The following is a 72,089-nucleotide window of genomic DNA, read 5'->3' on the forward strand; positions in this document are numbered from 1 at the left end:
GTGTCCTTGACCACCAGTTCTGAGCAGATCTGAGTGCGTCTTTTGAGATTGCTGACATATGTGAAGAAGAACTTATGACTGTCTTTAGTAGATCTGGCCAGTTTAGACTTGAAGTTTGCTTTGGAGGATTTCAATAGTGGTCTTATTTGCTTGTTCAGGCTAAGGAGAGATTGCTTCCAATTAGGCACCTGCTTCTTTCTGGTCCTGGACAGCAATTTTTTTCCTTTTGTTATAGAGTTTATTTATTGCAGATGTCCATCAGACAGGTTTATTCTTCCTTGAGGAAGATGATTTTGTCCTGTCCGGTATTCCTGAGTCCATGCAGCTATATAAATGCTCGTATAGTACTTTGGTGTAGGTTTGGACATATATGGCTGTTCCTATGGAGGGGGAGGGGTTGTGAAGCTGTTTATACCTTCCCTCAGGAGTTTGTAATCAGCTTTGCCGAAGTTATTTTGTTTCACCCTAGCTGGGGGGGGGGGGGGGTGATTTTGAATGTGACTGCTTTGTGGTCGGATCTCACCAGGGAGGATGATACTATAGGGATGCTGCAGTGGTTACTCATGTTGGTTAATACCAAGTCCAAGATATTATCACCTCTTGTGGGGGTGCCAACCACCTGGTCCAAGACATTTGCACTGACGATATCAAGGAATCTCTGGGCACTTTTATTTTGGCATGAGTAATTCTTCCAGTCTATGGTTGGATAGTTAAAGTCCCCCAGGATCAGGATAAGGAGTTGAATCTTGATAGATTCAAAGAGGTCCAGATAGGTGGAATGGGCATCCTGCATCAAAGATGGGGGCCTGTAGCTAGCTATGATTTGAATAGGAGTCTTGTCAATGGTTAACTGCACCTGCATCATACTATATGGCCAGCCTGTAGGTGTTTATGTCTTTAATATATATTGCAACTCCACCTCCTTTTGCTTTGCTGCCCACAGTTTGGGGTCTGAATGTATGATCGGATGAGTAACCAGGTAAAGCTGGGGTGCTCTCCACAGTTTTGAAACAGATTTCTGTAACTGCACAAATGTCAGCTTCTTCCAAGGTTAAGAATGCTTGCAATGAGTGAAGTTTCACATTTAGACTCCTAGCATTTAGCAACATGACCTTTAATTTGTGTTTTGATTAAATTTTCATGTTGGCAGTTTTGACCTCATGGCATTGCCTAAAATAGGCACTATGGGTCTGATAAGGGACGAATAAAGTGGCACTATGAACTTCTTTCACCTGAATCCCATGTTCTTTTAAGCTGGGCAACATAGAATGATTTTCTTACTATTTTGGTTACATATTGCTCAAAGGCCAGATTGCTGTATACATATGTTTCCAGATCCCTGACTACTGGGTCAACTCTTAGGGGTGTCTTATTGATGAAGTAATTAGCCTGGGTGGCTGGTTTCACAAAAGGCACTATAATGCATTTCTTGGCATTGTGGTTTAATCCATGACTTTGGCACTCATCATTTGTCTGTGTTAGACCCTCTTGTAAGATGTTTGTGTCATGGGGGAATCTATGATAGCTCCCAATTTGAAGACATCTGTAAACTTGATCAGACAAAGGCCCTCGACATTAGCCTTTACCTACTAGAAGTAGATGCTGAATAGGAGCAGTCCCAGCATGGACCCCCGAGGTACCATGCTGGTGACTGGTCTCTCAGTGGAGGTGGTATCACCAATCCTAACTTCCTGGGTCCTGTCTGTGAGCCAACTGGAAATCCAATGAGTTATGTAAGGGTTTATGCCCAGTTCATTGAGTTTTTCCTGCTTGCTATCCCCCATTTGCTAAGAATCACTTCTTTGACACCCTTTGTTGTACCTTTTAAGGTGACAGAACTCAGGCTTGCACTGCCTGCATTTCAGTCAAAATATGCCTTTCTCAAACTGCTGTGACAATGTTGGAATTGCTGCAGAGACTATTACTCTGCAATGCTCAGCCATCCATATTTGTGGCTTCACAGATTCCTTGGTAGTTGAATTTGTACTTTCTCCCAAAGTACAGGGACATACCATTCATAATATGTAATGGGAGGCGTGAGGGATATTGTTCACATCATCAAAACCTTACTACATCGAATCTCTAAAGGTCGACCTCTAGTGATCGATGTAGTAAAACATCGAATAACGTTTAAAAAAAAAAAACAAACAAAAATAAAAACTAACTAGCATAGGCAGGGGGGGCCACCCCCCACCCCCACTACTTAAACATTTCCACTCCGAGACAGCACTACATTGAGGTAAATGGAAATCACCCCCTACGGAGATTTCCATTTACCTGCATGATGTTCTGCGCTTTTGATGTTGTGGTGCCGACAATATCAGTTTCGATATTGTCGGCTTTCGACATTGTGAAGTAGACCCTATTGTTCTCCCTCAATACCATTTTTACATGCTATAATGTTTACAATGAAACTGAATATTTTGATGGTGAAACTTATCAAAGAAGTCTGTTCTGTCAAATGCATTTTTGAGTAATTGACATATATCAGGTAGGGTAAGAGAAGGGAGATGAAAGGCAAAGAGGCAAAGACAGACAGAGAGAAGCAGAGTTGCAATGCAAACCATAGAAATCATGCCTTGTAGATGGGTTAAATGATTACTGGATGTGGCTGGCAATCTATTGTAACAGGCAAGAAAAATGTCGTTTGCAATGCTGCTGAAAATAAATCCTTTTTTTCATACCTGTAAAAAAAGCTTACCTGAAGAAATAACATTATTATTTACTTCATGATGACAATACTTCTATGACAGAGACATTTACAGAAAGGCTACAACTGTCCGATAACTTTAGTAGTAGTAGCAGAATACAGATTATGCTCTTACTGGCTTCATTTCAGCTTTTGCAGTAATTGCTTCTAATTTTTTTTAAGAAATCTATTGCACAAAAAGCCAAAGTAAGCATTAAATAAAGCTTTATCAGTGTATTTAACCCTTACACTTCTCTATTACCCTTATGAAATATATAGGCAGTATATTCAGACATTACAAAGTGAGTCTTATTCTACAATAAATGCATCATCAATATATTCAAACACTGCTACATTATAAAATTTGGTATCCACTGAATTTAGACTGAAAACAGTATCAGTATGTTGCAAAAATAGTAAAAGAATACTTCTGGCAAGTTGTGAGGAATAAAAATGCAGCTGCGACTCTGACCTATAATTGTAGCAGGATCCATACCTTGCTCCCTCCCTGAATATATTCATCTAACCAACATACCCCTCTTTCTCCTAACTCTTCACTCTCTCCTCGTACAAATAGCTTATACTATCTTTAACCTACTCTATCCTTCCCTCCTGTGGTCACCTGTACACTTTCCTTTTCCTTACTTTCTCTGTAATTACCACTTAAGACATTTACGTGTTCATATATTATATAACATTTGTAATACAGTACTGTTGCTTGTTTTCTTTTGACTTTAATCATGTTAAATTTACTGCATGTGTTCTTAAATTACCATGGACATGTTAAATTGTTTGTATTATCTCAGCTTAAATTGTTTGTATTAATTTCGAGCTTTTCTCCCTGGACCTCTACTGAAAAAGGGCTTTGGCTCAGTCAGATATTCCCAGTCAACAAATGTAAAATAAAAATAAATAAAATACAATAAATAATTGTAGCGGGATACATTCCTTGTAAATGCAGCAGTATCCATGCCTTGAAACTTCTTTACCTCATTCATGCGCCGCTGTCTTGTCTTCCTAGTTCCTCAACTGGCTCACTCCATGCGGTTGTCTATTCTTTGATTTATCACTTGGATGATAACTGGCTTGGTAGGTGGTTAATTAAAAAAACAAACAAACAAAAAAAACAAAATAACTGCTCTCTGTGTGCAGTACATGGTCACTAGCACAGAAAGCTTTACTCTAGTAATTCTATTTTTTTTAAAATATTTTTACTGGGCTCACACAAGAAAATCATGTAGACAGTGATCATGTGTGTTCCCCTCACATGTAGAAAGAGTCACAAGTGATGAGGTTGCAGTCATAGCTCTAGTGAAGTGATTGACATCGGGTAAGCAGGTGAGAGATCAAACTTAAAAAAAAATCACAATTAATCATAATTTAAGGGGTCATGTAGGATTTTGTGGCATCCTGTGATTTTTAGTTAAAATTCTGTATTTTCTGGCAAATGCAGTACAGATGAGGGGTGTGGCCCACATATTAAAATCATTATGGTGACTCCCATTTGGCCTGGGCAAGTGTGGTTTTCCCTTCTTTTGGAAATGGCCAAGGGCAATTACCACAAGCTCCCTCACAGATGGGATCTACGCACACAACATAGGTGGTTGATACACTCCAGCATTCAATCATTTTCCTTTATCATAAGGTCTTAATTCCTTTTAGGCACCTATTTACTGAGAATTTGCAGCTGGTACTAATATTGGCAAGAAAAATCATATATTAGTGAAATGGGAAAGGTTTTCTAGTTGGTGAAAGCAACATAACCAGCATGCATTCAGGACTAGTTGTTCTCTGTTTTGCAATATTTGTGTGTGTGTTACTATCCTATGGCCTTTCTAATTCCTGTATCAGGGATCATTTATTGGCCATTTCCGCATATTTTCTCATAGATCATCCTCTCTCAAGACAGTCTCGTGTCAAAATGTTCTTGAAAGGAGTTTTGCACGAGGGGCTGCCAAGTAAACCAGTGGCCCCTGCTTGGAATCTTAATTTTGTGTTACAGAACTAACACTTGTTGCATTTGAACCAGCTAATCTGGTTGACTTGAGGTTCTTGACATCAGAAACAGTTTTACTGATTGCTCTGATCTCTGCAAGAAGGGTATATGAATTGCAAGCTCTTATGGTGAGATAACTCTACCTCATTTTCCATACGAACAGAATTTCTTTTAGAACTATCCTTCTTTTATGCCTGAAGTGGTATCCAAGTTTCATTTAAGCCAAGCTATTCATCTCCCCATTTTCTTTCCTGAATCTAAAATGAGGGAGAAAGGATATTTGATATGTTGGATGCCCATATACAACTCAGGTACTATCTCGACAGAACTATATCCCTCAGATCTTCAGATCAATTTCCTTATTTCTTGTGAAGGTAAGAAGGGGCAACCTGTGTCAAAATAGACTATTTCTAAATGGTCTTAGGGCTATATTTACCATAATAAACCTATTCCAGGCAGGGTCAAGGCCCTCTCTACCAGGACCTTGGCTTCATCTATGGCTTTTTGGAAAGGGTTAGATTCTAGAAATCTTCTAGAAGCTGCTACTTTGCCCTCTGTACATTATTTATTATTTATTTATTTGCTTTTGTTAACCAGGAAAGTCCACTGGGCTGAAATGAGCCCATTTTCAGTGGAGGCTCGGGGAGAAAAGCTCCAAAAAAACAATGTACATAATTAAGAGATTACAGCATTTAACAATATACAAGAGTAATAACAGCATTTAACAATATACAATAGAATAATATAGGAGTTGGAAGTGACATAGTAACATAGGCAATGTATAGCAACATTTTGTGGATGACTCAGGTGCTTGGCAGGTATTCAATAGATCAGACAGGTAATGATAATCTGCACTTACACAATTTTTACACACCATGTGAGGCAGGGTAAGGCACACTGTGCTGTGATTAACGGTGAGTGCACAATAGGGAGAGTGAAGAAGAGTGTGGGTATCTGAGAGATGAGTTAGGTTAGTAATCAGGTGACTGAGGAATTAGGGATGATGCAAGAGCATAGCCAATGAGAGGAGAGATGTTTTTAGAGTGAATTTCTGAATGACGGGGCATTATTTATAGTTCGTAGAGAAGGTGGAAAGGCATTCCAGAGTTTAGCTACAGTGAAAGAGTAAAAGGATTGTCCTAAAGGGAGTTTAGGTCTCTTAACTTGGATAAGAGATTGATTTTCAGATCTTAGCGAACAGTTTAGTTGATAAAGAGTCAGAAGTGAAGCCAGGGCTGGGCATTTGGAGGAATTATAGATGAATTTGCATGCTGTGGCTAGTTGTATGTAAGTTAGGTGTTATGGGAGTTCTAGCCAGTTCAGGGATTGTAATGAGTGACAGTGGTGGGAGGAATATGTCGCTCTAGTAACGAATTTAGCAATTTTGTTATAGCAGCTCTCCATTTTATTTTTTAATGATGATTGGATGTTGGTCAGAATGGGGGCACCATAGAGAAGAGAAGGTAGGAGAAAAGTTTGGGCAAGTGTTTTTCTAGTAGAGTAGTTTAAAAAGTGTTTATGTCGGTAGAGGGTACCAAGTTTTTGGTGTGTTTTTTTGATGGTGTTGTGGATATGTTGGTCAAAGGTTAAGTTGTCATCTAAGGTTATGCTAAGTAACTTAGTATGGGAAACTACGTCTAAGGCAGTCTTGTTGGAGGAGAAAATTATGAAATCAGATTTATTAATGGTGGTACTTTTTTATGCGTAAAGAGCAAAAGTTTTATTTGGGTTGAGGGCAAGGTGATTATTTGTCATCCAGGCTTTGGTAATAGAGAAAGCATTCTGGGTGATGGTCAGAAGTTTGGTTTCAGTTACCAGAGTAGATAATAGTAGAAACATCTGTGTATTGAACTACAGATGCATGAGTGAGAGTGGAGTGAAAGTCATTGAAAAAAAGACTGAACAGGAGGGGGCCTAAGATGGATCCTTGGGGAACTCCGGTAGAAGTAATGAGAAAAGGAGAGAACGAGTGCAACCATTTGGTGGATTGTTGTCTGTTTGTGAGGTGACTGGCGAACCATTTAAGGATAGGTGTGGACAAGCCAAGGTGTGAGAGCTTAGAAAGGAGGAGAGGATGGGAGATGGTGTTGAAAGCTTTAGAGAGATCAAGAAAGAGTGTGGAGACAAGTTTACCATCATTGTGGCTGTAGTTAAAAGTGTCTAGGAAGGATAGGAGAGCAGTTGTAGTACTATGGCCAGGGCAGAATCCATGCTGAGTTGTGGAAAGTAGTTGGTTTTGGGATAGGTAATCCATTAGTTGAATTTGATTACATTTTTCTATTAATTTAGAAATAGGAGATAGAATGGCTATAGGGCAGAAATTTGAGATGTCTGAATTATTGCTGCCTTTATGTAAGGGTATGATATAAGCTTTCTTCCAAATGGATGGTGCATAGGCTTCTTGGATACATCTATTTATGAGAATGCTTATGGGGTAGCTGATGGATTTGGCAGACATTTGAAGGTATTCTGGGGTTAAACTGTCTGGGGCGATGCTACCGGGTTTGAGTTTTAGCAGGAGTTTAGAAATAGTGGAAGCGGGAACATGAGAGAATGAGAAAGACTGGTGGGAAGGCTTTTCTGGGGTATGGTTTGTAGAAGTGGGTTTGCTGTTGTGAGTAGCTGTAAGAAAGGTGGAAGCAAGTTTGGATATAGTGTCTATGAAGTAGGAGTTGAAAAGGGTAGCTAGTTCAGCAGGGGTTTTGTCAGGGTTAGGGCGAGGATTGCTTTTGGTGCCAGGGTTTAATAGAGTGGAGACTGAATTCCAGAACAGTTTTGAGTTATAGTTGTGTTTGTTTTGGAGATGGAAGTAGTACTGTTCTTTATCATTAATAACTAGATGCTTTACTTGATTGCGGAGTTGTTTGAAAAGCTGGGGATCTATGGGGTTTTTACTATTATGCCATTTTTTCCATGCTCGGTTTCTGATATTCATTAAGTTTTTTGTGTCTCTAGAAAGCCAAATTGCATGATTTGCTTTGATTCTCTTATTCCGGAGGGGGGCCATTCTACTAAGTATACTGAGGAAAGTTGAATTGAAAAATTCAACTGCTTCATCTAGTGGCACATACTTTAGAATGCTCCAATTGATTTTGCTTAATGTTTCATTGAAGCTTAGGGGGTTGAAGTTAGTTAGCCATCTAGATGGTCTGTACTGGTGCTCATCTATGGTTGAGGAGATGGCACATGTTATATAGGCGGGCATATGGTCACTGATATTGCAGTGTAGAGTTCCTGCAGGTGTAATTTTGTTGGGATCGGACACTAAGACCCAGTCAAGTAAGGTGCCTTTGTTAGTGTTATTGCTAGGCCTGGTTATGGTAGCAATCAGCTGAATGAAGTTTTAGAGGTTGATGGAAGCATTTGGAGAAGGATTTGTATGGTCTAGCCAATTTATGTTGACATCTTCTAGGATTATATTTTCACTGTGGATATTATTTGAGGTACATGCTAATATTTCTTCTAAGACAGAAACATTGTTGCTGGGTAGGATGTAAATGGCTATCATGCACAGACTTTTGAAATCATTTAGTTTTAGATGTGCAATGATGAGTTCAGCTGCAGAGAATTGGGGAATGGAGTTTGGGTAAGGAATGATGGTGAAAGAGTTAGGATAAAGAAGAGCAACTCCTCCCCCTTTCTTGTGGGGTCTATCAGACCTTAGGCAGGAGAAACCTGGAGGGAGAAACTCTGTGTCTTTTATATATGGTTTTAACCATGTCTCAGTTACGGCAATTATGTTGGGTCTGGAATGTGCTATCCAGGCATGGAATTCTGGAATTTGTTTTCTGACTCATACATAAGATAGAAGAGGTCACTTAAGGTTAATCATTTGTGAACTGAGGAGGTGGAGCTAGGAACTAAACCTTCTATTTAAGGGGTAAAATAAAACATTTCAGAGTTTTATTGGAAATTCTCACCCAGACTCTGCTACACTTTGCTGTGAGGGAAATGTTGGTTTGCTTTTTATTTGTTGTATTTTGTATTAGTTTATTGCCTTTTTATATTTTGAGTGCTGTGATTTGTTTTCTTTACCTTGTGTTTTGCTTGTGTTCTGCTTTTAACTGCATATTAAAACTTCAAAAGGCACCACAGCTCTGTCTCTTGTGAGTCAGGCAGAACCCCGCCACCCACCCTGTGACTGTCATGTTCTTAAATACCACTATCTTTCTAGCTGCCTGCCTCTTATGTTAATTTGACCATATATCTCATTTCCTCTCTGCTTTCACTGGCTTGTGTGAGTAAGTACAAAATTATAATTTTGTGAAATCACTCCCCTTGGCCATTCTACTGTATTCCATAGTACCGGAATTCAAAAGTGATCACCCCCTTTCAATATATCTTGATGTTTTAAAAATAGTGACTCTCCACTAAAACTTAACTTTTTAGATAGGTAAAACGTAAGTTACATACTTTCACATCTAACTTCTGTAGTGCACACTGCAGTGTTTAGAATAAACCATTTTTTTCATCTTACCTTTAAGCATCCCTGTGACTAGCACTTGCTCTAATACCTGCTGGAAAGCACTAGGAAGTCTTAAACTGATACAAGCACTCAACTCTCCTTATTAATAATGAGAAATTAATCATAGGCACTAAACAGCCTATAATTGCAAAGTACCTTGCTAAGGTAAGGGAAAACAGCTCCTGTACTTTTCAAAAACAAGCACCAAACCAGGCATGTCCAAGGGTCAGCTTCCATTGATTTCTCCTGTCCACCTGGTGAATCTGGGCATACTGGGGCAATGCAGCAATTGCCTCATGTACACAGACAACCCTCTCCTCCTACCACCTAACACTACAACCTGTGAGAGATGCACTTACATAGCCAAACTGGAAGCAAAGCTCTCGCCACCCAAGATTGTGATAGACAGTCAAGAGGAGAAGGTTAACACCCGCACTACACCTCAAGCAACACATAGCCCTTCTAAACTCACACCACCAACACCCACACATAGCAACACTAAATCCACATATGTGGAGGCCCTTAAATGTAACAAGGACCTCCGAAGCTGAAATGCAAACAAACACCAATCACAACCAAAGTGTCACATAACTCACAACCCCGTGTGCCACCCAGCAACAGCCCCTAAGGCAAGACAACGTACCTAACACTTTAGTCATAGGTGACTCTATAGTCAGGTACACTGATGTCCCACTCAAGAGGCTGAACAAGGAGAAAATTACAATGAGTTGCTTGTCGGGTGCCTGGATCCGCCACATAACTCATGAACTCAAGTCACTCCACAACAAGTACAAATATGACTCTGTCATTGTCCATGTTGGAGTGAATGACTTGAGATGTACCTCCCTGGACTACATGAAAAGAGACATGGAAGAGCTCTCGGATCATGTGGCCCAGGCAGGTTTGACCCTAGCCCTGAGTAACATCCTGCCTTCGCCCAGAATGATACCACAATATAAGGACAAAATGATTAACTTCAACAATTGGCTACGCTTCTGGTATCATTTAAAGGGGATCCAGTATCTGTCTGCCTGGGACAACATGATCGACAGACCATGATGCTTTGCCGGAGATGGTCTGCACCTGTTGCCCCTAGGATTCAGGTTACTGGCTAAGTCTCTTGCCACCCCTATAGTGCCTTTTTTAGGCAAAGTTCAAAGGACTAAACCACCACCATAACAGTTACAAGCATGCAAAATCTGAAGGTAATGCTACTCAATGCTAGAAGTCTAAACCTCAAAATGCACTCTCTCGAGGCACTCCTAAAAATGGAAAACATCGATATCTGTGCAGTAACTGAGACCTGGTTCAAGGCTTCAGAGAGCACCCCTGCAATACCAGGCTACAACTCTTACCACACTTTTCGGCTACCAAACCAGGAGCGAAACACTAAAGGTGGAGGAATGTCCATATTCACCAAGGATCTTCACACCACCAGGTTAGTTGCCCAACACAATGCATCTGAAATTTTCCAGGTGTAACTAACTTTAGGTAAGACTGCAATCCAAATTGTAGCTTGCTACAGATCCCCCACCATGCCCCAAGATTCTCACTACACCTTTCTAAACATACTGGGAAATATTAATATACAAGCAAACACCCTAATACTGGGTGATTTCAACTACCCTGCCATTAACTGGGAAAACTACTCATGCACCAACACCTTTGTCCAACGGTTCTTGGAATTCAAAAATTCCAATGCCCTGGATCAACTAATATCATAGACCTAGTCATTACCAACATGGAAAATCGATGCTCCACACCTATGGTCACCGCCTCGTTTGTCAGGTCAGACCATAAGCTAATCACCCTTAACATCTACATCCCACCCCCACCCCCCAGTAACGAAACCTCCATAAAAAACTTCTCCAAAGCCAACTTCATGCTACTCAAGTCAGAAGTTACAAACTTCATGACACCCATGCAGACGGGAACTGAAAGTTTGACTGCTGAGTCCTACACTAAAGCACTGTATGAGCACATCCACTCATGCATGAATTGTGCCATCCCAAATAGAACCAAGATGCTCTCCTCCAAAAAAATGGAAGCCAATCTGGGGGTCCCCTGCCATAAACAAACTTTACAACAAAAGGAAGAAACTGTTGCAGAAAAGAGGAAAAATCTCAGGATGCAAACAACTCTCTTACCAGCTGCAGTAAGAAGCTGAGATCCCTCATAAATCCTCCAAAGCTAGTTACGAAAATAAAATTGCCAAAGATTCCAAAGACAACCACAGGGCATTCTATAACTATGTCAAGAATCTAAATGGCAATGCTCAGATCTGCTCTGAGCTACAACAGAATGGCATTAAATATACTGCTCCCAAGGATATTGCCAATATCCTGGCAGATCGATTCAGTGCCAACCTCATCCCCTGCTCACCCCCTGAATGGCCCATCTCAATATTGGAAGATTGCCAAATTCCGGTAATAATGGACACACAGCAAAAAATGCACTCTACAAAGCTAAGAATACAGCATCCATGGGTCCAGATGACATCCCAGGCTGTGTACTACATGAACTACAAAATGAACTAGCACCTCACCTAAGTGTCATGTTTAATCATACCCTCACCTCAGGCTTCACGCCCACTGAGTGGTGCACAGCTGCATTTATCCCACTCCACAAGGGGGGATCCACCTTGGATCCTGGAAACTACCGCCCCATCAGTCTGACGAGCCTGATCTGCAAGGCCATGGAACGTATTATCATGGAACTTATAAACAAAGACATTGGCAACCTTAAAACACTGGACCTCACACAATTTGGGTTCGTGAAGGGCTGATCTTTTTTCTTGAACCTGATTGACGTCTTTGAATCAGTCTCCAGAGCCGTGGACAAGGGTAAGGCAGTCCACACAGCCTATCTGGACCTTGCCAAGGCCTTTGACACCATCCCCCACACTGGAATCATAGATAAAACTTACTAAGCTGGGCATTAATCCCTACATCACTCGATGGGTTGCCAGCTGGCTTACTGACAGAACCCACACTGTAAAAGTAGCTGACTCCAAATCCAGCTCCAGACAAGTGACAAGTGGAGTACCTCAGGGTTGAGTCATGGGACCTCTCTTGTTTGGCATCTACTTCCCTGAAGTACAGGCCAACACCAAGGGACTCTGGCTAACAAAGTTCACAGATGACTGCAAACTGGAAGCCATTATTGAATCCCCAAATGATGTGGATACTCTACAAAAGGGCCTTACAGAAACAGATGCCTGGTGCCAGAGCCATGGACTCAAGCTCAATGCCAGGAAATGTATAGTTATCCCCTTTGGGAAAAAAACACGTACCCGTGAATTACCACATAGATGGCAGTACACTATACACCGAAAGTGTGATAAGAGACTTAGGGACACAGGAGAACAGTGGTCTCACCTTCGATAACCACATCACCACAACAGTCAGGAAATCTTTCTATGTGGCACACCTCATCACTAAGGGTTTTCATCCAGAAAAAGGGAGGTCATTGTCCCACTGTATTCATCCCTCATTAGACCCATTATAGAATACAATTCCCCACTTGGTATGTACCTCTCAAGACATCTGCAACAACTGGAAAGGCTACAGAAATACCTCACTAAAAGAATCACAGGCCTAGAGCAGATGCCCTATGCTGACCGCTTTAAAGATATCCAGCTATACTCTGTTGCATATTGTCTACTCAGAGGCGATCTCTGCTTAACATACAGGGCCTTGTCAAACCCAGAGCTGTTTGACATGCACCACTTTAAGAAATCCCAATCCCTCAGAGCCACACACTCCAGGGATCTAAACCTTGTCATCACAATAAATAAAACATGCTGGAGGGATAGGTTCCTGACCCAGGGACTCCCCAGACTCTGTAATAGACTGCCCATACATGTCAAGCAGAGCACCTTTTTGGACCTCTTCAAAAGGAACCTTGATGATTGGATGGGAGAAATGAAATTCACCCCTGGGATCACGTCAGTCACCCTGCTAGACAGGGGTACAGGGAAGTAAATAGTGTGTTAAGAAATAGCCAGGGAATTATTATGACTAGCCTTGTATAGGACCTAAGGCCAATAGCCTAATACCAACCTATGAACCTATGATACTTTGTACATTAATGGTAGTGAGCTTTAGAGATTTATGAGGTTTGGGAGGTGGGAAGGTAGTTGGAGTGGGTCCTGGGTTGGGGTGGATGTCTCCACATTGGGGAAGTGTGGATGTACTGTTTGAGTGGTGTTGTTGAAGCAATTTATACTTAGATTTAAATTGAGTTATGAAGAGTGTGGTTTGTAGTTAGCTGTGTATGTGATGGGATTGTATGTTTGAAGAATAATAATGTGTTAATGGATTAAAGACTAGGAAATATTGTGGAATATGAATTGTGTTTAGGAAGCTGGATAGCTGTACAAGACGTAGGTTTTAGTGCTGTATGAGTAGGATGTATTTGTGTAAGGTGTAGAAGTAGTATGAGACATAGTGAGAAAAAAAGAAGTGATAATACAGTGAAGTGTATTAGTGACATTGGTGAATGTTTGGTGAATATAGAAGTACCAGAATAGGATGTGGGAGAGAAAGGGTTGGGAGTGATGAGTTGAAGCTGGTTGTACTACAGTTGAAAAAGGTGTTTGTTAACTGAGGTAGGTGGGATGGGTTAACAGCGTGAGGCTTATGTTGACTGAATGTTTGAGTGTGGGATGGGCTTATAGTAGGGTGTGTGTTGATTGGTTGCTTGAAACTGGGTGGGGTATGGTTAAGTATATATGTAATTGATATGGGGTGGGTGGGAATGGGGGTAGGGTAGGGGAGCAAAGTGAGCCCAAGCGAAGTGAGGGAGAAGAGAGCAGGAAGGCCCGACTCAACTTGCAAGGTGGGACAAGAGAAACAATCAGTAAGGTAGGTTGAAGTAGGGATGATAGCTTGGAGTGCAGAAGGGAGAAAAAAGGGAGGTAATGTTACTGACTAATGCTGCTGTGAGTGCATTCAGTGGGGGGAATGGTAGTGAAACCTGATCTAGAGCCCTACCTAGGAGGTAGGAGCTGGAGAAAAAAGTATCAGGAGTCTAAGTAATGAAGGTAAGCAGCATTGTAGTTTAATGGCAGGGATAATGCCAGTTAATGTGTTCCACTATTTATTCACAGTGAATGGAAAAAATAACTGCTTTGAAGGGATTTGGGTGACTTTACAGTAGACAGTAATACTGGAGAATTTAAATAACTGCAAAGCACTATTTTGCTTACAAGATGAGCTGCTACTCTGGGCTAAGATTCAGCTGTTTAGTGGTGTTCTGCTGCCAGATAGTGGCAGTTAATTTCAATGGCAGGGATTGGGAAAAGGAAGGGGGAGACCTTGTAAGTGTGCACACTAAGCCAATATAATAAAATTAAGTAAACACACTAAGAACTAGGTGCAAAAATTAGTTAACAGGGAATACACCTACATAAGAATATTGCAGAGAGTAAAAGTCCCAATAGTGAGTCCCTTTGCCTTCAGCTGTTTGCAGAATAATTTTCAGAAATTCTTCACATGGGAGGGAGGGGGCAGCTATGAGTGAAGCAGACCTAGAGATAAGACTATTTCAGACAGTAAAACTCCCAGTAGTGACTCTTTTTGCCCTCAGTTGTTTGCAGGATAATTATCAGAAATTATTCACTTGGCGGGGGGCAGCCACGAGTGAAGTAAAGCTAGAACTGTATGAAAAAAAGAGACAAAAAAAAGAGATGTAACAAAGTATTTTTGTAGGTAGACAACAGTAAAAAATTAATATGAGCAAAGTATGGTCTTGAGGAAAGCTGTGCATGTATGTGAGTGGAAAATGTGGAAGGTAAGGATATACTATAGTATTATGAGGTAAGGTACATGCCAGGTATTTATTTATTTATTATTTATTTACATTTGTTGACCGGGAGAGTCCGACTGGACGCAGGTCCATTTTCAATGGAGGCCCGGGGAGAAAAGCTCCACATTAAGTATTACTTGCATTATACAGTTAAAAAACATAGCATTTAAATATAAACATTAGTCCAGCTGAGGACGTAAGACAAGAATAAAGCATAGATGTAAAACAGCTGTAGAACACAGTACAATTTTAAAATATGGTGACATATACTAAACATGGTTACAAATGTAGTTGGGATTCATCAGTGAACAATTGATACAATCTGTTTTTGAGGTACATAACAGCCATTAGCAGTTGTTGCTACAAGAAGTTAGTATTATGTGGTAGGTAGCTGGGAACATGAGTAGCCAAGCTTGCTAAGAGTAGGTTGCTAGGGGGCTGAGAGAGGTAGTGGGTGGGTGGAGTGGATGGTATTAGAGGGGGGGGGTTGCAAGGGCATATCTGGCAAGTTTTTAAGTGTGCTTTTAGTAAGGATTTGAAGTGGGTGCAAGAAGTTACAGAGGTAATTGAGGATAGGAGGGAGTTCCAGAGTTTGGCTATAGTGCAGGAGAATAATGCTTCTCCAGCATAGTTATTGGCTCTTGTGATCTGTAGGAGTTTTTTGTGGCTGGATCTTAGTGGTCTCGTGGTTATGTAGGGTTGGGGTAGATTCTGGAGGGATGGGACTTTTAGTGGTTGGTTTATTAGTTTGTGGGCGAGTGTGAGTTGGTACCATTGAAGGAGGTGGGGGAGCTCTAGCCAGCCCAGTTCTGCTAATGAGAGACAGTGGTGAGTACGGTAGGAAGCCCCTGTGGCGAATTTGGTGATTTTGATGTAACAGGTTTTGAGCTTATTTAGGTCACATTGTCTAAGGTTAGTAAATATTGGAGAGGCGTAGAGTAGGGTAGAGATAAGATGAGAATTTGCTACCGAAACTTTAGCTGCTTTGGTAAGTAGTTGCTGATTTCTATATAATGCTCCTAGTTTTTTGTGCACTTTTTTAATGGTCATGGAAATGTGAATGTCAAAGTTCAGTTTATTGTCTATTTCTACTCCTAGTAATTTGATGTGTTCTGTAGGATGGATGGTGGTGTTGTCTTTGCTGTGATGTTAAAGTAAGAGCTGTCTAGGGTAAGTTTGGTGGGTTGGAAGATTAGTAATTTTGTTTTGTTTGGGTTGAGTATTAGTTGGGCAACGGATAACCAAGTTTCAATAGAAGAAAATGCTTCCTGGTAAGTGAGCACAACATTAATTCACACTTGCGGCCAGGCACAACCTACAGGATAACAACAAATATTCAGGCAGTTTATTCAGTAAATACCAGTAGCCACAGTGGCAAATGCTGAATAGTTCACAGAGTTAGCATTGCCCTGGTAAATGCAATATATGTTGAAATTACATCATAGTGTTAGCAAGCATGTGAGGGTGTACAGGTAACATATGTCCCAATGATTGACCATAAGTTCTACAAAACAGTTACAATAATCCAATAAATGCACTCTACATGTCTGTAAATACATTCAGCACAATGCTCACATTCAGAGGCAATGACTAAAACAGTACACAGTAAAACTGCAGCAATAACTGAAGCAGTACTTTCAGAAAAAACTAAGCAAATATAAATAAAAAAATACCTGCATGCTATGCTAAATACATTCAATGCAATGCTCACATTTAGAATCGAATATTAAAACAGTGCACAGTAAAATTGCATCAATAACACAGAAGCAGTACTATCAAACAAAAACGAAGCATATACAAAGACTGAAAAATACCAGCATGCGTGCACACTTCTCAGGGGACCTGGTGGGTAGAGGCAGTTGAAGCGGCAAACCCTGGACTATTTTACAAAATGGCGCTGCAGTTTAAATGTATCTAATATAGCCTACCAGGGGAAGGGGAGGAGGGATGATATTCAGTGGGGGGATAGTAGTGAAACCTGATCTGTACATATTCTTACAAAGCACTATAAGCTTGATATCTTCCCTTGGCCCAGGTGAAGCTTTGCTAGGATCATTCTCCACGGATTCCTGCATTTACAGTCACATATTACCAACTCTAATCAAGTCACTTAATCAGAAAGTGCTCCCAGGCTGCCTTTCTATGTGCCTGATTAACAAAAAATGAATAAGTAAATTAAAAATGAAAACAAATTGTTTTCAAAACAGCTGCTTTTGTTCATGTTACTAACAGAAATGTGCAACATGGCAGTGAAGGAATTAACTTTAAGGGTTCTCCAACAGCAGATGAACTGCATTCAAGATACAGAAAGCAGGCAATGAATAGGACCTGTCATCTAAATTTATGCTGGCCAGTAGTTATGAAAGCTACTTAGGAATTCCACTAGAAAACAATGGCATGACAAGCTCCTTAATATAAACTGTAAGCATGAGTTGGACTTATTGTGAGTGATGATCGACACAAAAAGTAATTGACATGGACTGCTGTCTGACTACTCCTTTAGAAGGGAGACAGCTAAGTTTTATGAATGTTGGATATCTATACTCCTAGCAGAAACAAAGAGAATGTATTTTATCATTTTACACTCATTAACCGATGCTTGTGAGAGTTACAAATGATTGCAGTAGGAGTAAGGGGAAGCTTATACTTTGAATAAAGAAAAACCCTTGCTCAGTTATCTCTCTCTTATAACTCAAGAACCTATTTATTTTTTATGTGTAGCATTATTCCAATTAAGCCCATCCAAATACCAGTGTAAATTATGTCTAAATGAGAGTAATAGGTTAAACCAAATGCACTCAAATTATATCAAGGCACATACCATCAACAGAGGAAGTGTCTCATGTACTTAAAATAACAGACCATTTAGCTAAGACAGTAGCTTTGTTTTTGGCAGTATTAATACACAAGTATTGCACATCAAACCATCCAGAGACATCAATAAAATTCTTGGATGGCAAGTCCTGTCCATTGTTATTGGAGAATATTCTCAGAAGGAGGTCTTTTGTTTCCATTGGAGTTCTCCATATCAGTGTCAGACATTGATTCAGTAAAGATCCATTTTTTTTCTCCTCAGGAGAAGAGTCCTCTTCCCAGACATTACTTCTCACTCCCCATGAGGATATTTTAGAAGAGAAAAATGGAGTCAGCCTGAGTCAGACTTTCAGTTCTTCTTCCCTTCTCTGTGTTGGCTTCCTGGCTGCAAGCTTTAGGGTAGAAATGACAGATTTGCTAATTCACATGACATTATGCAAGTACAATATAGAACACTGTCAGTGGGGTTATACAAAATTGTGGCCTCTCCGGATAATTTGCCCACTTTTGCTAAAACTTGCTGCCAGTTTTATAACTGCATAGTCATATGAAAAATATGCTGGAGTGATATTGTATGACATGACATAATGCATCATGCAATATCTCAGTGTACGCTTTGGTCTGCCTGCTTTCATTTTCCTATTCCTAGAGAGAAACATCCCTTCCCTTCTTTTACCTTCTTTCTTTTAGTTACATATGAATGAAACTTGTACTTCTGGTACACAAGCTATTGATCTACAGCAGTCTGCAACTAATAGTTATTGATTAAAGACATTATCTGCTGTTGTTACCCATGTGCATTGCAGTGCACTTTTTGGTATTGAGCATGTTTAAAATTTTCTGTGATCAGGAATACAAGGAGTCAGTGAGTATTATGCTATTCTTCTAGCGATCATGTCAGCAACCATTGAATCATTTTGCCCAGGGGTAGGATTAGTGGCAAGAGCAGTGCACAAAAAATGTTAAATACGAAAAAGCCAAGCATTGATCCCTGTCGTGACCCTTGAAATCATTTTTTAAACAAAAACATCTTTTACTGAATTCTCACCCATGACATAGGCAATCATGTATTTATATAAGTGAAAACAAACCACATTGACATATTTTAAGTTGAAAACATTATACATTGCATATGATCTTTTATGCAGTCATTATCAATGAACATTACATAGCTCCATTCATTTCCTGCCTCCCCTTAACCTCATTCCTCCAAAACATTATTCTACATGTATTGTTCCCACAATTCCCATTTTTTTCTATGTAATTTGCTCTTACCCTTTTCTAAAGATCCCACTTCCAGTTCTTTTATCCCTGTTAGTATATTCACTACTTCTAATAGGCCAGCTCGAGCTATTTGTTTTAATGTTGCATGTATAAATCATAAACCAGTTTCTAATCCAGCTAGTAATGTAAGTATTCATCTTAAACTCAAATAAGGTATACGGTAGCAAATTATGTGACATCATGTCAAATTCCCTAGCAACATCAAATAATATCAACATCAGGAGTACCTTTATCAACAGAATCTACTGCTGTACTGTAGAGGTTTAATACATTTGATGTACACAACTAGCCTGGCATAAATCAATGCTATTCTGTATCAATGACTACTTGTAAATGATCTGAAATGAATTTCATGAGAGTGTACTCCAAACATTGCCTTACTATACTAGTTAGAATGCTTGATCTGTAATTATTCATATTACTGCATTCTCTTGCCTGCATGCATGGGCTGCAGCGTTTAATTTATGTACGTTAGAAACAAAACCACTAAGGAACAAAACCACTAAGTAAACTTTTAACAAGTAAGTTAGACATGTAATACTTGATTCCTTAATCTTATTTAGGAGCTAACTATTTAAGCCATCAGATCTCCACAATGAGTCACTTTTTTACCCTGTATAGTGGCTACTGAACACTTTTCTCTAGTATTATTAGACACTCTTATAGTGCATTCAGTTCATGAACCTTAGTAGAACCATTTGTACTTGTCTCACCAAAGAAAACTTTGGGGATCAGTTCTGCTACTCTACTGTTATTGACTTGTTTCTTTCCTTAACTGAAATATTATCAATAGTTTCTTTAGAAGTGCTTCTAAAATGTCTAAAAATGGTCTTCTTTCTGTCTGTTTGCACAGCTAGTCTTGGTTCATATGTAGCCCTGGGTTTCCTTAATTTGATCTTTATTAATTGGTTACATTTATTTTCTTTCCTTGTTTAATTATGTCACGTAAATCATATGTATTGTTTAATGATTTTTTTAATAGTTTCGGAACTGATCTATTTCATAGGGGTGGGTTAGTTTTTTTGGCTGGTAGGGTTTTGTCTCTGGGAAAATATTTGGTAATTATTGTATCTGTTTTGTAATAGAAATGTTTCCAACCATCTGTAATGGTAAGCTGGTTCAATCATTAATTACCTCTAGGATCTTATCATACTTGGTCTATTAATAATTTCTATCTCCAGATAAACTCTTATATTTCTCTTAGTTATTACTATATTCTAAGAAATGTTTGCATGGTCTAAATTACCAAGAAGTGGCAAAGGACTAATATTACTCATTAGAGTATCCAGATGTGAGAGTACTGAATCCAGAGTATTTTATTTTATGGTGACAAAGTTTACAACTTGAACATAATTGAATTGGACCAATCAGGTATCTCCTTATTCTGAACTTTGGTTTTGTGAAAGTGTCCTCTTTAATGTGAGATGCATTAAAATCACCAGCTATTATAGAACAAGTGTTTTCTATCCAGGAGAGAGAAACTTGCATAGAAGTATTTTATACCAGTTTTACTCAGAGGACAACTTCTAAAAATGCCTATTAACAGTGGCTCTAAAAGAGATTTTTATATTTTTGTAATCCAAGCAAACAGCCACATAGTTTCCCTGAATGAAAGTTATCTTCCTCAAAGTACTGATTCTTGATTACAAAGAGATCCCATAAAATATAATAAAATCTATAGGAAAAACTTATTTAGTGTAGCTCACTGTTTAAGAAGAGTGGTTGCTTCCAGTTATAGGTTCGTAGGTTCTTTGCCTATGACCTAAAAGATATAGATGGATAAGGTGAGGAGAGACTATGGTAGTCATAGACAAACTTTTATTTTTATCCAGTCATAATGTAGCAGTAAAATCCCTGACAAATGTATCATTTTTTTCTCCTGCCCAAATTATTAATGCCAGCAACAGTAATAATCACACCTGTATATCACTTTTTATGAATGTAAAATAAAAATGCATTTTAATGTTTTTCTCTTTAAGCAGGAAACAGTGATATTGAATCTGTTTACTTTTGGGATTATGATTTCATTCTGCATACTAAGTCACTAGTAACTAGGATTTGTTGTCGGATGTTACATTTATTCAACACAAGTTGTTGAAATTCTGGTGACTTCTGCTGGATGGGTCATATCATTGTTTTCGACTAGTCCCCACAAAAATATTATTACTGAGCAGATATGCCTACTTCCTAATGTGCCATTTTGTGATGAAAAAGGAAACATGCCAATCACTAAATAATATTATACGTTACAGTTATGGACCTGAATAAATGTGTCATGGCATTGTTACTGTGTGTTAGCAGCCTTAATCATAAGTACTACATATAAATATTTATTATAGCTTATAATAATCAGTAACAAAAAATATTTACTTATTTATTTTTGTTGGCTGGGTTAGTCCCACAAGATATGGCTTATTTTTCATGGAGATTTGATATAACATTCATACTGATTAGGGAGGGATTTAGTTTGGAAACTAGGGAAGTTCCCCTACTCTGTTTGAACAGCATAACATCACAAGCACAGCATGTGTTGGTAGTAAAATAGATTGCAATTATTGATTTTGTTGTTTTAGGATTAGAGAATTTTTAGCTAACTATGACAAAGCAGTTTAAAAAAATCAAGGCAATAACAAAGTACAGTGTAGCATACTCTAAATGAGAACAGAAGTGTTCAGGGACAGGCAGAGTAATACATTTGAAAACTACTAAATTATTAGAAGCAGTCATTGAATGACCTGGGAGGAGTGTATAAGTGATATAGTGAACAAAGGGAAGTTGTGAGCTGTGCAGTTATATGGTCAAGCCGCTGTCTAGTAGAATGCTGATATCAGAAAAGTTAACTGTTTATGGGTTGGTTTAAAAAATATGAAGAAAAAGGTTGGCGCAGACAGGAAAGAATGGAATGATATTTACAGAAAGGGAAATTTGTGTTTGGGGAAAGAAAGAAAATATACATATAGTCAAAGCAACATATCAAAGGAAATTGATTATGTGGTGTATACCAGTGACTTACGAGAAGGTAACATTAAAGGTATTGATATTTTATTTTCTGATAACATGGAAATATGCTAAGAATTTGGAGATCATTTGTAAAGTATAGTTCAAGGTAAAGGTAAATGGATTCTGAATGGAAATGAAAAACTTATTTTAAGTAAGAATCAAAGGAAATTTAGAAAGAACACTCAGATTTGAGATGACATTGTAAATCTTGGTGTCAGTGGTAATATGACCGGAAGAGCAGTCATGGGATGATACATATACATACACACACACACACACACATATATATATATATATATATATATATATATATATATATATATATATATATTTATATGGATCCCGTACACTACACTGACACACCACAAAGCCGACACCCAAAACACCGACACCAAAAAACCGACAAAACACAATACTGAAAACTCACAAAACCGAATACCATAACACCGACACACAAAACGTAAACTACACATTACACACAACTATATATGCACTAACCTTAACCCAAACCCTAACCCTAAGGTCCAACACTACCACACACTTACCCTACCCGCACCCTAACCCTAAGTCCGACACTACCGCACACTCACCTTTCCTGCACCCTAACCCTAAGTCCGACACTACCGCACATTCACCTTTCCCGCACCCTAACCCTAAGTCCGACACTACTGCACACTCACCTTTCCTGCACCCTAACCCTAAGTCTGACACTACCACACACTCACTTTTACCGCCTAACCCTAAATCCCTCACTATCGCACACTTACCTGTCCGCACCCTAACCCTAAATCACTCACTATCGCACACTTACCGAGTCACGCTCACACATTGCCCATGTCGGTATTTCGGCTGTCAGGATTTCACCTTGTCGATCATCTGTGTCGTCGGTCTTCTGGTGCCGGTCTTTTGGGCATCGGCTTTGTGGCATGTCGGTCTAGTGTAGGGGACCCATATATATATGTGTGTGTGTGTGTGTGTGTGTACATATATATATATATATATATATATATATATATATATATATATATATAAACCACAAGTAGTAAGCACAGCACGGCTCAGTCAAACAGGAACCACGAATCACTGCAGTAAAATTCTTTTATTGTAAAACCATCCAGCAGTTATAAACACTTAAAGATGTTGAGCGCTTTCATCTAGTACACCTAGATTTCTTCAGAACATAAAACTAAGTGTAACACAACTGTTAAATACCTTAACTACCCGCCTTTTTTCCAATTAATTTATCCTAATTGGTGTTTTTAACCCTTAATTAACATTTAAAATAAAACATAAAACATACTATAAACTTAGAATACTATCTAAAATTCAACATAAGTTAATTGTAACAATTTCTATATTCCTTATCTATTGCAAAATTGTTAGAGAATACTAAAAAATACATAATTACACAATTGTACATAGTGATGTAATGCTGCTCTGACTTATATAACTAAAATAATTCCTTTCACTTCAATTGTCTATGTGCCTCTAGGGTAATGTGTAGATATATTATTATGCTTACAGTAGGTATCAAATGTACATTATATTCTCAATAATGGTTTGGTAGGTATAACTTCATTAAGCCCTGGAGGTGTAGCTGCCTCTAATCGCAATTGCCACTTTATTTCTTTTTCCCCCACTATGGCCTTGATGTTACCTCCTCTAGGGTTATAACTGACCACCTCCAATATACCAAACTTGAAATTCCTGCATAACTCATTGTTTAATATATGTCTCGATAATGCATTATTGACATCTTTTCTTTTAATGCAATATAAGTGATCATACATTCTGTTTTTTAAAAATCTATCTGTCATTCCTACATAATAATTTTCACAAGTGTCACAGATAGCCAGATATATCACATGTCTTGTTTGGCAATTACCATTTTTAAATTGGATCTTAGTTCTATTTCTATCCTTTAGTATTATGCTCTTGCCTTCATAAATGTATTTGCAATAGTTGCAACATCCACACTTGGTAGTACCCCTACTTCTACTCTTAACATCTTTGGTGGAACTTTGTCTTATATCTATAAGTCTGTGAAGACTATTACCTGCCTTATATACAAACCTGGGTATTGTGGGAACCTTTTCTTTGACACCTGCATCATTTGTTAAAATGTGCCAGTGTTTTGCTATTATCTGCTTTACCTGATGTGTTTGGTCACCATATTTCACAATACATGCTCTGTTGTACCGGTCCCCCTCTATATTGTTTTGTCTCTTGTGCGTGGATATACCTATTCCTATCAACGGGTAATATTTCTTACCCCATTCCTGTATTACATATTGTGTTAGATCTTCCAGCATCTTACCAGGATATCCCTTTTCTCTAAACATAGACTCCATGAACTTGATTTCCTTGATCATGTTATTCCTTTCTGATGTCATCCTCACAGCCCTGATCATTTGTCCTTTCACTATGTTGTACTTGACTTTATAAGAATGAGCACTGGAGAAGTGCAAGTATCCATTACTGTAAGTCTCTTTCCGATATATCATGGACTGGAATCTCTTGCCATCATTATAAACGAAGACATCTAGATAGTTTATTCCTTTGCTGTCCCATTGGTATGTGCATTTTAAATAAGTGGTGGTACCATTAATGTAATTCACAAAATCCTCTAAGTCCTTAATGTTCCCTGTCCATAACAAAAATATATCGTCCAGGTATCTTACATACTTTTGGATTTTGGTCATCCAGTTGGTGTTGAGAATATATGTTGTTTCCCAATCAAGGAGAACCATATTTGCATACATGGGGGCACAAACTGCCCCCATCGCTACCCCTGAGATCTGCTTATAATATTCTCCTTCGAAAAATATGTAATTATAGTCAAGTACTATTTCCATAAAGGAAGTGAGAAGGATAATTTCTTCCTCTTGCAACCCACTAAAGTTCTTCATACTTTGTATAAAACTTTCTATTCCTTCCTGTCTAGGAATACATGAAAAAAGTTCCCGGACGTCAATTGTGACAAAAATAATATCAGGGGACCACAATTCCTGTTTGAATATTCCCAGGAATTCCCAGGAATCTTTCATAATGTGGGGTATACTTTTGTACATGTGTTTCAGCTTGCTATCCACTACTCTCCCATAAGGGAATGTCTTGTTTGCACTCCCTGAGATAATTGGTCTAAATGGGGGATCTATAGAATTTTTGTGTATCTTAGGGATCCCTCTAATGGTGGCCAGGATGGGATACTCAACTTTCAAAAATTTGTAGAGTTCTTCGTCCACTTGGTTATCTAACAAGAATTCCTCCAAAAAGAGTCTATTCTATTATGAGCAATATTAACTTGATTTATTGAGGATACTTCATACTGATTTGTGTCATTAAGTATCTCAAAAATCTTGGTGCTATACTTTTCTTGATCATAGAGTACTATCCCCCCCCCCTTATCAGCGACCATGATCCTAACATTTGCTGAACAGATTGAATCAATAACTGTATTTATGTTGTTAATCTCAGATTGATCTTTCTTCTGATACTTACTTCTCTTATACAACTTATAGATATCTGCCTGTATCATTTTTTCAAAGGTCTCTAATGTTTTCACCATCGGTGGTGTAAAAGTACTCTTCTTTCTAAGATTTATGTTCGTAGGTATTGCTTGTGACTTATTTTGGAAGAATACCCCTAGATTTAACTTCCTTAAAAATAACTTTACTTCTACCAGGGTATCTACCAAATCTAGTGATTTATCCGGTATATACTTCATACCCTTGGCAAATACTTTAACCAAATCTGTTTGAGGTACGTAAGAACTGTAGTTATAAATTTTTACTTCTGCCTCTTTGTTATTTGTATGTAAACCCAATTCTTGGCCACTATATTTGACTTGAATATTATTCTTTGATCTTATAGTAGCAGGAACACAGTCAATGTTAGGCACTAATATTGTCTGTCTTTGTTCCACCTGGGGTACCCCTTCCTCCTTCGGTGTACTGTGTGCCACTTGTCCTGCTCTCCTTCCTCTAAAAAAACATCTTCATGTTGATAATATGATTCATCTACATGGGGAATATCCCTTTTGTCTCCCTTGTATGTGTCTCTCTGTCTCAACCTGTCCTTACTATTCCACTTATAAGCTACTCCTTGCTCGTATTGCTGCATATCACGTTCCAACTTCTTACATTTTCTAGCAAATATTATGTTACTCATGTGTTCAGCGTAATCATACTGTTTGAAAAACAGAGATTCCCAATGTGGAAATAGCTTATCATCCCGTATTTCACTATCCATTATTTCCACTTCAGAAATCAGTCCTGTCAATTGTGCATCATTACAATCCATAATAAACTTCATGAACTGCTCCCCAAACCCATTGAACATATCATTACATTTCTTTATATTACCCACATTCATATCTACACCCATAGGTCTTTTAAAAAACCGAAGTCCCATAGGGACTATATGACAATTTATACAGCGTTTCAAATGCATATTTTCAACCTGGATTACTTTAATTCTCGTTAGTTTATTGCCAAAGCTAAAAATCATTTGCTTTAATGACTTATACTGTTCTTGCGGTTTTAGCCCCTTAGTGCTCTTATTTCTAAAATTTTCAAAATCAAAAGGCAGTTGCAATAATTTCTCAACATTGTAGTGTTTAGAATTGTCATTACTGCCCTTTACGGACTTCTGTCACACAGTACCTGTATTTTTGGTGTTAGTAAGAGCACCGGTTTTAGATTTAGTCCCATATGTCTTTTCTGGCAACTGCCGTTTAGGTTTACCCCCGAAATTAAATACGATTCCTCCTCGTTGTTGTGAGAAGCCGTAATGAAGTTTGGCAACACGGAATTGCTGTTACCAACAAAACGCTTGTCTTTCCTCGGCGTGCAGGTGAGCGAATATGGTGAAGAACTTCTCCTCTGTCCGTTGGGGATGTCGTCATCACTCGCTTGGCCAATGAAGGATTGAGACAGCGCTGATACTTCCGTAGTAGAAGGCGGGTTTTGAATTTTTAAAGTGCCAGTTTTAGGAGTCAATAATTCTAATAGACGGCTTAGCTCTCCTTTGATGATAGCCATCTCAGAATGAAGTTTGTCCATTTCATCTCGGGTAATGGGGGTTCCAGAACCCGATATATCCTGCAATGAATCCATTGTCGACTTGTCACACACAAAAGCTCCTGAAGTCCACCAGATAAACCACAAGTAGTAAGCACAGCACGGCTCAGTCAAACAGGAACCACGAATCACTGCAGTAAAATTCTTTTATTGTAAAACCATCCAGCAGTTATAAACACTTAAAGATGTTGAGCGCTTTCATCTAGTACACCTAGATTTCTTCAGAACATAAAACTAAGTGTAACACAACTGTTAAATACCTTAACTACCCGCCTTTTTTCCAATTAATTTATCCTAATTGGTGTTTTTAACCCTCACTATCCAACACTTACCTGTCCGCACCCTAACCCTAAATCACTCACTATCGCACACTTACCGAGTCACGCTCACACATTGCCCATGTCGGTATTTCGGCTGTCAGGATTTCACCTTGTCGATCATCTGTGTCGTCGGTCTTCTGGTGTTGGTCTTTTGGGCATCGGCTTTGTGGCATGTCGGTCTAGTGTAGGGGACCCATATATATATGTGTGTGTGTGTACATATATATATATATATATATATATATATATATATATATATATATATATATATATATATATATATCTGTATACTATACAAAGAATACATATATAGATATATAGATATATATATATATTTATGAAGGAAAAAGAAGGGAAGAGAAGAATGTGGCTTATACAAATAATAATGATATTAAAAGGGTGGTTACACTGGAAAAGAAGAGTATACCTGTAAAAATTCTGCGATTAAATGGGGAAAAAGGCTAGGGAAAAACAGAAGTAACAGTAGCCAGTCTTAAAGGCAAACAGAGGAATGCACGTAGGACACAGTATGAAATTATGGTATTAATTCAAATTTGTATCCAGAAAAATGCACGAGAAATTGACAGATGGTGATCTGGAAATAAGTAATTCAGTTATTCAAACAATAAATAAGGAAAGAGAGCTGAATGATAGCAACGTGTTATTATCAGAATTAGATGTAGAACTGAGGGAGCTTAAAACTGATACAGCATCTGGTTTGGGTGGTATAGGTTACAAATGACCAAACAGTAGGTAGTGTTTTTAAAGCTATTAAATTGTTTACCAAAAGGTGACGTGGAGCAGAAAGCTTGAGAAGACTGACAAAAATTGTATGGGAAAGGGAAAGAAAGAGATGATACAAAAGGAAAAGTTACAAGAGAAATGTTGATGATAATAAGATCAGTTGTGGATGATAAAGTAAGAGGAAATAAAAAAAGGAAACTAAGTTGTAAAGTAAAGAAAGTGTTAGAGTAAATCTTAAAAGTTTATCAGTACAATCACAAGGTACAATAATAGTGTTACTGATTAATGATAATTTTGGCGGAAGGAATAAGAATGGAGAATGATTTGTCTGGTTTAAGGCATCAGCCTTTTGGACAGGTACTGTATAACTCAAATAAAGTAAAAGATAAGATAGGAAAAGAGATGCATGAGATAGTCAAGGCGGTTTCTCTCCCAAAAATATTTTTTATGCAGATGACACTAAAACAAAAGTCACATCAAATATGAAATTATGGTGATGCAGGATGAGCTGAGAAATAGGTTTACAGTTAAACAGCAAGAAGTAGTAGTTTGGGAGGCACAATAAAATCTGAGGAAAGCATTTTACAAATAAGGAAACAGAGATTACAGGAATTAAAATTGGGCAAACAAGTTGATTGGGAAATGTTGTGAAAAAAGTAGAAGAATGTTAAAGAAATAGTAAAAGTGGAATTCATTCAAAGTGTCATTCATGAAAAAATATATCTGTTAAATATCTTCTCTTGGGTTGTTCATCTATTGGGCAAGGTTTTCAATCTTCCTACTGACCTAAAAATATCTGTAATTTCTTACTTTTTCTGGAATTCCAGCTTGACTACACTAGAAGTACGTAATGTTTATGATGATTATAAGAAGGGAGGATAAGAACTGACATAACCTATTATTTTTGATTCTTTAAATATATATTACATATGTGAAATGAAAAGAAATGCTGAATCTGTTTTATGGAGGATTTTGCCACCAAGATATAAGGTACTGTGGGAAAATGTGATGACTCAAAACAGAAACACTTACAAAAAAGAGACCCCTGATTCACTATCCTTTCATGCAGGACTAGCTTAGTCCTGCACAGAAGTGGCCGTTTAGGAGCAGGATGGCAGTGTGTCATGCATAGTAATGAAGGCATGCTGCCTGAGCTCCTAAATGGACATGGAGCATGTACGAGTGCAGGGAGCGTGTCTGAGAGCAGAGCTCTCAGAATATACCTGCCCCTACAATAAAGAACAGCAGTGTAGGAGTAAGAATGAGCGAGACTGCTCATAGGTGTATGCATACTCCCAGCAACATCCCCCCAAGTGTGCAAGAGCAATAGTTACAACATCTAAATATTAATACCTTTTTTTTTATGAAACAGATCAAATTTAACCATAGGTGCATGGGTTTGCCCATCACTTAGCTCCAGTTAATGCAGCTTAAATGGCACAAGAGGATAAAATGCAAGATATATGCAAATGAAACAGTACAGCAATAGTGTAGTGCGCAAAACATTAGCCCTCCAAGCAGTCATTCCCGGTTTGAGTCCCACTCCAGTGCAATCCATTTTCCATGTCAAATCACTGTGTGATCAGTTTATTTTGTTGCATAACCTACAACATAACATATATTTGTGAACTGGAGTACTGCATTAAATGCAGATGTGAGGTGTCATTGACATAATGTTGCAAAGTCCACAGATAATCACAAGTGCCCCATACAGTATATGTACACAGGAGTCAGGGATACAAATGGAAGGTAAAATGTGTAATGAATGATAAATCTATACAGGTGCCAAATCCACCACCTGCCCAAGAACCATTAGACATCACTGTCTAAATTAGTGCGGTGGTAAGCGGGGTGTAAGCACTAGTAAGCAAGAGTAAGCATAGTTACACAGCAGTAAGTGGGAGTAAGCACATTTAAGCAGCAGTAAGCGGGTTTAAACCCATTTGCGTATAGTAGTTAACCACTAAGCCATCACAGCAGTACATAAGAATGAGGTATCACCAAACAGATCCTCACCATAGGAAATACAAACTGAACACGTGAAAGGAATCTATATACCGTTTTATAGTGTATAACCAACTACAGGACATAAATATGTGAACTGGAGTACTGCCTTAAGCCCAGATGTGAGGTGTCAATGTAATAAAGTGTTGAAAATCCCTAATAAACACAAGGGCCCCAAACAGTGTACGTACACATGAATCATGGATACCAAACACATATATAACATGTAATGAATAATAAATCAATGCCACAATGCAAATATAATGCAACTTAAATAATAAGCAATGTTAAGCATTGCACAGCCCAGCTTAGTAGGTGTAAGCAATGTGTAGGCCAGTTAACTCAATCTGCCCATTGGTATACCCCTTTAAGCAATGCCAACCTTAGGTAAGCAAGTTTGCCCATAGCTTAGCCTTTCAAAATCATCCAATCATGGCAAAGTGTGGGAAACCAGCCCTATTTAAACCCAACAGGTGGGAATACATCTCATAACTAGTTGTAGCTTCCCCTTGTAGGCACTATGTCTGGAATGGGAGATGGTGTACGCTTTCGGTCACAATGCTGGGGCATCCAGGAGTCCAGAGTCATGGCAGGACTCCTTGTGAAAGACCATGACATGAGACTGCTGCAGGGCCAGTACCATGGTTCCCAATACAAAGTGGAAGCCTGGCACCATCTCGCCCGTGACCTCACCAGTGCCACTGGCATACCCCGAACTGGTGAGCAGGTCAGGAATCACTATACTGACCTGAAGCAGTGAAAGGGGGATCTCTTGGATCAGTGGATCTAAGAGGCTAGGAGGACAGGGGAAGTCCCACCCATGTGTATCAGTCCACTACCTGTTTAATAATTGCCATCTCATGTGTATTATGGATAGGTATGGCTAAATATTCCTCTTATGTCTTTCACAGTGGCAGATGAGTGGGCTGCGAACCAGGAAGCCCATGCCTGTAGATTGCAGCAATTGCGACACGAGGCAGGTTACTGTCATAGGAAATCAATCTAAAAGTAGTAGTAAGTTAATCGCCTGTATAAAACCTGTATTGTTTAAGGCATATACTACATACACCAGAGAATATGGCAGGAAGAGTCTCATATAGGTTGTATGTAAATAAAAGCATAATAGCCTGTCAATAAAGGTCTAACTACTGGACTGCATGTGTTTACTCTGGTATCATATGGTAATGTAGATTTGCAATCACTTAATAGTACTTTTGTATTAAGCACTGTTACCCACACTGTGCTACATAAATAAAATGTGTAGGAATGTCTGTATATGACTGTTGTAATCCCAAGAGGTCATATAGTACAACTGAAAGAGACTTAGACAGAAAACAGTGAAACAACAGACAACAAAATCCAAATAGCACACTCAACTGAGATGTGAACTGTTGTACTTTTGGCACACACAGCTATGGTTCGAATCCTGGGAGTTGTAGTAGGCTGTATACAGAATCATACCCCACAACTGTGCAGATATGTCCAGAATGTCCAGTAAATCAGCCCATATCTGCTGGCTGTCACCCTGTCCCCCTGGGAAATCAGTGGGATGATCCCAGACATTTAGGCAGCAAACAAAAAATACAACTGATTATCAGACATCTATAAGAACAAACTTGTCACTCTAGAAACTCCCCAAAATGTTATGAGATTAAGAAGCCAAGTATGTCCCATCAACACAATGTTGATAAGTTGTGTCCAGAGTATGTACAGTAACAGAGTGAGACCTATGTGCATAATACTAATGTGGAATCTGGTAATTTGTGTGGCAACATTCAGGTAGTGCTAACAAACATTGCTCCCACAGGTCTGTCAGATATGAACACTGTGCCTAGAAATGAAAGACTGATATCCTGTACTGGTACTGTTTACTCTGGTATTGTATGGCATTGTTAGTGTTGCAGTTGCTCTGAATAAGATATTCCTCATCACTGTCACCCACACTGTGCTACATAATAAAACTGTCTAGGAAATCCTGTATGAGAGTGTTGTAATTGCAAGATCAGAATGTAAAACCACAGTTGAATTATAGACAGAAAGCAGATAAGAGATTCACAGCAATATCTATATAACACACTCAACTGTGATGGACAGTGTTTTATTTTTAGCAGCATGGTTTGAATCCTGGGAGTGGTAGTAAGCAGTATGCAGAATCATACCCCACAAGTGTACAGAAATGTCCAGAATGTCCAGTTAATCATCCCATATCTGCTGGCTGTCACCCTGTCCCCCTGGCATATCAGTGTGCTAATCTCTGACATGTAGGCAGCATTTCATGTCATATAACTGATTGTTAAGCCTGTACATATTTGGAAAATGTCAATGAAAACAAACCTGTCATTGTACAATTCACTAAAGGTTTAAGAGGGCAATAGTCGAAATATGTCCTGGTTCACCTGCATGTGGTCAAGACATGCCCAGAGTGTGTGCAAAAATAGATGGACAGGTATGTGCATAACATCAACCTGGAATCTGGGAGTATGTGTAGAAACAGTTAGTTAGTGTTAACAAACAATACCTCCACAGGTATACCAGGTAAGAGGTGTATACTGCAGGTAAAACCATTTCATGTATATAGCTGTCAAAAGCCATACCACTGTCCAAACAAAGGCAATAGGGTAGTGTACTAATACTTGTAAGGTACAGATAACAGCACTGACTAGGAAAGTAATGTAAACTACAGGAATATACTAGTTAATTGACATCTTCCCACCCCCCACCATATCTACAATTATAAACTAAATACACAACTCAATTGGTTTGTGCTGACTTAACTCTAATGTTGGGACATATATCCTATTGTTCAATAATTATTTAAATCAGTTTCTATGCATGTGCTATGTTGAAATACTCCCACATTGGTGGCATGCTGCCTTCAATGTACCTCCATGCTGTTGTAATTACCACTGTGGTTCCATATATATGCATATGTTCTGTTTGATATGCAACTGCTCCATATCTGGTGTTTGGGTTAATGGGAATATCTATGCATGCTGTTATACCTAATCCTGGAATGTGTTGACTATTACTAACCCACATATGTTGATAAAGCTTAAACACCATAGCACATATGGGAATGCGGGTCCCAGCAGACCCACCTGTCCCACCTCAGCTGGCTGTGGCACTGGGCACCAGCACATCTGGGGCACAACCCGGGATCTCCTCGTCCATTGGTTCTGCACCACCTTCGGGTGGAACTGCCTCAAGTGAGGCCTGCCCCCCCAGGGAGCGGGCATGGACAGGAACTTGTCACCCGTTGCCAGGTCTGGGTCATGGTGCATAGCGAGCTCCACAGGGAGGTCGGAGATCTGCTACACCAGCTTGAGGGCCATGTGTTATGACTAGAGGGTCAGCCTGGCTCTCCTACTTAGCCTCAGCTCAGCCACCTTCTGGTCTGTGAAGGTGCAGTGGTGACTGCCCATGGGTGGGGACTTCACTGTTTCCACTAGGGGTCTCATGAGCTTCCGATTTCCCAACACCCCTCCCCATCAAGGTGTTTACCCCCATATGTATCATACACTGCCCCTGTATGTGTCTTGTTTGTGTTGTTTGTTAACCTACCCAACCTACCTCCCCAAATATACCTACTATCCCTCTCCAACATCCCACTCTCACCTGAAAAAAAAAGGGCAATCTGTTCCCCAAAAAAATTCTCGCCCCATACATAGCTGTACATTTTGCACACATGTCCACTGGACACATGTAATCTGGTCTAATTGGCTTAACAACATATTATGGTTGTCCTCACCCTTCTCTCAGGGGTATGAGTGTCCAAATCTCTCTCCAAATTCAGTGTATGGGCAGCTATGGACCTTCCCTACACCCTTCCTGCACACCCCTAGCTATTTTTTCCTACTGTCTTTCCCTCTTTGTACCCCTTTTTCACCACTTTCCTATCAACCCTTTTTTATTTCTTTTAAATAAATTAGCATGGGGTAAATGGGAGTAAGCACTTTTAAGCAGCAGTACGTGGGTTTAAGCCTGTTTGCATGGGGGTAAGCCATGCCTACACAGTTTAAGCAATTTAGAAGCTAACTAAATATAAGAAACTGTAACCGGAAGTTAGCAGTGCTTTCCTCCTGCTTACAACTGCTTAAAAGTGCCTTAATCACTCTGTATCCAACAGCCCTTGTTCTGCCAGCAACAAAATAACCAGCTCCTGCAAGGCTCAAACTGAGGATCCTGCACACCATACCCAACGTGATTTACCACTAAGCCATGTCAGATATACATAGCCCTGATTTTTTTACAAACATATAATCCAACACAGGTTTCCAACAGTACAGGAAATGTAATTAAACTTGTAGATGTATGAGTGTGTGTTTGTGTATATATATATATATATATATATATATATAAATAGATATATACATATCTATATATATATATATATATATATATATATATATATATATATATATATATATATATATATATATATATATATATATATATATATATATGCATACATCTACAGATATATATGTCTACACATATATATGTGTGCATATATATATATATATATATATATATATATATATATATATTTATATAATATATATCTATAGATATAAAAGAGAACATAACAAATACATATCTAGCCACAGGCACTGTTAATGAGGGTGAGGGGTACCAAGCCCAAGCTATATATGTCTTGTACATATTGATTTTACCCACCTTCCCTCACAGCCAAACAGGTCTGCCATGCAATACAATACCAACTGTTGCAAGTCCCACAACCAGGACCCGGCACAACATGGGACAAGATGATACAAATAATCCATCCTACCTGTATGATGTCAGACTGGTATCAATAACATATCATGCAGCACAGTCTGGCTACCACAGGGAATGTACAATGTGGAAGCAATAAACATTCCTAAGATACATATACAAGCACACATATATGCAGATACATATATGTATATATATATATATATATATATATATATATATATATATATATATATATATATATATATATATATATATATATATATATATATATATATCTATATATATACACATATACATATATGTAATTACACATACTCACACAGAGATATGTATAGAAGATACATATTTAGAGGGTGCACACCATACGGAGCAGCTGATATGCCTACAGTTGCCACCTTACCAACTGGACACTGTATGAGTCACCCATACAAAAGATAATTGTTGCCTGAAACATATAACCACAGAGAGGTTAAAGGATATAACACCACACACAGGACTGCATACATGAGAAAGCTTTATTTGTGTACTATTACAGTTGTATAATCCATGTCATATAGCTGTTTAGACTCTGAAATACATATAAACAGACTAATGCAATTCTCAAACAGATCAATTAATACAGTATTCCGGAAAGGATAACATATGTTGCTGTCCAGGCCAAGTAGTACAACAGTATAGACAGACTGGGCCACAGGGTAACAATTAATCAACAGTAATCAATCAACAGTAAGTAATGCAGATGGAGAGAGAGAGAGAGAGCGAGAGCGAGAGAGAGAGAGAGAGAGAGAGAGAGAGAGAGAGAGAGAGAGAGAGAGAGAGAGAGAGAGAGCGAGAGAGAGAGAGAGCGAGAGTGAGAGAGAGCGAGAGAGCGAGAGAGAGAGAGAGAGAGAGCAAGAGAGCGAGAGCGAGAGAGCGAGAGAGTGAGAGCGAGAGAGAGTGAGAGAGCGAGAGAGAGCGAGAGTAAGAGAGAGCGAGAGAGAGTGAGAGTGAGAGTGAGAGAGCACGAGAGCAAGAGAGAGAGCGAGAGAGAGCGAGAGCGAGAGAGCGTGAGAACGAGAGAGCAAGCAAGAGCGAGAGAGAGAGCGAGTGAGAGTGAGAGAGAGCAAGCAAGCAAAAGAGAGAGCAAGCGAGAGCGAGAGTGAGAGAGAGAGAGCGAGAGAGAGAGAGAGAGAGAGAGCGAGAGAGAGAGAGAGAGCGAGCAAGAGCGAGAGAGAGAGCGAGAGAGAGAGTGAGAGCGAGAGAGAGAGAGAGAGAGAGAGAGAGAGAGAGGGATGAGAATGAGAATGAATAGCAGGTATACCTGTAAAGGACAGCATACAGCGGTTGTATATGACACATGTGGTGAGTAACAGACCCTGGACCTGACCTCAGGTGACAGGATCATGTCTGTGTGTGCCCCCAGGGGGGGACAGCATTCCCTGAGGTAATTTCACCTGAAGGTAGTGCAGGACCAGTAGATGAGGAGGCCCAGGTCTATATTAGAAGACTGAAGACGCATTATTTCGAATGTGTCTTGGTCGAACTTAAAAGGCTGAAAACATAAAATATTGAAGAAGCTATTAAGTGAATTCTTTCCCTGGGAGAGAATTTGCTTGGCCGCTTCAGCCATTTTCGGCACTGTAGTGCGGTATCGGAGTTGATATATTTAAGTAGGGGGGTGTGGGGGCCGAAGCCCCCCACTTAATGTAATGTTTGAAATTATTTTTTATTTATTTTTTTTGTTGGAACAGTGATTTTTTTCCCTTGGAAAAAACATTGCTGTTCTGACACATTGACATTGTAAGCTTTTGCTTACATAGGGTTAATTAATTACCATTCACTTTTTTAAGCATTCAGTGATCTAATATAGACCCAGAGGCCCCAGGTTGGGTCCCACATGTGATGTAGCCTGGTAATATGACCAGATGAGGTTGTAGAGGTGGTTCTGCTGGCAAATATTCCCTAAACAAACTATTGTGCCACTATTATAGAACATATGTGGGTAGTAATAGTCTACACAATCCTGGAACATGTCCAACAGCCTGCATAGACATCCCCAATAACACAGAATATCAGATGTGCAGCAATCACATAGCAAGCATACCACATGCATATATGGAACCATAGTGGCCCTGACAATGGCATGCAGGTGAAATAGTCCATAACAGGCCAGCAATGATAGTGTCCACACAGGGAACATGGCTACAAACACATAGCACAAAGTGTGGTACAATACAATATATGTCCCACTGGCAGGTAAGCTGTAGCCAAACCTATTGAGTTGTGGGACCAGTTTGTTGTCACTAATGTGGTGGGGGGTGACAGAGATGTGTATTAAGAACTATGGCAACCTTGCTGTATGAGTTGCTCAGGCATCTTTCCATCTTTATGTCTTTCAGGCAAGATGTCCCACGGCTGTCTACCCGCATATTCAGCTGCAGAATATGAGGTTGTGTTGAAACACCTAATACAGCACTATTCTGTTCAGCAGGGCCACCCATGAGCAGCAGGAACAGACTGCTCTGTGGAATGATCTAGTCCACAGGGTCAGTGATGTGGGTCTGCATAACCGCAGTTATGAGCAGGTCCAGCATCATTGTTCTGACCTGCTTTGCAATACCTGTTGGCATTCTGCTGCAGTCCAGGGGGATCACCTTTGCAACAAGGGGGGGATTATGCCACGTGTTGAGGAGCTCCTTGCCAGCCTCATGACACCTGCCCGCCCACACAACCAACAACTGGCAGAGACCATTGTGGAGGTGGGTGCTACCCGCACACTGGCTGAGGAGTGTGCAGGTAAGGCCACAGGGCACATCAGTGGACCACTGCTGCATATGCATCCGCATCTGTACAGGTAGATCATGCATATGTGACATGTCATATATATAGTTTGTTGCTGCATAGTAGTAATCAACAGATGTGCATAAGTGGTAGTATTGTGGACTTGTACTGTTGATGTACTGTAATGCTGCACCCATCCTGTAGCAATGCTACAGCTGTGGCCACTGACATCACATCTCTCACATTCTTATGTAGGTCCCTCTAGTATAACACCAAGGAGCAGCCTGTAGCTAGGGAGTATGGTTTATGCTGATGCTTGCCAATACACCTGACATGCAATGGCTATGGTATATTCCATGCACACATCTAACACACCTACCTATAATGCATGCCATGCATGTTCACGTATTGTTGCTGTTAAATGCACTGCATCACAGTGGTGACCATGATGGGGTACAGAAGGGTATGTCAGACACCTGCAAGATAACTAACATCCTGTCATTGCAAAATGTGTCCACAGGGATGAACCTAATGGTGGGACTCATGGCCTACAGTAGGGACATGTGTAAAACATCACACTTATACAGTGCAACAACAGTGTATATACCAGTATTACAATGACAACTGTTACAGATCTACACTATGGCATAACATATTACTGTGGTCCACATTATTAGCTGGGCTAGGCTGTAACACGTTGTGTCCAGTGTATGGGACACTGCAAACTGACACACATGCGTAGGCCATACTTGTCAAGCATCTGCAAAAATGCTGAAGTTGGGGAGGGTGTGCCAGCATGACACACCAGTGCACTGCAGCAGGGATCCTAAGGATGCTAAGAATGTCTGTATCTGCACACAGTCAGGTTCAGGAACTGTGGCAGATGTAACTCTACCCCCACAGCAATAGTGACGGCAGTGTGTGAACACCAAGGGATGCGCACATGAGTAGACATTGCATTCATACAGAGCTGGGGGACATGTGTAGGGCCGACTGACCATACACTGGCAAATGCAGATGGCCCATGGTAGTATACCCCTGACAGGAATAGTGACTGCTGTAGTTAACATAATAGGTGCAACAAACCATCATGATAAGGGCATGCACACATATGCACCCATGGACTGTATGCATTGCGGTCAGCATCTCCACACCTAACACATTTCTTAGACACTGCATGTGAATGTACATGACATATGTCACATATCAGGCTCATGTACTGTTAATATATGCGGTGATGTGGTCCCATGGCAGATCAAGAAAGAGTGCGTCATATCAATAAGGGTGTGTACACTCCCCATAGCCACAGTATGGTCTTACAGTTGTCAGTGTAATAGTATTGGATTGGTCATACATGCACCGCTGATGTTGAGATCTGTAAACCAGACATCAGGCATTCATAAATGACATATGTGGACATATGTCATTCATAAATGACATATGTCCACATATCATGCCAGGTTATCATGCCAGGTATGTGTCGCTGAAAAACATAGGGGCTGTGAGGATTAGAGCAGACATAACTGATACAATACTACATATTCAGCAATGGGTTGTACACCTGTGAGGTTTGTTGCACAGTACATGGCAGGGTGCAGAACAGGTGCACAGTAATACTGTGTACATGGGTGCAGTGTTTTCCAGGGGAAGGGGCATCACCTACTAACACAGCCCATGCATCACACACACACATGTATACATACTGTTGCTAGCGTGGATTGACTATAGCTGCACTGCATATCATACCATATGTTATGCATGGTGACAGATGGGTAATGGGAGGACTGTGTGTACTTTCTTTGCGAAACCTCACCTGTATGTGTGTGTGTGTGTGTGTGGGTGGGGGGGTTATTTTGTCTGTAAGTGCAATCTGGTGAAGTGGAGGGTGATTGATGCATGTAGAAAGTGTGTGTGCATGTGTGTGTGTTTATGTGGGTGTCCATGTATGCACATGTGTGATTGTGGGGTTGTTCATACGGCAGTAATTCCCTTTGGGATTGTGCAGTACATGGACATGGACTGACAAATGAGACACCAGGCATACTTGTCTGATATGTAATCACAGGACAGCTGATAGTATAATAAGGTCTGTAGCATGGAACATGCATTGGGAGGTAAAGAATACACCAGATATACCCTTAATATTGCAATCAGCAGAGAGGTGAATGACAACCCACGTATGCAGCACTACAGATGCATTGGGGAATTACTAGACAACACCAGGCAGTGTATCCATATATTACACTTGTCACATGATAGGTTGATTGAGCCGCAGATCTGGCATGTACTGAGCAATACTTACACATGACACTCCAATGCGTGACATTATGGAGTGAACGTAGTAGCCACTAACATATAGGGGCCATGCTCACGATGTTCAGACATACACAGGGTGAACACTGAATGACAGCAGTGAGGCCATGTAAAACCTACTCCACTCAGGTCAAGGACGTAATGGAGTAACAGGTGTTGTGTTGTGATCACTTGTATAGGCATTTAGAGGAATGATACATTAATGAGTGGTATTAATGAATGTATGTTAACAAGTGTGATGCAGAATGGGGAACTTATGTAAATAAATGTGGGACTGTCTCTAAAATCAGGGACAGGTAGGTATTAAGGTGGAATGTGTGTGAGTGTGTGTGTGTGTGTGTGTGTGTGTGTGTGTGTGTGTGTGTACTGTTATGCAATGCTGTACAGGTCTTAAAGTGTGTTTCTTGTTTTTCTCCACAGGTGGTGATGTGGGTCAGGGTCCCTCCTGCATGCAATCTGATGTTGGTGTCCATACAGACACCGAAGATGATGGAAGCACATGTGGGGTTATCAGTGGCCAATACTGCACCATCAGAAACAGTAAAACCAGCCACTGAATAAGGTACTCACAAAGTACAAAAGTCCATATAGCACAAAATAAACCAAGTGGTACGCCAGGCAGAAGAAAAAGTCCAAACAAATAGTATTCACTTCACAATTTAATAATCCAAGGACAAAGTAAGCGCTTTCACATTGATCTGCAACGCTTCATCAGACTTCAATGACTACAAACATTTCATAGCATTTAAATAGCCCTCATAATCAATTCATTGATTGAACCAATCAACATTTAAAGACACCATATAACAGTGTATATAAAGAACAATATAATTGACACAGGACATATAGTACGAAACATAATAAAAATAATATAATATAAAATAACATCTATGATACCATTTTATCCTCATCTAAAAAAGACCTATATAATCATAAAAATAAAATAAGAACATATGTATAGATAGATGTATCTAAAAGGCAACATTTGAACATATCAAGTCACCACTCCATTACAATCAATATAAAGCACACGAAATAAAACAGATTATTTAATGACTATAAGGGCAAGCAAGAAGAAATGGCTTGAGTGACACTTTGTCATTCAAGCCATAATCCTTATGTGCTTGTAACCTAATGATCCACCTATTCTCTAATTCCTCTGTTCGATTCTTAATATTGCCAAGTCTACATGTCTTCTGAACTAATTGTAAAACCCTAAATCTAAACTGATGTTTAAGGCCATTTTCTAGTACATGTTTGGCAAGGGCATTATTAGTATTTTCTTTACTAATAGCGTAAAGATGTTCCCTGATTCGTTCGCACAAAGTTCTATTGGTCATTCCCACATAGAAACACCTGCAGATCTGACATTCCGCTAAGTATACAAGATCACGAGATCTGCAATCAGCATAGAACCTAAAATCAAATTGTCGTCCCGTAGTCGGATGGATAAACATAATGTCATTAGAAATATATACACATTGATTGCATGACCTACATGCGAAGGTTCTTTTACGCTGTGATGATACAGATGTCATACTATGTGTAGATTCATAACAAAGAAGTCTTTCAAAGACTTCATGTTTCTATAACTGATCCCTGGCCGTGTATCAACTAGATCTCTAACCCTCTCATCCATTAATGATATCTTCCAATTGTTTTCAATGACATGTCTTATTTGTGTGTTCCTATTAGTATAAGGAATGACCAATCTATTGTTGTTATTATTATTTTTCCTATCATATTTCTTATCCTCCTTAATATAATTGGACGTTAGTGGTTTCAGACCTTGTTGTCTTGAAAAGAACGGTAAAGTTTTATCCGCCCTCTGCTTAGTACAATATTCAACAGTTTCACAAATTTCTTTCTTGTTATATCCTCTGCTGAGAAAATTATCCTTTAATACATTTTGTTGATACTCATAATCTACATTTCTAGTAGTTAATCTAGAAACCCTATAGGCTTAGCTCTTAATAATATTAGGATATATATGTCTAGGGTGCATACTGTCACCGTGTAACAAGTTATTTTTCCAACAGGACTTCCTATATAAAACTGTGTCAACCCCTTCATGGTCATTAATTATGATAACATCAAGAAACTCCATTTTGTTAGTTGAGTAAGTATGTTCAAAGAACAAACAACTTGTGGCGCCATTTATAAAAGTTAAGAGATGATTCAAACCATCCAATGTGCCATTCCATACAAAAAACACATCATCTACAAATCTTCCATAATATTTGATATGATCAACATAGTTCCTGTTATTCAACAAATATGTGCTCTCCCAGTACGCCATAACAAGATTGGCGTACGAATTAGCACAGGGTGTGCCCATAGCAATGCCCTTGCCTTGTAGATAATATGTATTGTCATGGCATAGTACATTACTCTCAAGGACGAGTTCTAAAATCAACATCCATTTAATAACTTGATAATTGGGGACCCCTTGTTCCAATAATAATAACCTCACATATTCTATCCCTATATTATTAGGAATATATGTAAAAAGAGATCTTACCTCTAAAGTAACTAAGAAATCTGTAGTAGTAATAGGTTTGGCAATATTGGATTCAGCTAAATCTGTGAGAAATTGTTGTGTATCCATTAATATATATTTTATTTTACTTATAATAGGCTTAAACTGTTTGTCAAGGTAAATAGACATTGGCTCAGTCAACCAGCCCTTGCTAGATACAATGGGTCGCAAGGGGGGATCAAACATATCTTTATGAATCTTGGGGAGACCCCTAAAGGTGGGTATCAAGGGTTTCTCAACCAAGAAATAGTTATATAGCCCAACCCAATATCAATCACACCACTTAACAAAAAATCATATAGATTATCATGCACTTTATTTATTTACTTATTAAGACTAGCACTGTTCAACATACTATATGTCATATCATCCGCTAGCAATAAATTAATTTTGGTAACATATTGGTCTTTATTCATAACAATAATAGCACCGCTCTTATCTGCTTGTCTAATAATTATATCAGTATTATTCTGCAAGCTCGATAATGCTAAGCGTTCATTTTTATTCATATTGTAATAATCACATTTAACATCTTTCCATGCATACAAATCAAACAAATCTTTTTCACAAGCTCACTCGAATGCTTCCAGTGCAGGATTGGAGGCTGGTATAAATGTGGACGGTTTCTTAAATAATTTAACGCCAGATGTATATCTATCATCCTCACCAAACAACAATTTTAGAGATATATTTCTGGTAAAACATTTAATATCTAAAATGATATCCGTAACATCGGTATAACACGATGGTATAAAACTAAGGTCTTTGCTCAATACACATAGCTCATGTTCATTTAACTCATACCTGGAAATATTATGAACTAAGTTTTGGTAACTGGTTTTAGAGTTCTCTTTTGTTGTTCGATCAACTCCTCGGTGTTCTTTCTCTTCTTGGTTGGATGATGAGGAGACCACGCTTTCCTTTCTTGTTGGTGAAATGGAAGTGGGAAAACTAAAAAATCACTGAGTCCCAAAGAAGCAGCTCCTCCTAATGGAGCTGTGAGGAAAGATGAACATGGTGGTTTTCTCCGAAAATCATCGTCGGCTGTATTTTCGGTTGAATCAGATAAAGGTAAAGGTGATAATGCAACAATATCTTCACTGTGCTCTTGATGCACTAAGGCTTGGGTAACAACCTGTTTAACAGGACGCTTAACAGTCTGTGCGAATGTAACTTTAGAAGGCACTTGTTTCACAGATTCTCCAAGCGTGGTATTGGTTGCATCAGACGTCGCTCTACTTGTTGACGTCATAAATGCAATGATTGGCTGTCAAGGACCAGTCCCCTTTACGTTGTGTATAGCCTTAGTATCATGCATACGCTTGGAATTGTTATTAATGAATTTTTCTACAAGGCAAGGGTGTTGCTATGGGCACACCCTGTGCTAATTCGTACGCCAATCTTGTTATGGCATACTGAGAGAGCACATATTTGTTGAATAACAGGAACTATGTTGATCATATCAAATATTATGGAAGATTTGTAGATGATGTGTTTTTTTGTATGGAATGGCACATTGGATGGTTTGAATGATCTCTTAACTTTTATAAATGGCACCACAAGTTTTTTGTTCTTTGAACATACTTACTCAACTAACAAAATGGAGTTTCTTGATGTTATCATAATTAATGACCATGAAGGGGTTGACACAGTTTTATATAGGAAGTCCTGTTGGAAAAATAACTTGTTACACCGTGACAGTATGCACCCTAGACATATATATCCTAATATTATTAAGAGCCAAGCCTATAGGGTTTCTAGATTAACTACTAGGAATGTAGATTATGAGTATCAACAAAATGTATTAAAGGATAATTTTCTCAGCAGAGGATATAAGAAGAAAGAAATTTGTGAAGCTGTTGAATATTGTACTAAGCAGAGGGTGGATAAAACTTTACCGTTCTTTTCAAGACAACAAGGTCTGAAACCACTAGCGTCCAATTATATTAAGGAGGATAAGAAATATGATAGGAAAAATAATAATAACAACAATAGATTGGTCATTCCTTATACTAATAGGAACACACAAATAAGACATGTCATTGAAAACAATTGGAAGATATTATTAATGGATGAGAGGGTTAGAGATCTAGTTGATACACGGCCAGGGATCAGTTATAGAAACATGAAGTCCTTGAAAAGACTTCTTTGTTATGAATCTACACATAGTATGACATCTGTATCATCACAGCGTAAAGGAACCTTCGCATGTAGGTCATGCAATCAATGTGTATATATTTCTAATGACATTATGTTTATCCATCCGACTACAGGACATCAATTTGATTTTAGGTTCTATGCTGATTGCAGATCTCGTGATCTTGTATACTTAGCGGAATGTCAGATCTGTAGGTGTCTCTATGTGGGAATGACCAATAGAACTTTGCACGAACGAATCAGGGAACATCTTTACGCTATTAGTAAAGAAAATACTAATAATGCCCTTGCCAAACATGTACTAGAAAATGGCCTTAAACATCAGTTTAGATTTAGGGTTTTACAATTAGTTCAGAAGACATGTAGACTTGGCAATATTAAGAATCGAACAGAGGAATTAGAGAATAGGTGGATCATTAGGTTACAAGCACATAAGGATTATGGCTTGAATGACAAAGTGTCACTCAAGCCATTTCTTCTTGCTCGCCCTTATAGTCATTAAATAATCTGTTTTATTTTGTGTGCTTTATATTGATTGTAATGGAGTGGTGACTTGATATGTTCAAATGTTGCCTTTTAGATACATCTATCTATACATATGTTCTTATTTTATTTTTATGATTATATAGGTCTTTTTTAGATGAGGATAAAATGGTATCATAGATGTTATTTTATATTATATTATTTTTATTATGTTTCGTACTATATGTCCTGTGTCAATTATATTGTTCTTTATATACACTGTTATATGGTGTCTTTAAATGTTGATTGGTTCAATTAATGAATTGATTAATAGGGCTATTTAAATGCTATGAAATGTTTGTAGTCATTGAAGTCTGATGAAGCGTTGCTGATCAACGTGAAAGCGCTTACTTTGTCCTTGGATTATTAAATTGTGAAGTGAATACTATTTGTTTGGACTTTTTCTTCTGCCTGGCGTACCACTTGGTTTATTTTGTGCTATAATACTGCACCATCATTTGACATCCCCCTCTTAGCCACCCCAACCCCGCACACAGTTTCAGTGCTTATACATACCCCATCACCAGTGGCCATAACAGAGGGACAGTTGGTGGTTGGTGGCAGTGCACAGGAGAGTGTCTGGTTTGTGTCTGGTCACAGCAGACATAGCCAGATGTCTGGCAGGGCACCACATAGGCAGATGTACCAGGGTGCTCATGGTAGGGCCGTTGGTCATCATGACCCTGGCAGCAGCATCACAACTGGTACCACCAGGTGCATGTTTCAAACTGTCATGGAGGTGCAGGCACATATGGAACTGTACACCAGACAGGGCCTGAGGCTGCAGAGGGCTGCTCTCACATTTGCAAGCGACAACTTCCATGAACTGTCTGGTGCCCTTTGTGCTCATACCAAGGTCATGGATAGATGGTTTGGTGAGATGGTGGGCCTCATCAACTGTGGTTTGTCCATGCTTGAGCATGTGGTGGGAGTGCGGTGACCGCCACATGGATGTAGGCCAGCAACACCAACAGCTGGTGGTTAACGTGGATGTACTAGGACACCAATCCACTCCCATAGTGGCAGTACCAGCCCCAGCACTGCAGGGGGGGGTGCTGTCCACATCACATCACAGCAAGCCAAGTGCACGTGGCCCTGGCCAGTCCCAGGAGGCACCTGGTTCCAGCAGACATCTGTCATCATCAGGGGAGAGTAGCATATTGAGGCCTGTACCTGGACATGCCCATGCAACCCCTGGCAGGCACAGTCCATGTGTCCATGGCTGGAGGTGGTGAACTGCACACCCTGCCAGGTATGGTCTGCAGCTGTCCAAAAAACACTTGCATAGGGCAGCCACATAGCAGAACTGTGTGCATGCATGCATACCCACATGCTATATGAACACACCTAGGGCAACCCCATACCTACACACACCACACCACCACACCCAGTTCAACTAATTACACCCCTCACCAACACACATGATGTCAAATGTATGGCCCACTCTCGGTCTCTGCAAAACCAACAACACAACCTGTGCATATGATGATACCTTTGCCACATCCCTATCATCCATAACATTGATGCAGGGACAGGCTAATATGGTTCTGATGCACATGGTGACTGTACTACAGTGTACTAACGTACTGCAGTGTAACATGTTGTCAGAAGTAATGTTTAATGCATACATGTCAGGTAGTGTAGCTGTCCAGCAGTGCTGCATTATAGTTGTTAGTAACACTGGGTGATTGTGGTCTTTATAATATTATCAATTTGTGTCATAGATGTACATGTGTCAGCAGGAGGATGGTCTGCAGTCATATTCCACAAGGGGTATGGCACTGTGGTGACACCATGGCTATGACATATCCAGGGTACAGTTGAGCACATATCACAGGTTTGTATAACAGTTATTGCCTGTGCCACATGGACAGGTGACCCACTGGGACATGTATAATCACTAATCTGATGTAGACCCATCCATATTCATGCACACTCTTACTTGGCAACACTGGAACTAGACCCGTACCTAGGTATGTAGTGCTACTGAACTGTGTGGCTTTAGTTGCACACACCACACAGCATTTAGGGTGAAGTGTGCTCCAGGTTACATGTTACATGCAGAACATTCCCAGATATGTACAGTATGGTAATGGGGGATGTAATGGTTGTATATGGGCAATACATAGTGTGACATGCCATCATATACACATTAACAGACACATAACAGGCAGACACACATTTGAGAGGCCTGGGCCTATCAGTGCTAACTTGTCCATGTGTCCAATGTGTTACAGGTAGGCTGCACACAGCACATGCATAACTGGGCTGGATTGTAGTATCAGTTACCTGTATGGTTGATGGTGACGGTGGTCACCATATACCAGGTGTACCATGGTGTAATGACAGTGTACACAGCACCCACATCCCACAGTGGAAATTGTACTCACTGGAACCCATGATGACACTCTGACATATCCACTATCACACATTGCCCATGACTGCGATACAACCCATTGTATATCCCAACAGTGATACTACAGGGATATGCATCTAATGCACACACCACAGGCATAGTAGGATGTTGCATTGTCATGCCTCACCTATGGGCAGCAATGACACTATCCATTCTACTGTGTGGCAATGCGTATTGTAATAGGAGTATGTGGCCTCAGAATGCTGCACCCTACAGATATACAGACATGCACATATACACACACTTGCCAGAACTCAATGGGTATCCCATGCCTATTGACCCATTTTTTACAACACTGTTGTGCTGGTACTGCAAGGCTCATGCTGCCATTAGGGAGAGGAGTGTAACAGAGTACATGTAATGTCCGATAGAGCAGTAGCCGCATCTGACTATGGAAATGGGTGTTGCTGTGGTTGTGAAGGCCCTCATGGTATTCTCAACTACAGGTGTACTAACACACAAATTCTGCTATCCTCAGTAATGCACATGTACACATGTGTCAATACTGGGATGCATTGCTGCAGGTGGTCATAGTTGTGTAACTGGCTATTGTCCATGGATAGATGGGTTGCGTATGGGATGTGTGTACAGTGGTATCATGCCACCTGCCATGTGCCAGCAGGCAATATATTGATAGACACCACTGTGGTGACCCTCAGGTGAGAGTGACATGCATCAGCCAATCCTTTGGGTGCCTCCTGCAAATGGCAACTGAGATGATCCAGTTGACATGTATGCAACATGTATTATAACACATGGTTAGTGTCTTTGATGGAGACCTGTACCCAAGCATGTTCTGTTGACTGTGGTAGTGTAGTGGATGTACCCATGGCATGTGGTGTGTACAGGGTGATCTCTCCTATATGTGCCAGTTATAACACAGCTGGGCAGACATGTCAGTCTCAGTCAAGCATAGGTTGCCTGTATGTATCCAAGCTGGATACCTGCCATCTGCACATCTGTACAGGGACTGACAGACATCAGCTTGGCAAGTAGCTATGCAGTAGGATTAATGTGTAGACAGATAGACGTTTGACAAAAATATGTATGCCATTACTACATGTTAGAAGCTCTCACTGACATGTGCTGTACAGATGGTAGTCTACAGTTACATTCCACATGTCAGATAATTATCCAGCAAGGCATGTATACTGTGACACAGCTCACACACCAAGAACACAACAGTGAGGCCTCAGAGTCCAGCTATGCCTGCAGATTTGCTTATTGTCAGTAATATATTTAGCACTCTACACTTGCCTGGGAAAGCACTGTCAACAGTAGTACTGCCATGATACACTACATACCAGTGTGACAGCAAACAACCTGGGTTACTACCCTTGTATGTAACACATTCACATGGATAACAGTGCTGTACAGGTCTTATATACTTGTGAACCCCAGACATGACACTCACACCCCTTGCTACTGTAATGACAGCACATACACGCATGTATTGTACATGGCATTACATACACTTATTACAGATGTCGTTACCCTGCTATGTTATCAGACTGGGATGTAAGCACTGGTTACCAGGGCTCAGCCATGCGTAGCAGGTGTCAGCATTGCTGCAATATAACAGCTAAGCAGATTTGTGCACTGGTAAGCGAAGCCTACACAGTGGAATCGCCCATATGTTTAACAGTAGCTTAACACCGCTTAGCTTCACACAAGCCCATGCAAACACACTTAAAGCTGCTCAAAACTGCCTTAACCACTCTGTATCCAGAAGCCCTTGTTCTGCCCAGCAACAAAATATACAGCCCTTGAAGGTATTGAACCCAGGCCCTGTACACTATAGTCACAACAGTTAACCACTACTCCCTGACAGCTATGAAAACAGCTGTTGTTTTTCCAATATATCTGTCACTACACATATTGAATAGTATTGAACAATTGCTTTGACTTCCACAATTGTGTAGTACTTGTTATTGATATTACTGTTGCATCACATATGTTGTTATATCTAAATGTACACATATCAGATACATATGGTGAGATACATCTGGGAAGGTATACACAACCGTGATGTTTGCACATGACAGGAATATGGATATATACATATACATATGTTGATATATGTCTACATGTACATACACATGTATATTCATACATATGTATGTCTACACATCTGTATAGTGCATCATATATATGGCCATTTGTAGATCTCTTTGTTAATACATCTCTCTCTCTCTCTATATATATATATATATATATATATATATATATATTCATATGTATATACATATATATATATATATATGCACATCCTATGTCTACCTATTTATGTTGATATATATATAGATATCTATAACTATATGTGCATACATATATATTCAGATATACCTATTTATGTCGATATATATGTTGATATCCATAACTATATGTGCATATGTATCTATATATCTGTATATGTGTAGACATATATTGCAGTGTATATGTATATATGTGAGTGTTTATATGTGTATATATATATGTATATATATATATATATATATATATATACACATATATGCATGTAGATATGTATACGTGTATATATGTATATAACTCTCATGGCTGTCACCATGTACTGACTGCAATCCTCACACTATGCTACTGCAGTTCTCAGATAGGTGTTCTGTGAGTAACACAAGAAACAAAAGGCTCCACACACTGCCCAGTCTGCAGATAACCCTACAGATGGGGGTTTTCTCAAACACATAACACTGTCATGACAGGTATTAAATCATGTCGACCAGTCATATCCGCACACACTCTGTTAAACCAACATTACTCCAAATGCAGAAGAGCAACACTTACATTCTGCAGTCATGTCTGGCACATCCCCCTCCTGTCTGTTGGCCTGTTTCCACAGTGTATGTTGTTAGAGGTAAATCCTAATACCATCTCTGATGCTGTTTGCCAAACACCAGATTTAGGTCCTGCTCACAGTGACTGAAAAGGCCCAACACCAACATGATGTTCCTAGATATTGGAGTGTGTTTCCATGCAATTGGCTATGGGAATGTTACCACAGCTGTTCGACATGCAATCAGCTAGAGGGGGACTGCAATTCATGCAGAGGCCATCAGCTGATCATGAGCATCACTTACAAAACACAAGCTGCTGCCTAAGCAAAGCAGGTGTACTTCTCCACATCCACCAGTGAGGGGGTGAGAGAGACAGACAGAGGCAAAGTAAGTCAGGGAGGTGGTGGCAGAGTAAAACCTAAGCATGTTTGTGTCACAGACCTACCAGTATGGGGTTTCAACCCCCTGACTGACTATGTATTGCTATCACATGTCTATGCAGTTATTGCATGTGCCACATGTTACCAGAAAGGCTCATCCAGACTCTGCTACACTTTGCTGTGAAGGAAAGGTTAGTTTGCTGTTATTTTTTGTATTTCTGTATTGCCTTTCTATATTTTGAATACTGTAGTTTGTTTTCTTTACCTTGTGTTTTGCTTGCATTCTGTTTAACAGCATATTAAAACTTCAAAAGAGACCACAGCTCTCTCTGTTCTGAGTCAGGCAGAATTTCCCTCCCTCCCACCCATTTAAGTTGTCTTGTTAAATACCACTGTCTTTCTAGTTGCCCGCCTCTTATGTTAATCTGACCATATATCTCATTTCTCTCTACTTTCACTGGCTTATGTGAGTAATCACAAAACCATCACTTTTGAAATCCCACCCCTTCAATTATTTAAATTTATTGGCCATCCTACAGTATTTCATAGTACCAAAATACAAAAGTAACCACCCTTTCAGTCCATCTTGCTGTTTTAAAATAGTAACTCTCCACTAAACCTTAACTTTTTAAACAGGTAAAACTCAAGTTACCTACTTTCATATCTAACTTCTCTAGTGCACACTGCAGAGTGCATTCTTTTCAATCTTACCTTTAAGCATCCCTGTTACTAGCACTTTCTCTAATACCTAAAAGATCATCTCTACTTGACTCCAAGTAGACTTTTCTCTATCTGTTAAACCTAGCACTTGCTCCTACAGTACTTATTACCTTGATACGGCACTCTTATAGATAGCACCCAAAAGGCAAACCCCATTTCTCGGTCACTCACGCCCCGAATCTCTTTTAAAGTTTTTTGTCTAGTCCTTCTAGCATGTTGAGGGATCAGTTGCTAGTGTCCTCTCCTGCTCAGCTGGTGAACCTGGGAATATTGAGGCAATGTTACAATTGCCTCATGTACACAGACAACCCTCTCCTCCTCCCACAAAACACAAATACATGCGAGATGCAACTATACGGCCAAACTGGAGGCTGAGCTCTCTCAACATAGGACTGGCAAGACCAGTCAGGAGGAGAAGGTTACCACACACACTATAGACCCAGTCTCACATAGTACCATCACAACCTCAAATCATACACATAAACACACAAAGACATACTCGGCTCTGATCAAAAATCTACCAAAACAGCAGAGGCCACCAAAGCAGACACCCAAACAACCACCACCTCAGAACACAACACCTGCAACACATAGACCTCACAGTCAGAGTGTCAAACAGTCACAGCCCTTAAGGCCAAACACAATGCCAGACACACTAGTCATTGGTGACTCCATAGTCAGACACACTGACGCCTCGCTCACCAGACTGAGTAAGGAGAAGGTCACAGTAAGCTGCCTGTCGGGCTAGAATCCGCCACATAACGCAAGCACTCAGGTCTCTCAACAGCAGGTACAAATATGACTCAGTCATTGTCCACGCTGGTGTAAACGACCTGAGACGCACTCCTTGGACTACATGAAAAGAGACATTGAGGAGCTCTCTGATTATGTAGCCCAGGCAGGTATGACCCTGACCTTGAGCAGTATCCTACCTTCACCAAGAATGATGCCACAATACAGAGATAAGATGATCAGCTTTAACAATTGGCTTAAACTCTGGTGTCATTCAAAGGGGATCCAATGTCTGTCTGCCTGGGATGACATGCTGGACAAGCCACGCTGCTTCGCAAGGGACGGCTTGCACCTGTCACCCTGGGATTCCGGATATTGGCAAAGGCTCTTGCCACCCCATAGTGCCTTTTTAGGCAAGGCTCAAATTCTAAACCTACCACCCTAGAACACAAAAACGGAAAAAAACTAAGGGTAATGCTGCTCAATGCCAGAAGTCTAAATCTCAAAATGCATGCACTCGAGGCCCTTCTCAGTATGGAGAACATCGATGTCTGTGCAGTGACAGAAACCTGGTTCAAGGCTCCTGAGAGCACCCCAGCACTATCAGGTTTTACCTCTTATCATGCTCGGCCCCAAAATCCGGACAATACCAAGAAAGGAGGGGAGGGATCCATATTCATCAAAGACACCCACACCTCAAGACTGGTGGCAACGCACGATGCATCGGAGACCATACAGGTGCAATTAACCATAGGCAAGACTGCTCTGCAAATTGTAGCATGTTACAGGCCACCCTCACAAACTCAGGAACCTCACATGGCCTTCCTGAAAACACTAGAGGGGATAAATGTATCACCAAACACCATCATACTAGGTGACTTCAATTACCCTAATATAGACTGGGAACACTACTCAAGCCCAAACACCCTAGCCCAAAAGTTCCTGGAATTCATAAACTCAAATGCCATGGAACAACTAGTCACCATCCCCACAAGAGGAGAAAACATACTTGATCTCATCATCACGAACATGGGAGCACAATGTTCAACACCGAAGTATACCCCTCACTGGTGAGATCAGATCACAAACTAATCTCGCTGGAGGTCCTCATCCCACCCCACCTGAAATAAAAAGACCACAGTAAAGAACTTCTCGAAAGCCGACTTCACACTTCTAAAGACTAGTGTGGTCTCCTTTAAGGCCCCGAGCTGACGGAAAACAGTACTCAAGCCGCTGAATCACTTACAAATGCCTTCTACCAGCACCTGCAGGACTGCATGGATAAGGCAATCCCAAGCAAAACAAAGACTCTTTGTACCAAAGGCAAGCGTCCACTCTGGTGGACCCCAGCCATAAACAAACTCTACAACAAAAGGAGGAAGCAACTACAAGATAGAGCAAAATCCTTAAAAGGTAAGACACCCTTGATCACTATAAGTAAAAAACTAAGAGCTCTCATAAAATCATCCAAAGCAAATTTTGAGAGAAAAATAGCTAAAGACTCAAAAGACAATCATAAGGCCTTCTTTAGCTATGTTAGAAACCTGGGAGGAAACTCCCAGATATGCTCAGAACTAGTTCAAAATGATGTGAAGATTACTGATCCTACAGACATTGCCAACATACTGGCTGACAGGTTCAGTGCAAACTTCTCCCCCCCCACCCCCCAAAAGGAGAGATATCTATACCAAGCGATTGCAGCCCCCCAAACATCTCCAACGCCAAGTGAGAACTGCTCTCTCCAAAGCAAAAATCACAGCATCCATGGGACCTGATGGTGTCCCCGGCTGTGTGCTCCACGAACTCAACGAGGAATTAAACCCACAGCTAGGACAGCTGTTTAATCATAGTCTTACCTCTGGATATGTACCCAGGAGTGGCGCACTGCAACTGTGGTCCCACTTCACAAAGGCGGTGCCTCCACCGACCCTGGAAATTACCGCCCATTAGCTTGACAAGCCTTATCTGCAAAGCCATGGAGAGGATCATAATGGACCTCATAAATAAAGACATAGGAATTTGCAGACTTTGGATCCATCCCAGTTTGGCTTTGTCAAAGGCAGATCATGCCTTCTAAACTTGGTTGACTTTTTCAAACAGTCACCAAAGCCATTGATGAGGAAAGGCAGTCCATACAGCCTACCTCGATCTGGCGAAGGCCTTTGATACAATACCCCACTCGGGTATCATTGAAAAACTCATCAGCTTAAATGTTAACCCATACATCACAAGATGGGTTGCAAACTGGCTGAGTGACAGAACCCACAGGGTCAGAGTTGCTGGCGCCATGTCAGACTCAAAGCCTGTCACAAGTGGTGTACCACAGGGCTCAGTCCTGGGCCCACTCTTGTTTGGCATCTACTTTCCAAGTACAAGCAAACACAGGAGGGTTATGGCTGACAAAGTTTGCAGATGACTGCAAACTGGGCGCCATAGTAGAAAACACATCTGACACAGATATCCTTCAGAAGGGTCTCACAGAAACGGATAACTGGTGCCAGAGCCATGGCCTAAAGTTAAATGCCAAAAATGCATAGTCATACCCTTCGGGAAAACAAGGTTACCCCTAGCTACCAAATAGGTGGCAATCCACTGAGTACAGAAAAAGTTATCAGGGACCTGGGGACCCAGGTTGATAGTAGTCTGTCATTCGACACCCATGTAGCTAAAGTAGTTAGGAAGACCTTCTACATTGCCCACCTTATCATGAAGGGATTCTCATCTAGATCAAGGGAGGTCATAGTCTCCTATACTCATCACTCATCAGACCAATGATTGAGTACAATGCCCCATTCGAATGTATCTGACCCGACACTTGCAGCAGCTGGAGAGGCCACAAAGTTCCTCACCAAAAGGATAAAGGGTCTCAAACATCTGTCCTATGCTGCCCGACTGAGCGAACTCCAGCTCTATTCAGTCGCACCGCTTGCTCAGAGGTGACCTTTGCCTAACATACAAGGCCATGTCAAACCCAGATTTGATGAATATGCTTCACCTCAAAAATCTAGATCCGTCAGAGCCACAAGGGCGGAGACTTAAACCTCGACACGGCTATTAATAGGACGTGCTGGAGGGATAGATTCATCACCCAAAGACTCCCTATGCTGTGGAATAAAATCCCGGTATATGTGAGGCAGAGCACCTCGCTGGCCTTGTTCAAGAGAAATCTTGACCAATGGATGGGAGATCGCAGATATACCCCAGGGATTACCTCAGTGTCACTGCTCAACAGAGGCACAGCAAAATAATGGGTATAGTTCCCCATACTAAAGGGGTGGCGTAAGCCACAAAACTATGGGCTAGGCTTGTAAATGCCCTCGGGCAGATAGCCTAGTATGAACCTATGAACCTATGAACCTATGAACATAGCTTACATGTTGGGGAGCTGTCCATAAGTATATCTGATGGTGAGTGACATCTGCATTAGTGCTATAGTAGGGATAAGGTAGGTGTAGTACACATGCCTGTCCACATGAACAGGTGTCAATATCAACACAGCCACACTCTCTCAGGGACTCACACACATTGACACACTTGGCAGGGTCAGGAATAGACTTCCTAACTAGCTAGTTTGCCACAATACAGCAATGCACATGTATCACATGCACCCAGGGGTTATCTGGATGTTATATGTGCAAATGGTATGTGAAGGTATCTGACATCAGACAGCATGCTTTAGTAGGCCAATGGGAGTTGTAGTGAGTGTGAATGTGGTCAAAAGCATCATACTCCACAGACACAGGCTGCCAGTACTGACATGCATGGGTGCATTGCTTCATGGGTGTGTAGTGGTTGACTGTGCTAGAAGGCTATACAAGGCTAGGGGAAGGGTATACCTTGGCATCAGGCTAAATGGCAATGTTCTGCAGTATGGCTCAGGGGTCTAGTGTCTGGATTGGCCCACACAGGTGGGTATTGTAATTCACCATCCAGTCACCTGGGTTACTATTGTGTATGGCCAGTGCTGTGCAATGCTTGCCATGTATGTGTTCTATAGTTCATGACATGGACAGTGTCTGGGATGTGCACATGTCTAACATGCATGTTCAGTGACATGTGGAACTGTACCTGGGGTGTCTGGCCCATGTTGTGTACACATATTGTTATCATCAGATGTGCCAGTCCTGGCATCATGTGGTGGGAACTGGTAATGGACACCAGGTTGACCCTGCACCTACATTGATAACATGATACAGGTATTCCCTGGTGTCAGTGGCATCTGTCCATACAGGGCATGTGTTTAAGGCATGGTATGTACTTTGTGGGTCACATTTGATGGCACCACAGTTGTTGCAGGTGTCCAGTGAGGAACATAGTAAAGGCACACTGTCTGCAATTATGTGCCTATTGTAGTGATAGGACAGGGTGCCATGCCCTCTGTTGTCCACTGCAATCACACCATGGTTACTATCTGTCAGCAATATGCAGGGTACTACCAACATAGTAGTTGTTGCCTAGGCAAGTGTGTTTATCTATGAGACATGGGTTGAGAGTGTTCTCTGGGTAATACAAGGGTTGCTTACTTTGTTCACCAGGCCTTGATGTCACATGTAGGGGTATGAATTGGCACCCCAGCCTCTCAGATATTTGACATATGTTATCCTTGTAAGGTGGACATTGTGAGATATAATAGGCCCACCATATAAGAAATTTGCAAAACCCACTCCACAATGAGTCCAGTTGTTACACACTCACAGCCACCTCCACACAGGTTACGAATGACAAACACAGACACACACACAACCACACACACAGTTGCCATGTCTGGGATTAGAACTCCTACCTAACTAGTTTATCACACAATAGCATTATGCAGTTATAGGATGCACCATGGAGATTAGTGGACTACTTCTTTCCCAAAGGTGTAGTTCACTGGGAATGACATCAGGAGGCTTGTTAAAGAAGGGCAATGCCGGTTGTAGTGACTGTGAATGGCCTTAAAAGCATTGCACCCTACACAGACAAACACCCACACAAACATCCACACTTGCCATGTCTGGGAATAGAACCCCTACCAAACTACTATATCACACTACAGCATTATGCTGTTATAGGACACACCATGGAGATTATTGAACTACTCATTCCCCAAAGGTGTATTTCACTGGGAATGACATCGGCAGGCTTGCCAAAGAAGGGCAATGGAGGTTGTAGTGACTGTGAATGGCCTCAAAAGCATTGCACCCTACACAGACAAACAAACATCCACACTTGCCATGTCTGGGACTAGAACCACTACCGAACTACTATATCACAGTACAGCATTACGCTATTACAGGACACTCCACGGTGATTATTGAAGTACTCTTTCCCCAAAGGTGTATGTCACTGGGAATTACATCAGCAGGCATGCCAAAGAAGAGCAATGGAGGTTGTAGTGATTGTGAATAGCCTCAAAAGCTTTGCTCCCTACACAGACAAACACACTAACATTCACACTTGCCATGTCTGGGAATAGAACTCCTACCTAAATAGTTTATCACACTACAGCATTACACAGTTATAGGATGCACCACAGAGATTACTTAGCTACTCCTTACCCAAAGGTGTATTTCAAAGTGAATGACATCAGCAGGCTTGCCAAAGTAGGGCCTTTGAATTATAGTAGGTGCGACTAGCCTAAATAGCATTGCTCCCTACACAGACAAAGACACACACAAATGCACACACACAGTTGCCATGTCTGGGATTAGAACTCCTACCTAACTAGTTTATCACACTACAGCATTACACAGTTATAGGAAGCACCATAGAGATTACTGGGCTACACTTTCCCCAAAGGTGTATTTCAAAGTGAATGACATTGGCAGGCTTGCCTAAGTAGGGCATTTGAATTGTTATGAGTGTGACTAGCCTAAAAAGCATTGATCCCAACACAGACAGATATACACACACTTGCCACATCTGGGATTAGAACTCCTACCTAACATATCACACTACAGCATTACGCAGTTATAAGACGAGCCACAGAGGTTACTGGACTATCTCTTCCCCAAAGGTTTATTTCACAGTGACTGACATCAGCAGGCTTGCCATAGTAGGGCTATGGGGAAGGCAGTTTGTGTGCATGGGCCATAACCCATTCATCTAGAGGTAGATGCACCACACTCAGGCACACACAGGTTTATATGCCGCAGGTACGTGTATACAACTGCTATATGACTACTGCCTTGTACAATCATGTTGCACAGTTAGCACTAGCACCACAGAGTCTATAATGCTGAGGGATACCAGTGGCTAATTTATATGGTGAGTGACATTTACATATCATGTGGTTGTAGCCATTTGGCTGTGTGCTGGGTGGGACAGGCCTCATGATGGAAGGCTCTTTGTCACTGTCACTCTCTTCCACACATCTATGTATGTGTACTTTTGGCATATTATAGTGTGTTGTCCTTGGATATATGTGTGTATTCCTATCCAATGTGTGTGCAAAGCATGACTGGTGCATACTGAGGAGTGTATGCAATAACATCTGTAACTGTCAGATATGTATGGTCCACTGTTGTTGCCATGCATGGGCTTCATTTCTTTAACTGTGTGAGCATGCCCAGTATGCCCTTCTGTATTGAATGTGTGGATCCATTCCAGGTAGATTTTACTCCAGTGCAGACTTTTGTGTTCTACACCTACAGCTATCAAATTGTTTCTGCAGGATATCTGTAGATCAGTTGGCAATATGGTGTCAAACTAGGCAAGGGATATTGGGTACTGTAGGTAATTGTGTTTGTGCTGCTTCTGCTACATGGTACTGATGTTAGCAAAGATATGCAGACATGTGTAGTGTTATACACTGTGATATTTTATGTCCACAAGTACTGTCAGGTAGACAGTTTTGCTTGCAGTGATGTCCTGGGGAACACAGGGTGAATGCAGCTGTGTCCAGTATTGTGGTCAAATGCCGACATATTCCTGCAAACTAATGCCACTCTGGAGGGGGAGCTGCAGACACTTGCTGCTGGGTTTGTGTAACTGGTTCAGCACCCTGGTATAGTGGTGGCAGAGGATCCCATACTTGTACATCCATCAACGTGACAGTATGGCCTTATCTTGCTGTGACAATACCTCACAGCTATACAGATTCACACAGGTTACCAGAGGCAGGGGTCATAAGTCAGGATATTACCCCTACTGTAGTGTACGGACAGGTTTGTAGCCACCCAATTTTGTGTTTGCATCCAAGGATAGTATGTGCACATGACTGTGTTTTGGACTTCACACATTCCATGCTGCCCATGCTCCCACCCCCCTCTATTATTCTATCCGCTTCCATACATTATGCCAACATTCTCTGATACTTTCCCTATAGTTATCACCTTATCACAGCAGTGTACTGGTGCTGGTCCACAGTTCATGCAGTGGGACATGGTGGACATGTTACTGCTGTTTGTCCACATGGCCTTGCATATGGATTCTGCGGACTGTATTATGTTGTTATTTGGGAGTCCATGACATAACATAGATTTGGCAGTACGGGTGAGAGGCAGGCCTTTGGCAGAGGTCTATAGGCCATTTGATAGTGATGCGGGCCAGCTGTAGCAGGTCGTTGCATTCTGTCAGTCCTACAACAGTATATTCCCCTGGGGTGACAGGGTAGGTGTGCTAGGTGTTCCTGACAGTACTTTCTATCAGTATTGATCAGGTGGTGTGGATGCTGACAGGGTGCTTCTTACAGCTAGTGACACACCTGTATGGGACACCTGCACTGCATGCTGCATTCTTTCGCTATTGCCATATGCAGGTGGGGGTCATATTGTACCCATTCCCAACAGCAGGGACAAGACTGGAGAGGTACCTGTGGGTGGTGGTTGGGTGAGCTGGGTGCATGTGTGCTATGGACACTACTTGCATCTGACTCACATATATGAATGGGGCATTCCACTTATGCTGGCTTGTGCAGGGACATCAGCTGTTTCTCAATACATCATTCCTATGACCTTTGTGATCTGTGAGTGTTTGGCCAGATGACATCGGTATTCCCTACTACAAGCCCAGATAATGTGATGCAAACCTGTATGTACAAATCCAAGGGTGTGTCCATTTCACGGTTACACATTATACACTGTCTGTCTGGGGTACTGTCCCCTGTGTACTGCTTGTATATCTGGGCCAACAGTCATGCCATGTCCATCTTTCAGATGGTGACACATATTACCTCTATACATTTACAATGGCTTACTGCTAGAATGTGTTATACTGGAGAGCATTGTGTTTGGCACTGCAGTTGTGAGGACTTGGCCCTGTCATCGGCAGTACTGGGCAATGGCCACCAGGTCAAACCTCAACATGCATACATACTGACTACTCTCACACAATATGAAGCACACACCAACCTAACACATGCATACCTGCATATTGTACAAATGCTACAATCTATCCTGCTACCTTGGCCACCTCAGGTCATCTGTGGTCTACTGGTATTATACCTACACATACATGTTGCTACATTTCTACATCGGATTGGAGGGGGGGGCACACCTGACTGTTACTACATTTCTACATAGGACTGGGGGGGCACACCTGACTGTTACAACGTGTCTACATCTGATTGGGGGGTACACCAGACTTACTACATTTCTACATAGGACTGGGGGGGGGGGCACACCTGACTGTTTCTACATTTCTACATAGGATTGGGAGGCACAGCTGACTGTTACTACATTTCTACATAGGATTGTGGAGGGCACATCTGACACTTGTACGCATTTGCTATGACTGTACTGGTATGTCAGGTACTCCATTTCATTCTGCATTCTAACCTATTATGCTGACTAGAGGCATATCAGTGTACTACAGGGCTTAGGATTGATTGACCTACATATCAGTTTCTGACTACTTACCCTTCAGAACTAACATCCCACTCCCTTACCTGATGTAGTTTGTCTGTGTGAGGTTACCCATAGCCATCATTCAGAGACCTTAGCACAGTCTTTGTTTGTGTTTGTCTACAGGTTCTCTTTTTAATTTTGAAATACTGAAATCCCGAATTTCAGTATTTCGAAATTAAAATACCGAAGTCTTGAAATACCGGTAAACCAGAAGCGTGAAATTCAAAATCCCGACGTACGAAATTTTGAATTAGAGCTTCTGGTGTTGTGGTGTGTGAATGGTAAGATGTGAGTTTGGGTATGTATGTATGTGTATGTCTGTTGGTTAGGGGCTTTAGTGTCTGTCAGTGTGTGTTTTGACTGTGATGTGTGTGTGTGAGGGTGTGTATAATATGTGGGAGTGAGTTGCTTGTGTGTGTCTGATTGTGCAATCTCGGAGTTAGTATATATAATTAGGGGTGGGTGTGGGAGGTTTACCCACCACATGGCGGTGCAGGGGGCTTGCCCCCCTGTTTATCTGTAGTGTAGGATATTATATTTGAGTTGGGGGAAGTGGTGTGTATGTGTTTGTGTGTGCTGTATCTGTAGTGTAGCGTCTGGATTTTGAAATTTGCAGTTTTAGGGTTTCGGTGTTTGGTGTCTTCGGCTATGTAATTTCAAAATACTGAAATTCGAGATTTCAGTATTTTGAAATTATATAGTGAATCCTTGTCTACACCTGTCCTGCTGGATGAGACTGTTGTTGGGTATGTGAACATCCCTGACTGGCATGTGTGTGTCATATTGATAGACATGTGACCCAGCACATTTCCTACAGTGGGTTTTGTCACCATGTGTAGTACTGGCTACTATGGTGACATCAGTATTTGTTACAGAGCTCATGCTGCCACTGTAGGTGTATACTATCTGCTGGCATCCCATTCAGCCACCTGATTTCCTTGCATGTTCACATCCATACCATAGATACAAGTAACAACACATACTACTCCATTTGGCAATTGGTAAGAAGAGTGACTTACCTTGTGGGTGTGCCAGTATTGAGGATGGTGCTGGATGGAGGGCTGCCTATGTTGGATGCACATAGTACACTCCCTATACATAGTTGAGCACAGGTAGTGTCATGTTTGGCATCCCGTTTACTGTATGTGCGAGTCAGAGAGAGGTGTCATTCCCTGGGTCCCTACTGTGTCAATGTATGTGCTATGCATTGCCTCTTTGCCAAGGCCAGGGCATACTGGGAATGCCTCCTTCTGCCTACTTTGGCAGGCTCAGGTTGTTCCTCCTACAAGTCACTCTGTGCCTGTGCAGGCCCTGGCAATGGTGGGAGGCTGTGTGGCCCTGCCCCGTGATGTTCCTGCTGCAGCTGTTTCCATGGGATCATATTGTGCAGCATGGCACATACGATGGAAATTTGGGTACATGTAGCTGGTGAGTACTGCAAGGCTCCACCGGATGTGCCCAGGACTGGAACCATGACTTGAGAATCCCAAACACACACTCTATTAGAATTCTGGTCTGTGCGTGTGCCTCATTATGGAGTTCTAGTTTGGGTGTGTGTCCATTTCTGATGGGTGTCATCAGCCACAGCTCCAGTGTGTAACCAGCATCCCCCACTAGGTGACCATAAGGGATGTCCCCATTGACAAATCTCTGGTACAGCTGTGTCAGATGCTAGATGTGGGAATGAGTGATAGCTTCCAGGGCAGCCAGCACACACATTCATTATAATTCCCTGGGCATTGCACATGACCTGGCAGTTGATGGACGGGAAGCCCTTGCGGTTGATGTAGACCCTACCCTGCTCACCGGGTGGTGCTTTGATGCATATGTGCGTGCAGTCTATAGCACCCACTACCTCAGGGTATTCTGCTATTTGGTGGAAGAGATGCACATTGCTGGCCAATGCCTCATGGGTGTTGAGGAAATATACGTGCTCACCAGCATCTGCTGACATAGCATCCAGGAACTGGTGCAGTTCCCTGGATTCTGATGCCTGTGGAATCCCCATGATATCCCCAGTTGCCCTTTGGGAGGTACCTGTGGCTAGTATTCTTAGGCCTACACATACCTTGGTATCCACTGGGATGGGTTCCCCTCTGTTAGTTCTGTGTGTCAGGCATGGCCAGCACAGCTCAACAATTTACTGTAGGAGGTCCCTGTCCACCCTATAGTGCTCCACTATCTCCAGCTCATGTAGCCCCTGGTAGGTTACCCTGGGTCTGTACACTCTTCTCCATCTCCTCACTGTGGGTTGGTCGACAGCATTCTCATCCTCACCACCCTCAGCCTCTTCCACATGTTGATGTATGATAGCTGCTGCAGCCCCTATCATTTTGTTGTTTTCGTTTGTTAAAAAATCCCCGCTTGTATACATCGGTGGTGTAGAGTATGTGGGAAAAAACAGAGGGAAAGGTGTTTGCATAGTTTATAGTAGTGTTCTGGGCTGGGCTGGTTCCTGTGTAATTGGCTGATTCTGATACATTTCACCTGCCAGCTATGCTATTTCTCCTAGATTACCTTCCTATTGCTATTTTCCCTTCCCATTGCCTTCCTGTTTAAGCCCGGGGGTGCGCCGTGAAAACAGAGTGCTGAAATGTGCGGAGCTGCTATTTCCTGGTTTACTTTTTTCCCTTTAAAACCTGGTGAGTGGCGCGCACACCCGCTTAGGCAATGTAAAGAGTGCTAGGCAGCCTCAGACACACCCCTTGCTTAGCTCTGCTAAGCTAAGGGCAAACCCGAGCCACAGGGCTTCAGTCTGCTTACAGTATGCCTGACACCCCCCCTATGATATCAGCTAACTCCTAGGCTTGCAGCAAGCTATTTCTGTACTTACACTGTTGGGTGCTGACTAGCATTGAGGGGAAATCTGGGATTCAGTGTCATTCCCCTCATTTGCATAGGATTGCCTGCTGATGCATAGTTACAGGTCCCACACTGAACCTCCCCCCTTAGCAACCACTATTCACTGACCCTGTTATTTTCTGCCTGCCATTGAGTATAATGGCAAAATAGTGATTTTGGTTAGAATGCTTATTTCAGGTTTTTTTTTTATTTTTTGCACAATCCCGTTTGCGCGCCACTGCCCTACTCTTAAATAGCCAAAATCGGTTAAACAAATTAAAAGTTATGTTTTTTAACTGTTTTCCATGCCAATGGCCATATATTTGGCCAGTAGCATGCTCTACACATTATATACACACTTTATTTGGAGCTGTCATGGCTCCGTTTTGTAGTTTGCAGAAATGTACTTGGTTACTAACCAAGTACATTTCTGCAGATTACACTAGTCGTGCAGCTGCCAGCTTCCTGGATTGCAAATTCACATACAGGTGCTGTGTCTATGTAGAAATAGTGCAGGAGCACTCGTGCACATCCCTGCAGCTTATTCCTGGATCGCACTGCGGACATATTGCCTCCTGGAGCTCCTGCACTGCTGAGTCCGGGGGAGAGTCTATGTTATGGATATAAAAAGAACATGAGTGAGTGTTAATAAATTTTGAATATTTAAATGATAATACATTAAGCTGGCTCTTTTGTGTTTTTGCATGGTGAGATGTCAAACAGAAGATGAAAGTATTTGTTTATAGACGATCGAACAGCTCTAAAGAAGTCAAGGAATGGTCAGATTTCTTACGGAGAATACTTTCAGATGAACCTCCAGTAAGGCAGGACATGAAAGATGAGGAGAAACAAAATGGATATGTACGGTCGAGGATTTTCAAGTAGATGAAATGACAGAACACGTTTTGCATTGTAAAACAATTGAAGAATTCTGATGTAATGTGGAAAAGTAATCTAGCAAAGGTTCATTTATTAGGATGAATATGAATATTATGTAATATGGATTTCATGAAAATGTATCTAATGAAAAAATGGATGTAATAAAAAGATAATAGATAGCTGTTTATTGTTAATATGGGAAGGAAGGCTTGCATAAGCTCTGTATAATAAGAAACGAGAAAATGAAGATGTGTTGGAGAATCTAAAGCATTCGTGTTGGAAAAGATGGATGAGAGCTTAAAACTATTAGTAAAATGTTATATTTTGCTCTTATTGTAAAAACGGCATATAAAAGCTGTATATTGCCTTGTAAATAATGTTATTTTATTAGTAAAATGAAATTTAAAGAACCCTCACTCATTTCACAGGGAGCAGATTCTGCTTCGTGTGGAAGCAGAAAGAAGAGTTTGGACTTAATTTTAGTAGTATAAACGATGTACGTTTGAAGCCTTTTACTTCCATGCAGGTGGATGTTTTGGAACTACTGGTTTCTGCACTTGCTGCTGCTGATTACTTATTGTTTCTAGAGCTTCAGAGATGTGAAGAATACAAGTAGAGGCTTTGTGGAGTAAGATGGGAGAGAAAATTGTCATGAACTTGTTGCATGGAGACAAACTGCTGGAGGTACTGTATTTTATGGTGAAAGGATTTAGTATACAGTTGCCTGAGTGTGATATTAATTTGCAAAAATATCTTGTGGTTGTGTAGCAGATGAAAACACAGAAGGGCAGTGTGTCTGTGAGCAGTGAAACTGCTATAAGCTCTATGTCATATGGCGATGTGGTCCAAAGGAAGAACTGGATAGGAAGTAAAATTATTACACACAGACAGAATATGTCATGAGTGTGTTACACGAAGCATTATCCTTTTGGACAGGTACTTATTTTGTTAAGCAGGCTTGCTACCATTAAATATAACTGTTGCTGATGTGCAAACTCTTACTCATTTGAGCCAATGTGTGCATTACAGATCTCAAACTTTAAATGGTCCCCCTCCCCCCAAAAAAACATTTAGAAGACTCAGAAAAGGACAGTATTCCATTTATGGTAGACTATGGGGTGCTTATTAAAAAGGAAAGTTTATTTAGTTAAGTCTATTTTATTTGCATTTTTTGGGACACTATAACCTTTACTGGAGATTTGGAAATGGAAATAATGGGAATTTTCAGCAGTTATGGGAAAGAAAACAAATGAGCATTGCTTATAGCCAACCTAATGTTTTTCATGGTATAACTGTAGTTGTTTAATGTACTAAAGAAAACTGGGAGAAGAGCTTTTGGTAATAAGAGTTTTGTTTAGGGTTTATAGGATTACTGGAGACAGATGAGGGTAAGAATAAAATAAATGACAGTAAACCCCTTATGACTCATGCCACTGTATAATTGTGGCTGAGCAACCCTATGTCCAATCTCTTTAATGGACTATGCAGAATGCTTTGAATAGCATGGCTCATATTTTATTATCTGGAATGTAGACCAGGATTCATAGATGTTTAGTGCAATGCATTGTACAAATTAGTGCCGGTAGTTACAGTGCGGGTGATTCAGAGACACAGGTAGCACATCCTACCTGAAAAATAATGTGCAAATGAACACAAAATAGTATAGGAATGATGAGTCTGATGCAAATGAGCAATATGGAATATGAATATTGTAACAGGCATGTTGGAGTGATTCCGTAATGTATAAAACAGGTACACCATGCTGTGGTAGAAATCTGTTCTGAATAGTGGGGAAGACATGGTTATTGTCAAAAAGTATGCATGAATGACCACTGTTGGATCCAGTGCCTGTGATGTCCACACCATCGCAGAAGGTACTCTCATTACCTTACATATCAACACTTCATGGGCCAACAGGTAATGGACCATTTGAGATCTAATTAAACTGTGTCATACTCACTTGAATCAAGGGGGATTGTCCATCTTAGTGCACACAAAAGTATGTGTAATATTTGCCATTTTAACTACATGGGCCTTTTATTGACCCACAGGGGATACATTAGGCATATCACATATATCATTAGTTCATCAACAACACTGATGCCATGACAAAGACAATACGGAATAAAATGCTGCATATATTCTTACATCCAAGCTATGCATGGAATGGCTGCACTGTCCATCTGAGATATATACACCAATGAAGATTAATGGGTGTGCAGCACACAGTGAACATAGCTTATACAAGTGTCTGGAAGGACAGAGTGAGAGCTGATAGCAGCACTTTAACATGGTTTAGGGTTATGAGAGGCAAACAGAGCAGCCACAGATACTGCTAGTAGGGTAGGAGAAAGAAGAGAAAACATCCTCCAGTGATGGGGCTAAGATGGTGTGTTATGAACACTGGCAGTGTCCATTTTGATGGCCTCCAGTCTCAGGGCCTGATACGGTCTATGGCAAGGAAGGTACTGATCTATGGGATCAACTGCATACACCCTGATTGAGAAACCCTTGTCAGAAGCTTACAGATCTTTATTGCCCATGATATGAGTAACATCCATTAATAGGCATTTTGTTCTGTGTGCTAACAGGGGGTATATAAGTGATACAACTATGGAGCTGTTTGCAAGCAACCTGGTGAGGGTCTTCAAGTGTTTAGGCTGAGAAGTGTCCACACCCATGACTCTGTGATGACCATAGGCTACAGTTTGCAGGCTGTGTTGTTGTTATAAGGAAACCCTCTCAGGAAAAGTTTGCATAATTTCAGTAGAGTTGTCATGTACCTGGCTATCTCATATTTGGACCCTGGCATGACACAGACTACAGGACCTGCACTGGCAGACTGCAGAGAAAGTACCATGTGTTTTATAAAAGCACCCATAAAGGCAACATGTACCACTAGAGACCCGACAACATCTCTGTCCCCTTGTGCTCCATGTTGCACTATGTCACACAAGCCATACAGCACACTCGCAGTCTCTGCAATGATGCTGGTAGAAGCTGCCTGTGATTTGTTTACTGATCTGCAGCTCTACTGACTTATGCCAAGTGCTGTGCCCAGATCAGAGGCTGATCTGCAGTCGTGGCAGTTCTGCCCCTCCAGCCTCTTTCCTCTGGTTGGTTTACATATATCAGAGGCAGTGCAAGTGTCAGATGCTGTATGGACCGTGGATTCATGGGAAGTCTGTACAGAGCTCAATTTCAGGAAAGTCATATTACAGTGGTGATGCTTTGGGCCTCAGCGTCTACCTCCTCAGAGGCCTGTGATGTTGGTGATGTGTGTGACTCCATGTCACTGTATCATCAGACTGTGCCATGTGTATGTTATCATCATTGACAGCTACAAGAAATCTGAGGATATTAGGCATGCTCTGCTGACCCTTCCCTTAGTAGAATCACTGAAAGCATGAACATGATAACTTTGGTAGCACACATGTATGCTCTTATTCCACCCCATGACATGCACAGTGACAGACAACAGGGCATATGTAGAGCATAAGAAGACATACAAAAGACAATTTGTGTTTTTCTGCAGTTGTGAATGAAAAGTCCCTGAAACAACAGATATACAGAAGATTCTTGGTGAATCAGTCCTACTGCATATGCCATGCACAGTACCATACAGACTTCTAATGGGCAGTACTAACTTGGTGGATCTCCTACTAACACTCATATGATCATTGCTAGCCCAACTCCCTCATCTAAGTCTTACGCAAGTATGAGAGTTTGCTCACCCTCCCCTAGACAGGAACAGCAGGAGTTCGTCCATTTCTTGTCAGTTATTTCTGTGACAGTGGTCTACCCTATGGTGGTCATGCCCTCTTTGTCAATATATCATGCCTTGTTCTTTGTAGGAAGTACTGTATTGGCTACCATTTGCTACTTGTTATGCAGACCTATCATGGCTGCTTACAGCACTCATATCCAGCAAAAGTCCCTCCCACACTTGCTTCTGATTCATCTTATCTGTTGCACCTTTGTCCAGGATGCATGGGCCACATATGTTAAGGGCTTTAAATACCATCACTGTTTCCAATTTGGTGAACTTTTTCAGTCATTGTCTCTCGTACGAGCCCAGAGCTAGTGTTGTACACCTGTAGGTTGTGCTTGTGAGTGAATGGGTGTTTCAAACAGTCTGTAGAAGTTGTCTACTTATGGCCACTGCCTCCTTTTCCTCATTCTTTAGCAAGGCAGTAGCCTCTGTTCAATACCATATGTACACTCTGCTGTGCTGGGCATGGGTTCCTTACACTCCTTCCTGCATCTGCCTATTGGCCCCATGGAGTGGTATATACTCCCTGTTACACATTTCCCCTTTTCAGTGCATTGCAATGTTTACCATAAAGTATAAGGGTGATCCTGCCTGCATTATTGTCATTTTTTCTGTATGATATGTGTGCAAGAATGTGCTCTGGTTCCTGTCCTTTTGTAGGTGCCCGATGGCCACATTCTGCACCAGGATGACAGAGTGAAATGACAGTACCATGCATTTGTGATATGTTTCCACTCACACACACCCCATGGTAGCTGCCTCACTATTACTGACATCCCCCAGAGGAGTTGATTACACTGCTCGTGTATCTTACTATGTAGATTCAGGCTTTTTATCCACTTGCAGAGAGCTACCTGGTAAAGTCCTGAATTCCACATATTTTCATGTGTATGTGTTCTCACAGAAAATGGTACCTACACTTTATATCACACTAGTAAAGACCTTGTAGTATAGTTATACTAATAAGTCAGTATAGCCCCAATTGTCTCTGAATTGCATGAGGAAAATAATGCATTACCCAGCCTAGCTTTGGCATGGCTCTAATGAAATATGTGACCATTATGCACATGCATACAGCTTGTGTGGAGCTGTAGCACCATAGCAGTGCATTACAACAGTTTAGTAGTGCCATATTACTGTGCTGTATTGTGTGCCACATTATATGTAAACATGCAGCTGTGCATACAGGGTTACCATGTGTGAACCAGTATAGTGGTCAAGGCATCCTTAGACACTGTTAACTGCAAGACTCGTGCATGATTGCCTTGGAGAGTAAGATATTCTTGTTTTACTTGCAAAGAGACTTATCTGAGTGCCTGCTTGTGCAAGGTGGATACCTGGCTTAAGTTTGCCAGGATGGTGAGTGATGCCGCTTCTGATAAGCAGTGCTGTGATCACTCCAATGGACAGCACCAATGCCACACTGACCTGCTTCTGCAGGGGAATGAAGAGGAAAGGGACATTAAATTGCAGGCACTAACTACACACTGTATCTCCAAAAGTATTTTCCATTTTGGAAGAATAAAAAATTACCAGAATGAATGGTAGGGAAGGAATCCCCAGAGGTATTCAAGAAGGCATGAGACAGGCAGAAAAAGGTTAAAGGGAATGGAGGGAAGAAGTGGAGATGGATTGACAAGGCACTTAAACGGCAGACTGGATAGATTTATTGATTCCTTCTGCCATCAGGCTTATGTAGTGTAATGCAGTTCTGAGTCTCCTATAAACTATTAACAAAAATGAAAGGATTGAGTCTCCTGGTTCTGAAGGTTTGTCATCCCATGTTTTAAAATGGGTGCAGCCAAAATCACCCTATCCATTGCTCTTCTCCTCAGTGGGTGCCTTATTGATGGCACATTCTGCCATTTGTTGAACACAGCATATGCAGTCTGCTTCCACAAATCAGGAGACACTGAGCCACTGAAAACTGAAAAACTACAGACTTATCTCACTCCCTTGAACCCTAGCTAAAGTCTTTAATAGATCTATACATTTTCAAGTAGGTTCCTTGACAAGCACTGTATTGCCAGTACTATTGAGCAGTTTTAGGCTAGAAATAGGACAAATACAACACTGGCTCACTTGGTGAGCAATACCTAGACAGCAACGAATAAAGGTGATTGCACCAGAGGTTTATTCCTTCATTTTGGTAAGGCTTTTGATGATGCACACATATTTTTTTATTCTTTAAATTCCATTTTGTGGGTCTAGAGTCGCCTTCCTTACTGATTGTGTAATCATTATCAGCCCAATACAAAGAACATGTGGCTAAATACAGAGGTTGACAGGAGTGCAGGGAGAAGTGTCCTGACAGCTAAACAAGCCAGTAGTGATAGTGTGCACAGGGCCAAACTTGGCATACTGTTTGGGTAAACAATCCATATATGACTAAAGAACCCGTTTGCTGTTTCATTAAATCAGTCTTACTGTCCCATTATTTCCATTATTAATATACCATTAGTTCTAGACTATTTTATATTTTTTGCATCACAGAATGCATTTTTGACAAGCCTGATATCACTGTTTAGAAGCTGGATATATGAATTTATCTTACAAACTGCAAAACTTTTTGAAGTGAAATCCAAACTCTGCAAATGTCAGGCTAACGAACAGATTTGTAAATACTTGTCTTTTTATCATTTGATATGTGAAAGGGCCTATGCAGTGGTAAAGCATTTAAGTACTCTCTGACTCCCTCTCACATAGCTATTTCTTTAGATGTTGAGCTCCTGCACTTGTTGGTATGTATGCACCCTCCCTATCCTAGGGTTATGTGGTATGCATATCCTTAGAATCCTTATTAGAACATGTGGGAACAGCTGCAAGCAAACAGAATAATAACAAGGATATCGCACACACTTAAAGGTAGCCTATCTATCACAAGAGTGGTTTCTGGCCCAGAAATTGTTGTTTATTGACCATTTGGGCAGTTTTTCCATCTCTTTCAACTTTCTGGTTTAAAAGCCTGCGTTTGCGCTCGTTTCTCTCCTTTCCTGTAACTAGTGTAGTCCAGGTACAGATTTGATGTATCCAGGACTGTTTGTAAGCTTCTGAGCCTCCCAAGTCTTTCTGTGTTGGAGGGAAGCATTTTAGCTTATCAATGGGAGTAGTAAGCACTAGGTATCCTATCTACCACAAGATCCAGGTACAGATTCTTAGTTTTAGCACTTGAATTTGCTTATTTGTGCTCAGCACTTGTTCAGAACTTGTTGTTAGCACTACATAAGCTAGAAATTACTACAACACTCAACCTTCCTCTTTACCTAGAGGAAAACAGTTTTTGTACTTACTTTCCTCACTTGCTTAGAGAAAAACAGCTCTTGTACTCGCTTTCCTCACTTATCTAGAGGAAAATAGTTTTTTATTCAGGCATGTCCAAGGGTCAGCTCCCAGTGTTCTCTCCTGTCTATCTGATGAATCTGGGCATCTTGGGGCAATATAGCAATTGCCTCATGTACACAGATAACCCTCTCCTCCTACCACCCAACAGCACAAC

The sequence above is a fragment of the Protopterus annectens genome, chromosome 2.part0 (genome assembly GCF_019279795.1).
Source record: "Protopterus annectens isolate FY-2018-M chromosome 2.part0, PAN1.0, whole genome shotgun sequence".
NCBI classification, from domain to species: Eukaryota; Metazoa; Chordata; order Ceratodontiformes; family Protopteridae; genus Protopterus; species Protopterus annectens.